The following is a 72,089-nucleotide window of genomic DNA, read 5'->3' on the forward strand; positions in this document are numbered from 1 at the left end:
GTGTGCTGGGTCTGAACAAGTTCAGGTTCACTGTCACAGCTTGCTGCATTGCCTTCCATCCCCAGGCAAACACCAGAAAAAACATGGCTTGAGCTTACATCAAATCACAGCTGAACCTGAGATTCTCTCCAGGTTATTCGCAGATTCATACTACTTAGCCACAGCCTCAAATCAGAATTTCTGACAAAATTCAAAGCTTAAAAAAAAAAGTAAAAATCATATGGTGTCATTTTCTTCTGAAAACATTCATTTTAGCTTTGATAAACATATACTCAGGACTTGGGCAAACTGCACTGAAAACGCTACAGCTGAACAAATAATTCCAACATTAACTTTTAATACAAGTACGTAAACAGAACCGAATGCTCTGGGTCTTGCAAGCTCAACCTTTCCACAGGGATGGTGAAGAATCACAGTTCGTAAAAGTGTCCTGCTGCTGCCATCTGGCCGCCGGCCGCCCACTGAGCTGAACTGGCACTTCCAGAGGCAGCAGCCAGTCAGTCAGGGGAGGATCCCCTTCCACAAGTGCTGCTTTAGTGCCTTGGGAGACAGATTGGCAGTGACATAAGGTAAAAACCTCTGCAAAGTACAAACAAGACAAGAGAAGTGACAAGAGAGGAAAGAAAAGTAGAAGGACAGTAGAGAGACCTGCAGGTGGTACATAGGCCAGAGAAAAAGCAGAAAAGGGTAAGTGGAACGGGCTATATTGAAGAGAGCATTTTGGGAGGACTTTAACAAGGTATCAAAATTATTGTAAGATGAGAAGAGGGGAAAGCAAAATCTAAATTTCAATTTTCTTCAGTGTCTCTGACTATAAAATAGTAACACCTATATGCTTTCATTACTTTTTCCAGGCCATGAAATTTTGTGCCCTATTCAAACAAATGATTTTGCTTTTAAATAAATATGCTGTTTTACATAAATGGTTTTGACATCACTGATTTGCAGTTCTATCATGTGTGCTATTCAGGGATAACAGCAGCACAGAAGTAAGGGTAGACAAAGTCCAACATTTGAAGTGTGGCATCCATATAAATGTCAATTTGGTGAATTAATTCAGTGTTGGCAGTTCTGTGTTCAGATGACTTGAATGGCTTGCCCCAGGTGATGCAGGTGAAGCTGTACATGTACAGAGAGGGCCTCTGACATTGTAGCTATTAGGTTCTCATTGAGTTTAATTCAGGTCACTGGTGAAAGTCATTTAGCATTGTCAACTGTTGAGAGATGTGAAAAAGCCACCCCACAACGTGACACCATTAGTTATTTCTTCTAAGAGGAAAAGTCTTATTAAAACAGCAGGAGTGCTGCAGTGTAATCAGACGTGAAGTGCTCCATGCCTGCATAGTGTCAGCAGACTCACTTTGTGCTGTGCTAGGCATGGCTCTGCCTTCCTTCCCCATCCCAGTGACATTTCTCTGCATGAAGTCGTGTGTCTAGCTGAGAGATTGTTGACGTTAGAACAGTCAGAAAAGTTCAGTTAATACACAGCAGACCACTGTGTGAAGGCTTTCTCTTAAAAGGAAAGATGCTCCAGTTCCCTGCAGTTGAGCTTGAATATGTGATCTTGAAACTGTTGTGCTCCATCCTGAAAGGTCCAAATATGTTACTCCTTGGCTTAATTAGCCTTAACTCTCCGGGCATTGTCATATAATAAGAGTTTAAACAGCAACATTAGTGTGAGGATTTCCTACCTACTATTCCTGCTTGTTTTTGGGTTTGTTTTTTTTTTCTGGCCAAGATCACTGCCCTCATATCTGTGATGTATGAATAGCCAGGACCAGAACTGATATCTCCTTGCCTCAAGCCCCATGTTAGGAATTGCCAGGAACTAAATTTCCCTCGACTGAAGATTTGCTTGTACCAGGGGCAAATCAAACACTAAAGTAAAAGCATTATCAGTGTTTTTGTCAGGCTTTTAGAGAGAAAATCCTTCTTATGAAAAAGAACAATTTCACATTTCAGAAGAATTATTTTCGAGTTGCAAAGGCATGACAACGTAAGAGCTCCGTGCTGCTGTGATCAGACTGATGGTGGTAGGGGAGTCTGTTTGCAGCTAGCTCAGGTCTCTACATAACACTGCAGATTGCAGCATACTTGTATCAACAGCAGCTACTGAAAAGTAGAGTCCTTAAGCACACCTTTAAATAGCTGTTTTGTTGAGTTTGTCCCATTTTATTGTTTGCTATTTTCTAGTTTTCTGGTGTGGAGTAATTATTTTGGTCTTTGAAAAGTTGGTCTAGCGCTTCTCTGGTGAGCACTTCTAGGTGGGGATACAGATGTCACATAAGGTGGGAACTGCACTCAAATTTCCCTGGTCCCTGAAAAAAAAGTGTTTTAACCACTAAACTCCTCTAAATCATGGAAACTCTGGGCACTTCTGTCACAAGCAAACCTGCACATTGATTTGAGGTTTCCTAAAACAGCTGATTACCTTGAAAATTGGTGTCGTTTTAGGTATGTACTCCCTTGGAGCACCTTGAATCATCTGACGTGGAGAAATTCCCTATTCACTTCAAGTCCAGAAGATATTAATGAGTAGGCGCCTGGTTTTCCCTGTGTGCAAGAAGGGACTGGAAAGAACTGGAAGGGCTTTTATTCTGCTCTGAAGTCAAATCACTTTCCTAAATCAATGATTATCTTACCCTAAATGAGGGTAGATTTAGCTTTTTTGTTACTGTTGTTATTTTCAAATTCATACTTACAATTGTGTAACGAGTGATGTAGAGCAATGTCTCAGAATAAAAACAGCAAGCTGGTTATGAAAAACAGTCGAAGTATACCTCTTGTAAGCAATCTGCAGACTAAAGAGAATGTATTAATGGGCAACTGCCTTGAGGAGAAGAAAGTTTAAGACACTTCGTCCTCTGGAAACTGACAAAATATCTAGCAATAGGCAGCTTCCTTTACAATGTCCAGACTGCACAGCTAGGCATGCTAGTGTACCTCACTCAAGAGAACATTGTGCTATATTGTATAAAAAGCCCAGATGAATATTATTTTTAGATAAAATTTGTGAACTATGTTAAAATTCATACAAGCAAATTTCTTATCACTAGAAAATGTTTTCCTAAATTTTGTCTTATATTTACCATTTGTTACTTTCCTCTGCCTCCATATGCCTATGTCTTCACTAACTCATACAATTGCCCCTAACACCAAAGATATTTGTCCTATGTATTTCAGGAGTTATTAACAAAGACTTATTTCAGCAGATATTTTGTCACATGTGAGTTAAAATTGCCACAGACAGACACATTTGGCTGAAAAACACTAATATGAGAGCAGGTTATGAGTTTCACATTTTTAATCCCTTAGCTTGCTGGGTTTAAAGAATTTAATGACTTAGTTTTCACTGTAATGAAAATTGCTGGGTGTTCTTTGTCACAGTGCTGTGCCTTCTAAACAATAATTACTATTCCTGATTGTTATTTCAAACATATGCTCTGGGTGCCCAGCTTATTGGCAAAACCTATTTAAGTGTGGTGGGCTCATCATCATTGTCACGTTGCAGTATCTGAAATAGCTTTCATAAAGAAATATCCATCTGGTCCCTGGCTTTATTTTATTCTTTGCTTATTTAGATCATAATTACAGTTGAGGGGTATCAGGGTAACTACAATTCAATATTGATCCTATGTGTAACATCTGTTGAGAGTGCCTGATCTGAATATAAGTAGGTAGTTTGTTGTATTACATTCTGAGTTAGAGCATATTCTTGTGCAACAATTTCATGTTTCTCAGGTGGCTGGTGTTTTAGCTCTGAAAATGGAACTTTGTCTGGGAAGCAGAAGCTGAAATTACAGTATAATTTTTAGAGCTCCCAGACTTTTACTGACTTTGTGAACTATTATGAAATTACAGTTGATTTTGTTTTCTGTCTTTCTTGACTATTTTAAATCCAGATGTTGAACAGTTTCATTATGTGTGTTTGAATGCTTTAGCTATGTCCTGCCCCCAAGGACCTGGTACTTAACCATCTTGAAATGATACCAAATTGAGGCCCAGGAGGTCTTAGGAGTAACACTGTGATCATCCAGTCTGAATTCTGCTTTGCAGTCTGCCTTTACTTACTGCACTAATTAACTCGGTAAAGGGAATTCTGCTCTTCCACATAAGTGGGTAATGCAGAGTAACTGCACTGTAGCACAGCTGAGTTATCAGCACAGAGAGAGACGAGAGGGAGATTGTTTTACACAGTTAAATGTTGTTTCTCACAAAATGTCCTGTCACACAGCTGGTAGGGACTTAGAGAGCTTAAAACAGCATTTTAATGTCTGCAATCCACAAGCCAGAAAGAGCCTTCATGGAAATCTTTTATTTTAAAGCTTCATTCTTCACAGCATTTTCTTCATTGTTCACAGCAAAATATATTATATTTGGGTATATCTACTTCTGTAGTGGATACTGAGAAATTTAAGAAGACTTACATATGACATTGCAAATTACCCCATTGAGGGTAGAAAAAGTACAGGAATATTTGTCAGAATATTTCTTCTGTTCATCCTTTACTAAGTCCCTACACATTAATTTTTGTCCCTTTTTCTTTCTAAAAAATTAACTCTGGAAAAATTTTAGTTCACAAACAGTATACACATATCACACAGATCTTGCTTATCTGGTATCAGCTCAAGAGATCAGACTAAAATATCTGAAGGTCACATAAATCAGAACAAAAAGGTCAACAACACATATGCACACATCTGGTCAAGAATAAGCACATTTTATTGCAGACTCTTGCTCTTTTCAAACAAGGTCTATTTTCATGATACCCACGCTATTAGTCTAATTAAAAAAACATTCAAACAGACAAACAAAGACAATGTTCGAAAATATCTCTGTGTTCATCTTTGAACTGGGCTTGTTGTGCTGTTTCTTTCGTGTCTAACCATATAATGTGGTCATTGTGGCTGCACCACTCCTCTTGATAGTTCAGAGAACGATGTGTGATAATAAAATGACTGCAGAGCTTACAGCCTCAGCTTCTGCATAATGGACTACCTTTTCATAGTCAAACTTTGCAGAGAAACTTCCCTGATTTATTAGACATATATACAACACATTTGGAATCTCACATGTTTATTTGGATTTTGCAAGACATTTGCCTTGCAACTGAGAAATGTAATTAGCACTCAGGAGAAGTGAATGCAGCTCCCAGCTTTCTTGCAGGGAAGGCATTCCTGTGGATGGCAGGAAGAGATGAAGTGCCACATTCATCTAGCTGTGGCTTAGCTCTTGCTGTTGTTCTATGCACAGATTAATGAGAAATTCAAGACACCTACTCTCCAGGGTTCCCAGACACGCCGTACTGTCAAACAGAGGCAGTTATGACACCTAGGTCAGCTGCTGGCAATAGCTGGAGGCTCACAATAGATTCCCTCTCTTAGGGGACTTTTTTCTCAGGGTGTGCTGTCTCTCTAGTCCTGAGCCAAGAGATAATGTGCATATACATTGCATGACATTTAGGACCTCAACTCTTGGTCATTTTTGTGTAGTAATTGGTAGCAACAGTTTCTACAGACTGAGAATTGTTAAGTATTTATTACATAAATAAGGAATATAAGTTTAATTCATATGAGGAAATATGGAAAACATTTTGGCAACAGCCTTTTGATTGCTGTTTTCCATGTTGCAAAAAACATTTTGGCAACAGCCTTTTGATTGCTGTTTTCCATGTTGCAAAAATGTGTCAGTGTTACTTTTGATGGATGTTGTGTTTTGCAGGAATGTGCCCTTTCTTCAAATGATTTTATATTTTTCTGTTCATGCGTCTTGTTTCTTTCTCTTTTGCTGTCTGTGAGAGTAAATACATTCAGTACAAGAAGATAAATTGAACATTGGGAAATGTTATAAGTTCTGGGCAATATTTTGCCATTTATCAGTGAGACAAGAAATTGTCTTTTTTAAAAATATAAAAGAAAATGATTGATTTGAAAAATGAAATTTCAGTCATCCTTTACTGTTTTAGTTATGCGGTGATCCAAAGTCCTATATTAGATTAATAATGGCTAAAATGTTGTTCTCTCTATTTGTCACATCTTTTGGTATTTATTGGGTTTTATTTATATTTTAAGTGAAATTGAAGCCTGAATGATTGACTGTTCACACTGCTTTTATGCAGTTCAATTTACTCCAAAAGGATTAGAGTGAGGCAGGTGCAGATCAGCAGAGAAACTGGAGAATCAGCCATGCACTTTTGTGCCCTTTGTTTACCATTAACTTGTCTGCACTTCACCAATGAGGGTAAAACTGATACATTATAATGAAAAATGAATTCAGGAGTAACCCAGTATAGCTCCTATCAAATCAAGGAAATAAAGTGGAAGTAAACCATAAAAAAAACCATACATCAGACTGCAGTTGTCAATTCATTTTACTAAATTTTAACACTAATTTCTGAGGAAAGAGATGCACAGCACATGAAGCCAGGTGGTTCTCTCTTTCTGATTCATTTTCTGTATTGACTTTAGTGTTGTGGAGGCAGCATTCATGACTGCTATGGATGGTTTGGACTGACTCACATACCATATGCATCTTATGTTAGATTTTAAATATATTCTGTTTGATCTATTTAGGGAAGGCATTTTGAAGGATGTTTCATGTAGTGAATGGTGCATATATTCTTTTTTGATGTATCTTAACCCATAACTGGTAGCAGGTCAGTTCCCCAAATCATGGAAATTCAGGAATTGTTCCTATGACATCTGTTGTCACTAAGTACCAAAAACTGAAGGAGTGTTTCCTTTGAATTTGCTGAGGAAAAAAAACCCAAAAAAACCAAAAAACAAAACAGAAAGATGAGTAATTTAGTCCTGAACTTCTTGACCCAGATATCTGTAGAAGATGTCAAGGTGACCCACTTTTCAGCTACTCACCCATACTCAGGGGACCAAGTATCTCATGGGAAAGGAGTTACATGGTGATGACTGGAACTGAATGAGTTGTGACAAAGGAATATGGGTTTGAGAGGACAGTAGCTAAGTCTATACCATTCAATATTTAATCTAAAACTAGGCTTCCCCATGAATTTTCCTGAATGGCAAATGGTGTGAAAATGTAGAGTGTTGTAAAGAAGTGCTATAAAAATGTTCTGACATAAGAGATTTTCAATTTTCATGTAAGTAGGGACAAATTTCCCAATGAATAAAATACATGTAAAATACAGCTCGGTTACTGAAACTGAACTAAAGTGTGTGTAGAAGAGAAAATTACATTTTTCCACTCTATCAAATTGTCTAATAATAATAGCCGCCATCTTTTAAATGCTACAAATCAAGCTGTCACTTCATATCATACAATTTGACTGCTACATTTCCTTTTTCTTTAGAAGACCCTCATGGGATTTGGGTGGAAAAAGAACTGTCAATTTATGACAAGAAACATTTCATATTCAAAGTCACAAAACTAGTTGTAGGTGATGAGATCTGGTAGAAAACCCTCCATAGTGTTCCCCGTGAGATTAAGAAACTGTGGAAATTGTTGATATCTCATATATTAAAATTTATATGACAAGGAGAGTCCCCAGTATTAAAGCAAAACTGGAATTTTCCAATAGTTTTATTAAACTGAAACCAAGTTCCCTTTCTTTAGTTATACAGGAGCTAGAGAGATTTGAGTATATATGCTTTTTTTAAAGGTGCAGCTACTGTCTTTTAAAGACTATCTGGAGAAATAAGATTAACTTTTAAACACAGTACTCCTGGTCTCTCTTTAATATGGCCTTTTCTGCAGAGTCCTAAAGACTGCCAGCTGAAGAGCAAAATTCAGAACCTTGAAATAATTTAATCTAGATCGAAGCTTTGGAGATCATCTGGTCCAACTCTGACTTGAAGCAGAGCCAGCTTTGAAGTCATATCGATCTTCAGGGAATCCCTGAAGTATTTTCAACAGTGTATTCAAAAGTTACTCACCTTTCCCATTTAAATTGATCTCTATAAAAAAGCAGCTCTTTTTTGCAGCCTTGGAATAAAAAATCAAAGTAGAAGCTAAAATACACATATTATATCAATTCCTTCAAGTAGACAATAAAATTGTTATATCTATGTGTTATTTTTTACCCAAATAATTTTGAAATTTACTCACTTGATTGAGTATTGAATACATTTTGTTGCTAGGGAAAAAAAAATCACGTAGCTAGACGAAACCAGGAAGGAAAGGATTAGAGTACTTTCAAGCTATTAGCATTAAGAGGCTTTGGCCACTATCCTTTGCTGCTTTTTACTACTGATTATTACTTCTTCCATAAGAAATACATATTATTATTTTAACAGCTCTGTTTGTTAGGGCATTGAGGGAGGAGTGCTTGTTCGCCTGCACCTTTTTTTTTTCCTAAAGTAGTTACCTTTGTATCACAAGAACAATGAATTTGTAGTTGATTTAAACATATTGTTTGCTGTTTTTCAAAAACATTATTGAATGAAAATGTCAATGACCATGGGTTCCACTCTGTATGTATCAAATTTATTTTATTTGTGCATTGCTTTGGAAATATTGATTGCATTCAAAATTAAACACAACTGTGCTGTTCAAGCATTCAGTGAATCACCTGCAATAAATTTGATTGCAGAACTTGTTTAACTACAGTATCTGAAAAAAAGAAATCAATGGCATGTGCCAGTTGGCCTTTAAGTTAGCAAATATAATAAGAAAATATTGTTCAGTAAATGTCAGTCTTTGTACAGTAATTATTCTTGAACAACAAAATGAGAAAAAAAAATTCTACATTTCAGCTGCTGTAAAACCAGAAATTCCTATTCAATTCAGTGACCCAGAGCCCGCAGTGTCTGATTTTTACCCAGACTAAACATTTTTGATTTTTTTTTAGATTTTATGTATATTCTGTTCAAGGAGTAACACCATTCTGTTATATGTATGTACTGTTAAACATTTAAGACTTTATGGACTTTCCAGCTAATTGGAATTTTGTGATTTTTGACTAGACTTCTACATCTGAGTCTTTTCTCAGAGTTGAGATACGAGTAAATACACCTAAGAAATGCATGTGTGAGGGAGCGTTACAAGATGCCTACTTCAGACAGCTGTGTTAAAAATTAAGTGGCAATGCTGACTGAAAAACTCCACTTCTTCTCAGTTGTCTTCTTCAGTGTTGTGTACAAGTAGCCATGAAAACACTTTAAAGCAGTAAAAATTTTGTATTTATTAAATACAACATCTTGGCAAGCTTATTTTCAACCCCTAATTCACTTCACGTTCATCATCAGTTGCACAAGTTTCTTCACATACACAGTGTGCAAGTCTAGATGTTTACAAAAAGGCTCAAAAGAAATAATTTTGAGAGAAAAACATACAGAAGAAACTGCATGAGGGTTCCTAACTGTTCCAAGAAGAGAGCTGATTGATGTGCATGATAAATGAAAGGACTTGTTTGTGAAATGAGCAGGTAAACAGTCAGAATCCTTGTCTGCACCTGCCTGCAAATGTCCCAAGAGTGTGTGGATGCCATAAACAGAGAAGGACAAAATTGGATGAGATTTGGTAACCAAACCACTCTCAGCTAGAAGAACATTTTGTATTGCTAAGTGCAAAAAATGTTACTAACTGTCTAGGTTTTTTAAGATAAGCAAGTTTTTCTTTAAATGAGCAACTTTTCTACAGCAATAAACTTATGTGAGTCTGAAATCCTATGCTGGCTTTCTGTAGCCTATGACTTTCGATTAAATTTTAACACAGAAATTAAGTGTAAAACATTAAATTTCATCCAATGCAGTGCAATGACATCAATGTCATGGTTACCAAATTCAGAAGTGGCAGGCTGCATATTGCTCCTGTAGTCCAGGATCACTCTCTGCTGTGCTGCTCTGATCCTAACTAACTCGAACTGATTCCCCTGAAACCCGTGGATCTGCTGCTGTGACAAAGCTGGGTGATGCATGACCAACCCACATCACTCATTCCTCTGTGCCAAAGCAGAGAAAATCCTAGAGATCTCAGACTCAGTCTGCAAGGGGAGCTCACGTGGTTGATAAAAAGCCTGACAGAAGCTCAGGCAGATATAGCTGGATTGCTGAAGACACCGAATGCTTCTGCTGCCCATTCTGCTCCTCTGCAAGTCTCTGTCTTGTTTATCATAAACCTTTGTGCAACTCTTCCTCCTTTGAGGTCCATGCTAGTGGACTGCACAGCAAATAGGGCAGCTCATTTTGCTACCATGGTCTCGACAGGAGAGGAAGCTGTCAGAGCACCTGTCCTGAGCCATCCACTATTGCTGAACACTGCAAAATGCTTCATCTTCTGGCATATATTTCTTCTAGTGAGGAATAAAATCTGTTTTATTCATGCAACAGAGACCTGTTAACTAAAATGGATTAGCCAGTGCTGTGTTATATTATGTTGTATGTTGTTGAAGCATAGATCTCCATCTGTCCTGGCCAAAGCCAGGACAGAGTTAATTTCTTGCAGTAGCTGTGGGGGGGAATTGCTTGGAGTTGTGTGGGTGTGGTGTGCAGGTTATTCTGTATCACCTTATGTCAGCATTTGGGGAATGTTTTGCCCTAATCGCTGTGTCTAAGACAAAAAATCATGTGACTTGACTAACAGGAAAGAGGATTTAGGCTAAATATTAAGGAGAAAAGTTAATTGTTTGGGTGAAAAAATACCAGGAGACATCAAGAAATCATTAGACCTGGACAGCAGTTGCATAAGACAACGTCTGCACTGCTATTTTTGTCCAGATTTTATGGACTGAGAAATATCAACTCTATCCTGATGAGGATACGTATTAACTCAACTTTACGTATTAACTACTGTAACAGCAGTGGCTGTACAGTCATTTGTCTGAAATCAGTGGGCAAAGCAGGTGACATCATGCATTGCAGTGTTGTCCTCTGTGACTGCTTATTGGAAATTTAAGCTCTGGGCATGAACGCGGTACTTATTTCATCCATTTTAGAGTTTTGGAAAGCATTCATAGACATCCTTTTTATATTTATGTATTGATAAAATATTATTTTGCTTTTTAAATCAGAGTCAACTTTCATAAACCTACTTAGAAACTGGGGAGACAGAGAGTATTGCCTGTATTTTTTTTCAAATGCACTTTAAACTAATCTCAGAAATCCTTAGACTCTCTCTAGTGCCACAAAACAGCTATAAACTAGCTTAACCAGTCTTTTGAGAATGTTCTTACACAAGGGAATTGTCAAATAGGCAGCAGAGAGCTGACATAGCAACTCTTACAAAAAATGCTTTCCTAAGCTTTCAATGCTTGAGATATTCTCAGGTCATCTTCCCAGGAGCAGATTTTCAGCTTCTAGGTGTGCTGACATGTAAAATAAACTTAAGCAACATTTGATTTGCTCCAAATGGCTGGGGATAAAAAACAATCCCTATGAGTAGTGAAGCAAAACTGTAATTTTGAGGCACTCCAAGTCTGTACAGGAATAAACTAACAAATATAAGAAACAAAACAAATAAAGTGTTTTAAAATAATGTTATTTCTGAATTTATTTTTACATATAAAGAGCCAAATCATAGATCATTGGATGGTTTGAGTGGGAAGGGGCATTAAAGATCATCTAGTTACCATTCCCTTGCCATGGACAGGGACACCCTCGAATAGACCAAATTTCTCAGAGTCCCATCCACCCTGGCCTTGAACACTTCCAAGGATGGGGCATCATCCACTTCCCTGGGCAACCTGTGCCAGGGCCTCACCACCCTCACAGTAAAGACTTTCTTCCCAGTATCTAATCTAAACCTACCCTCTTTCATCCTTAAAAAAGTCCCTCTCCAGCCCTCTTTAGGTACTGAAAAGTTGTTCTAAAGCCTTCCCAGAGCCTTCTCTGCTTAAGGCTGAACAACCTCAACTTTCTCAACCTGTCTTCATCAGAGAGGTGTTGCAACCCTCTGATCATCTTTGTAGCCTTCTGTGGACTCATTCCAATATTCCATGTCATTCCTGTGCTGGGGGTCCCAGAGCTGGATAAAGCAGCACTCCAGATGGGGTCTCAGGAGAGCAGAGCAGAGGGGCAGAATCACTTCCCTTGCCCTGATGGCCACAGTGCTTTAGATGCAGCCCAGGATATGTTTGGCTTTCTGGGCTGTGAGTGCACATTGCTAAGCCATATTGACCCTTCTGTCCACAAACACCCTTAAGTTTTTCTCCCCAGGCTGATTTCAATCCATTCTCCAACCAACCTGTATTTGTGCTTGGGATTGTCCTGCCTCAAGTGCAGGACCTCACACTTGGCCTTATTGAACTTCATGAGGTTCACATGGGTCCAACTCTCAAGCCTGTCAAGGTCCCTCTGGATGGCATCCCTACAGTCCAGTGTGTCAATTCCACCACACAGATTGGTGTCATTGGCAAACCTGCTAAGGATGCATTTGATCCCACTGCCCATATTGCTAACAAAGATGATAAAAAGTGCTGGTCTCAATCCTGACCTCTGAGGAATGCCACTCATCCCTGCTCTCCACTTGCACATTGAGCCATTGATCATAACTCTTTGATTGTGTCCATTCAGCCAGTTCCTTATCCACCAAGTGGTCCGTCCATCAAACACGTGTCTCTCCAATATAGAGACAAGGATGTTGTGTGGGACAGTGTCAAATGCTATTTACCAGTCTAGGTTGATGATACCTGTTGATTTTCTCTCATCTGCCACTGCTATTATTTCACCAGAGAAGGCCTCCAAATTTGTCAGGCACAATTTATCTTTAGTGAAGCAAAACCAGTAAAAACTTTGCCTATGCTGGTTGTTGCCAATCACCTCTTTATTTAACATGTGCCTTGCAGAGTTTCCAGGAGAATCTGTTCCATGATGTTGACAGACATTGAGGTGAGACTGACTTGCATGTAGTTTTGTGTGTCTTCCTTATTTCCTTTTTCAAAAACTGGGGTTATTTTTCTCTTTTTCCAGTCAGTGGGGAGTTAAGTGGAATGTCAAATATAATGGATAGTGGCTTAGCCACTTCCATGGCCAGTTCTCTCAGGACCTGTGTATGGGTCTTGTCAGGTCCCATGGACTTGTGTACCTTCAGACTCCTGAAATGGTCTCAGACCTGGTTTTCTCTATGGAGAATAGACAGTAACACATGGCACTTGTAGAGAGCTGGAGTTAGATACTGTGATTTTGAAGGTGTAATTTCAGCAGTGTGATCAAAACACCAGCTATTTGTGTCCACCTTAAAAACTTTTTTTGTTCTTGTCACTGCTACGAGAACGACCCTTGACATGTCCCATGTCTTATTTGTCAGAGAAAGTGGCTCTTTCCTTGTATTGTTCTAAAAGAAAAGCTAATCAACTTACGGGAACGATAACAAATACAAGTACAAAATATAATTATGTATTTTTTTTCTCCTGTGGGCAGTAGTAGAGGAAAATATAACAATCTGTCCAGGAGAGATCTTGTTGATAAATGGAACTACTGCCACTCAGTGATTCCTGTTTTAAGCACATAGTGATTTACGGTGTTTTATTTTTGGAAGCTTCATTTTCTCTTAAATCTGTACAAATCTGCCCAATATCTTGTTTTCTTCAGGCCACATAATATCAACGATTTTGGCACAAGGAAAAAAAAATAGCATATGTGTCATAGGAATTTAACAGTATGTTTGAGCATGTAAAGGTTGGAATGTTCTGAAAAAGCTCCAACTATCACTGCAGAATGCAGTGGAAGTAATTAATGAAAACAATCTCAGCATGAAGAACAAGACTTCACCTCCTTCTTTAAATCTTCTGATTAATTATTCCCTATTCTTTTTCCATTAGTCTACCTTGATTTTCTAGTACTTGGGTGATAAATTCTTACTACTACTGATTGTTGAAACTATTATGATATGCTTACCTCCGAATATTTGGGTGAATGACAAGATTGCTCCTCCTTACTAATGCTTAATCAATTAATGCTTAATTAATGTTTAATTATAATATTTTGCTGGTTGTTCATAAAATTGCTTAATTAGGAGACAGATTGAATAATTTTTAGCACATATTGCTGGTCAAGCAAGTATGTGAGTCAGGCCTTCTAGCTGCTCTCCTCTCATTGCTGGAACTGCCTTTTCATAAGAGACAAGGAAAGCAATGCCTAGAAAGTGATTCTTCACCTCAGTATCGAGGCTTTGAACTTAAGCTTCAAAGTCTGTGCTTCTTCTATGAAGTAATAATAGCCTTCATTTTTTATAGTGCTACTTACCAGCTGCTCTGAAGCATGGTATAACAGAAGACAGTATTATTAAGTCCCAGCAGAAAGAGAAAGCATTTGAAGTATTAAAAAAAAAAAAAAAATAAAAAAAAAGGAAAGAAATGACAAACCAAATAGCACCTACTAAGCCTCCCCAGAAGCTTTTTTATGTTGTGATCCTTAGCTCCTCTGCTCAACCACACTAATTACTTTGTAAGCTCACTGCTCGTTGTTGAGATGCAATCCCTATTCGATTGAAAAACGTGAATGAGAACAAAGTATGTGGGTACATGAAAAGTCAATCTCTGGGTTTGCGTTATTGCTGCCAAAGTGATTGTGCACCAGGGTGGATAACTTGATGTAAAACACTAGTAGAGACAACACAATATTTACATTGTATTTTTTTTTTTTGTAGTGGTTTAAATCCAATTTCTAAAGAACATATTGAGTAGCTGCAGTTTCACAGACTACCTATATACTGCCTCTTACGGACTTTCTTAATTGAGAATTTTTATTTATGGTAACTAGAACTGAATTATTAATTCGTGTATTAATATTTTTGTTTGTTTTCCATTAAATCAAAACTCTAAATCTTAAAAAGAGTCTGGAAACAGCCAGTTGATGAAAATCTAAATCCACTTCTTGGAAATTTCACAAATGGCCAACAATTTCAAAAAGATAAAATGGCTGTTTGTTTTGTTTGTCAGTAACTGTTGGCTCCCATCAATTGTGGCCCAGCTTTCTAGAACTACTGAAAATTTATTTTAAAAGCAGGAATGCAGAGAAGTGATTTTCACCCAACACTTTGAACTTAAGCCCTGTGATGTGTTATCCCACTTCAAATGGTAATTTTACAATCATTCAGGTTTCAGACTCAGAAACTCTGCAGGAAAACATGTGAAAACCTAAAAATAAAGAGAAAAATCAGTTTCAAATGGGAGTGCTAAAGAGTGCAATGTGTTAGGGCACAGGACATGACCTGCAAAAGATGCAGGGATGAAGGAATACAAGATCTGCAGTGATTGCTAAAGTCATTACAAAAAAGGGGGGAACTACAGTCCTCTTTTTTTGGTATTTTTTTCATTCAATTTATTTACTGTTTTCCTGCAATATGTTATGAAAGCAACAAAACTGGAAAAAGGTGTTTGCCACAGGTTATTTACCTTTGATTCCATGCTTTTAACAACTAATAACCATAGTGCTATACTTATGAAATGTGTACCTCCAGTCCTAATCAGATAGTTCTCGACTTAAATTAAATTAGTAATGGAAAACCACAAACTGATATGCATGAGAATAAAAAAATGAAATATCCTTTCATCCTTGCTGAGTTTAAATCAAATGCACTAAACTTAGAAAAGACCACTGGGTCACTGCAGGCAGCAGAGACTTAACAGAGGACAAGGCACTGAAAAAAGGACAGACAGCAGCATTGTGGATTTTTCTTTTTATTAATGGCACAATGCCATGTGTTCTCTAAAGCATTAAATCACCAGTTTTTCTAGTACTTGTATCTCAAATCATTCTCTGACAAAAGTGGAAGCTAAACATCAAAATCCAGGGCACTTGTGGAAAAAAGGGAATTTACTGTCAATATATATTTCTGTATTTGAAAGATCATTTAATACAACACCCTGATTTAATCTGAATAATGACAGCTGAACAACTTCTTTGTTCACAGTTGTATTTTAGACCAGGTCAAATGAATTTCCAAAACAGCTTAAACTAAATAGGAACAAATCATTTCTCTTCCTGCACAAGACTGGTCACACAATGAGGATGGGAATAGCCTATTCAGTAATAACTAATCCCGGAACCACTTGAGATATATATAGAATGAACCTTGATCTGGTAGCTTTTTCTCCTACAATCTGTTCCTGCAAGAGACACTAATCTTGGCAACTTTCAGTCTCTGAGAAGAACTATTGTCATTCCCGTAAATACTTTCAAATTATTCCGAGTTAACCATAAACTAAACTATAAATACACAATTAAGGATTAACAACACCATTTATCAGACATGACATACAAGCCTTCCATGCTGTTGTGAGAAGTACTCAACATTAATGTCTATTTGGAACAAAAAAAACTTCTACATATTTTAGGCAGAAATATTTGTGATACAAAACTAATGATTCTTATTAAAAATCATATTTTCTTAAGCACTGGATGACACCCATGATAGTACTGAAAAGGTTTGAATTGATTTTAGGTAAAATAAGATTAAAAGTGCTAGTATTCTTTCATGGGGCAAAAAAAAATCCTTTCTCTGAAACACAGCCGAAATCCAAGTGAGCAGTGTCTTGTCATCTGAAGATAAATGCTGTCAGAATTTTACTGTTTTGTTACTTGATCCAATTAAAGAAAAAAAATGCAAATTTCTGCTGCTATTGTTTTCATAATGTTAAAAAAAATTAACAGTTTTAATTACATTCTACTGCTTTGGGAAATTACTAGATAAGCAACCAGATCTGGTTAGAGGAAAATTGCTAGGGGGATAAGTTAGGTACTAAATGTATTGCTGTTACATCCTATCTTTAGTAGACCTCTATGACCTTCTGCATACTCTCTCTGGCTGGAATGTACACTAATTTCAGGGAACAGGATGAAGCTTCAAAAATGAGATATCCACATCTAAGCACTTAGAAAATCTGTGTCAGTGACTGCTGATGAACGTAAAATTAGGCTACCATTTGAAGACTTTGACAATCCATGCAGAATTCCTAGGATGCTGAAATAAAATCTATAGATAGATGCTGTCCATGGCCAGTATTCTTCCCTTCCTAATATGCTTCTGGAGTGCCATGCCAGTAGGGCCCTGACTGCAGAAACCATTGTGTTGGAAAAGAAAATTTCAGGACGCTGGTTTTGCAAGGACCGGGGATGATAAAAACACTGCTTCTATTTATTGAAAGAATCCCTTGGTAACAAACAGCTCTGCCTACAGAATAAGGATCTGCAGTTTTGCCTCTGTCTACCTTGAAAATGTGGTCAGATACAAGCATGCATTTTCATATTGCTGCAGTCATGAAAGAAGAGCTTGTTCAGAGGTCATTCTGTGAGATGAATTTGCACAGTGCATTTCCTCAAGGAGAAAATTAAAAGCACTCTTAGCACATTGTCAGTATTGCTTGGAAAACACAGAATGGATTTTAAACAGTAATTACCACTGAGCCAGGGTTTATGTTTGGCTGAGAAAACTTTTAGGAATGACTGCTGTCTGAAACATAATTTTTGCAGAAGTTTTAAAAATTATTTATAGCAATAATAACCATAAATTTAGAAGGAGCAGAGGAGGTTATATTTCATGCTAGTTCTGGTCTTTTCCAGATAGCATAATCAGTAGGAAATAGACATCAGAAGTCCTGTAAAATATGTAATGGAGTCACACACTGGTCTGCTCAGTGTACCTGGTCAAGGATGCTATTATGGCTAAAGAATGTGAAGCAGCTATCCATGAAATTTTCCAAATGCAGGAAGTGCAATACTGGCCACATTAAAGGTAATGGAGTTTTTGTCTCTGCCTTCAGCAGGGCAGAGACAAATTGCCTCTCTTTTTTTTTTTTTTCTCTAGTTTTTAATGAGAACTGCAGTACATGTATCAGAATATTTTTTCTCTCTTCTCACTGTTTCCTATATGGACCTCCTACAATTCAACCTTTCTGTGAGGCATGTACTGTATGATCTACAGGAATTTATTAAGAAAACAAATTCATCATTTAAAAAGTAAAGAAGCATTCTTATTTTTTTTTCCCATGATGAATCACTGAGCTTTCTGGGTTTTCACTAACTACTGTATTTCCAGATAGCATTGTTTCCTCTTAATATTTATGACCAAAATACCTGCATTAGGTTAAACTTTTAATAGGAAATTATATTAAGAAAAAATAATTATAAAAATTCATATTCTAAACATGATAGCAACCTGCCATAATATTACCTGCATCATTCTGCTAGGGGCTTGCTGTTTTTGATCCTTCATAAATCACATTTCTTATCTACTGCTTATTAATAAGGCAGAAAACTAAAGTGAAGAACCAGTGTACGTAAACTGTCCAGTGATGGATTTTCCTCCTACAGAAAATCCTGCTTTGCTATAAACAAAATTAAACAATACCCTGTGGAAGGATTCCCTTCCCATTCACCACTGGGTACTAAACTGAATTTCCTCTCTTAAGAGTACAGTTTCACTGATACAGTCCTAAGAGCTCTTTAAAACTTGGCATTTATATCAAGTTTAGCGTCTTCAAAAATTTTGTTTAAAATACCAATCAGAAATATTTTGCCTTAGAACATCCACATTTCATTTTGCAATATAAGAGCTTTGCTCAAATATTATGTAATGATCTGTCATAGTGGCATTATTTTTACACAAATAAGTTTCAACAGTGAGTAAGCATTGATCTATCCATTTTCTTCTTATGCAAAACAGATACTGGGATATTTCTGATCCTGGATTACATGAATATGTCTGAACACCAGTAAAATTCCATCTTGGCTTCTATCAATATCTGTTTTTTTGACACAGGTAATATAATAAATTTTTGGAAGTGAGTATAAAACAGTAGTACTTATGAGCTTTTTTTAGTTATTTGAACAATAAAATATTTTACTGTGTATGCCACAGTTTAAAGAACACGCTATTATTGAGTATGCAGCATGAAGTTCAGAAGGGAAAAGATTATATGAATGACAAAAATAAAACCTTCCCTAGGATTCCTTTCAAAAACTACATCAGTTCATAGTTTAGATTTCATAGAGTGATTACTCTCCATCTTCTGTATACACAGCTAGAATACCTATAGGTAAAGCAAGACATTGGACTGTTTTACGCAAGGTATTTTTTAACAAATGAATAAATGACGCAATGACAAATGTCTCAGGAATCTCACAATCTTAAGCCTTGGCAGGAGGCAATACAATTTTGGTTTTAGTGGTCAAAAAACTGTACAGGACCAGTAGTCCACCACATTATTTGAAAGCTATCTCCACAACAACTGCAAAAGATGCCAATGCACCATCTTTTAGGCTTCCTCAAGTGCATCTCACAATTGTACGATCTAGAAATCAGTTAGAAGAAATTAAAATTTTGAGAGAGGAAGCTTAATAAAACTAAGCAAAGTTATGTTTTGAGATGTCTAGAGACTTCTAGTAGATTTTCATGCAGGCCACAGCAAGTACTCTGTCATTAGGACCACAACACACATATATGTGCCTAATTCAACACCAAGGAAGAACAAGTCAAAAGGAAAATACCATAAGAAACCAATATCTCCAGAAAGTATGCAACCATCAAGCAGTTTGGACTGTTTTGATCTAGAAGGCTTTCAAATTTTGGCACTTTTGATCTATTGTTTTGTGATCATGTACAGCTCTCAGACATGAACAGACTCGACTGCCAGCTTGAAGACAATCTGTTACCACAGCAGAACCCAATGCAAGATTCCCATGAACCAAATACAACATGTATTTTATGACAAAATTACAACAATTAAAAAGTCCTTTTTACATGATGGTGGCAAATTATAAGGATATTTCTTTATAAAAACTTATTTCTCTTTTTGACAGCTTAGAATAATCATTATAGTGTCAAAGACAGCAGAGAAAATTAAAATTCTGTCTTCACATTCCATTTTTCAGGTATTGAATATTTTAGGAATACCCCAATATTTTAAGTTGTCAACAAATTCCCTTCAGGTGCATATAAATCTTCATTTCTAAGCTAAAGAAAGGAAGCAGAAGGAATTGCTGGCAAATGATCTGAATAAAGTTTTTGTCTTCTAAACAGATGAAGATGATATACTATGAATACTTTGAGAAAGCAAAACAGTGGAAGATTCCCAGGGCTAAAACTGTTCTTTGGAAAAACAAGAAAAATACCGCTTGTCCTTCTAGGATATAACTAATAAGGACAAAGAACAAAAAACAGGCTTAATCATGCCTACTGCATTATAATGCTTTTGGGGAGCTGCTTTGGCTTCACACAATGACAAAAAGTATAATCAATGGGTATTTCTTGAGTGTAAGCATTTAAAGGACCACATAACTCACAGCGCACCGTATCCGAGCTTTTCTTTCCACTCTCCTCTCAGGGGAGTGTTAGTTGAAAGACTCACAACAATATACTGTACTAATTGTACTATTACAAATTGCCATATCTTCAACATTGATACTTCATCAGTTCCCTGCAATGTATAAAAATGAAGCTTAATATCCCAGTACTTAAACCAAGAATCCCCAGCTTTGTTATTATTGTGGGCACAATAGCAAGCCTTCTCAGAATTGGTCATCCAACACATGGGGAGGCTTGGAGTTAATTACATCACCTTGGACAATAATTTGCTCCTTGTGGTGGTAGTTATCTCTTTCCACAGTTGGTTCTCTTTTTTGTTGCTTTGTGATGTCCCATTAATCACAGCTACTTTTAATCTGTGTCATGTGATTCATCATCCTTTATCCCTGCAGCTGTTTCTATCCTGGACTCTGATAAACTGCTAATTTAAGTGGGTGATGTCCAACCTTGAATATCACAATGACTTGTAGCACACCACAGAGAATCAGCTACTACATTCACACAGCCCAAGACTTTTAGTAAGGCTAATTATTCTACAGACCTTGCTCATTTGTTGGGGTGGAGATCATCTGAAATGAGCGGATAGAATTTTTAATGTGGGCTTGACATGACAGAGCATAAAAATATGCAGAGTTTTTCTAATGTGAGAGTATGATGCTTCTTTTCTTCTCTCTTTTCCTTTCCTGTCTTCAAGTCTTTTGAATTTCTTTCTAGCATGACATGAAGCTGACTATATTTAGTGGTCTATGGAGAGGTGAGAGGAAGAGAGGTTTTGCTATTTCAAAACATTTTCCCACTCTCTTCACTCACCTTCTTCTATCATAAGTGTAATACAGCAGAGGAGAGAAACATTTGCATAAAAATAAAATGAGACGTAAAGCAGATATAATATCTAACACCATAACTTGGAGAATAAAAGTATTTCAAATAATAATATCCCTTGATTTCTGTTTTAAATGGGAGGAGTTCTCTGTGATTTTTCAACTTATACTTGTGTTAAAAGACAAGTAACAATAGTTCATTCAGTGGGAACAGATATCTCATTAGTGTGGTGTGTATGAGAGGAGTATATCAAAATGCCCGAAAAAAGTACCTTTAGGTTGTTTTTAACCTCGAGAAAGAGCCTGAGGGCAGGCGTAAGACACTGACTCATTCTTACACATGAAAATTATAGCTCATAATGGTTTTGCAATAGGACTGGTTGCACCAGCCTGAACAATGCAATAGATTTCTACGCAGGAAAAAAATGCTTTTCTTCACAATTACTTCAGTCGTCTGCCAGAAGCAGACAGAGACGGCAGCAGAAAATGTGACACCATTGCTCTGCTGATGATATGGCATTCCTGGTACAAGGAATGTGTATTGCCAAACTTTCTGTGGATACAGTGTTACAAATGGCTCCCAGGTAAATCCTCCTCTGAGTTATACAAAAGAGCATGGCCGAGGGGTGAAGAAGAGATGGCAGAAATGTAGAAATACCTGTTTGTATGAAATACCAGAGCTTGGTGGAGCACATGGCACATCTCATGGTGGCAACCCTGTCTGGCTACACCCAATTTCAGACTGGAAGAGATTCAGCTAGGAGTAAGCTGCCTCACTGGTAGCCTCATAATCTGTGAAGCTCAAATAAATGACACTGCAGAACACATTTACACTCTCCAAGTCTAGAACAGTTCATGCCACTGTCACCAGCTTTTGCTCTACTGCTTCCACCCTACCTTACTGTTTTTGCTTCTGCTAGAAAAACGTCTCAGTTTTCACCAAAGATGGGCATTTAAGAATTGGAAACTTGTTTGCTGGTGGAAACACTAATAACGTTTGAAGAGCAAACAGATGAAGGATACATAATCTGTACAGAAATCTTAATAAAACTTTGGTCTTATCTAAATGAAGTTTGAAGTGTGAGGACAGTATGTGTTAATTAGGTTTTGATGAGTCTGATTGATGAGAGATTTCTGGTCCAACTTGGACATCTTAATAGATGCATAAGGCAGAATATCTCTTCTTTAGATTTCTAAGGAATATAAATATAAATATATAAATATATAAATATATACAAATTTATAAATATAAATATAAATATAAATCAGCTATCAGCATGATGGCTGATAGAAGTTAAGTCCAGCTATTTAAAGTTAAGTCAAGGTAAGACTTAGAACCAGATCTTAATGCTACTTAAAACAAAATTTAGAAAATATTTGAATTGTTTGATTTTTACTGGTTCTCAGATGACACCTTAAATCTCAGCTAAACCAGCACGTTTCTAATGATCATCAGAAGATATACACTCTTGCAGAGGGCAAAACTTCCCCCATTTGATGATTTACGCAGGGAACAAGTTAGCAAACCTGTTAGAGTACTTTCTTTTCCCTGTTTGGTGACTGCACCACTCATAAAACTTTCATGTTGAAACAGCCATACTTTGCAATGAAGTCTCTTGTTAAGGGCTTCATCACTCATGCTTCAAGGGGCTTTCACAGGATTAGCCAGCTATAACTTTTGGAGGAAAAATTAAATTAAAGAATGGGATATCACTTAAAATGAAAACCAGTTCCTTGCCATTTTTTTGCCTGTAGTGAAAAATACTGATTCAAAAATAAGATATTTGTACAGAAACCACAGTCTCTGCACATAATCTGCTATGGTTTTGTCAAAAGCTGTGTCATAACTTCATGAAAGTTTTTTTTTAGTCTAGATCTCTGTGAAGAAGGCGTGTTGTTCCACCTACATGATCAAACCCTGAGGTCAGAGGAGCAACACACTTTTCTGGGCTTGAAATTTCCCCTTTCAGTTCTCCAATCCAACCTCAGACTGACAGATCCACAAGAGCTGCGAGTGAGGCAGTTTCTGTTCCCTGCTGAACTCTTGGCTGAATCACTTCTCCTCGTAAGATATTTTCTTAGAGCAAGGACATTTTCTCTGCTATCTCACCATATGAACATATAACAAAGAATATTTTATATGTGATGTTTTGCAGAACTGATCTCATGCAATGGCACTTCAGAGCACCATCATCCACATCAACATTTTCCTCTGAGACTTGAGAGCTTCTCCAGAGACACCTGGGAGATGCAGGGAAGACTGTGACAAAGGCACTCCAGCCTTCAACAGAATCTCTTCCAGATGGAACAACCACACCATCTTTGCTCTACTACTCCACTTACTTTCAGAGGCTGTAGTCTCTCTTTATTTTTTTTAAGGTCCTGTATCTTCCTGCTTTTGTTGGAAATGCTTACTGGAAAAAAAAATTCAAGCTCCTTGTTATTTGCATGAGCACTTTGACATTGTGTGCAAATGCATCCTGCATTTAAGATGCTTGTCCTGGGGTGGCCTCAAATCCTGATTGAACTCTTATGGGAACAATTTGGAAAGGCTCCTTCATTTTATGATAGTGTGCCACAGTTGACAGTATCATTAAACAGATCTCTGAGACAGATATTATCAAATGTTCTTCCTGTAATCAAGTCATTCATTTACATTCACTTTTAAAGGGCTTGTGCTGGCTCAGAAATTTTTATTCTAATTTCTCTTGTTCTCAGCCTCCCTGTATTTAAAGAGGATATATTCAGAAGCAAATATTAGGTAAAGACTGGTTCTTACCTTTTTTTTTCACTAGAGCTAATTAAAAAGTACCACCATTGTATGAGAACTTTTTCAGTTTAGTACTTGTTTGCACAAAAGGCTGAGACCATATGTAGGATACAAACATTACATCAATTATTTATCTGACAATTCCATTATACTATTCTCTTATTCTGGTTGGACCTATGAAGCAATGAATCAAAACATATACAAGGAAGAATTTTGGTTGATATGATCTAGTAGGAAAGGTCTTATTTTATGTCATATCTTCCACTAGTTAAATAAGATGCCTGACACTAATTTCAAGGGTAGAGGACTAACCACAGATGCTGAGGATCCTCCTAGGACAGACAGCCCCTCCTGCACCTGAAAGTCCTTGTACACTTGATCAAAAGAAACAGGTACATTTCAAGGCACCCTCCTGCACTGTGGAAACCTGGCAATGCTCCACTTTTAACATGAAATTTTTAAATGACTTCTCACTTTTAAAAGCTGTATCATAGGCACATTATGAAATGCATGTTGAACGTCAAGGACAAATGTAATATAAATTTACAACATTCTTCACTGTGATTGATGCTTGTTATTTAGCATAATTTGTTTATTGTTTGGTGTGTGTTTATTTTTTGACTGTCTATTCAAGCCAAACCCTTGAGACATCAACAGTAGCAGTCTAATCTCTCCAAGGATATATTTTATGCTATTAAAATCTCACAGAGAATAGCACTATGGAACCAACTAAATTAGATGAGCACTGGAGTTCCCAGGAGTGATGAAGGCTATACACAAACCTAGGTAATCGGGAACTACCCAATTAACATACATTTCCTTTAAAAATAGTACATATATTAAAAAAATATCTACTGACAACAAAATCACACTGAAATTTTAGTTAATATTTTAATATTTTTGAAAAGACATCAAAGGAAAATGCCAGATTGTAAAACAAATCAATTTATGCATTTAGGTTTGGATTCCTAGCGCTGTTATCCATAATCCAGACTAACAGGAGAGCACATTTTTAATTGAAAGGAATGTCACAGTCCTGCTCTGTTACCATTAAAGTGAGAAGGACAACCCAGTATGTTCAATCACAAGCCTTCAGTGTTCTGCATAGTCAGACCCAGGGTGCTTAGCACTTTGCAGGAGTGAGTCCTTCATTATTGTTTGTCTTTTCAAATACTGACACAAAGGAAAGCCAATACATGATAAGGTCAACATAAATTTTTTTAAAAGCCTACAGTTTAGATTACTACGCATAGCAGTCATACTATTTCAAAGCAGCAACAATTTGGTTACCTAAGATCCACTTTTAGTATTGGCCACTTCATTTTGTCATAGGCTAACATATTTTCTGCTTCACAGCTGTCTTTTAATCAATCAGACAGCAGTTTGTATCTCCATCCTCTGAAATCTTAATTTTTAATATTAACAGACACATCAATATATATTTCATCAATTTCATATGTTGTTGATCTATTAATCCCAAGATGCAGACATGTGGAGGTAGTTGGATACTGACTTTAGAATAAAATTATTGCCAATTTTGTTTCATTTTCCACTTAGAGCAGAGAAAATATACTCTGCCAAATTAGCTGAAAATAGGCTGTATCACAAGAACTCCCTATGTACAGCTACTGTAAATATGGAATATATGAACTTAGATGCAAATTACATTATACTGTGGTTCCTTTGTCTTGAGATAATCGTATGCACAACCCAGCTTGTTACTTACTTTTCTTTACATCCAATGATAATAGATATGGCTGAATTATGCATATTTTACATACTGACTGCATTATTTCTTACAATACAAAAAACGATGAATTCACTTAATATTCCAGGTAATGTCTAATTGCTATTATTTTATAAATTCCATCAATCAAAGAGGAGCCTTGTGACATTGGCAGATTTTTTTTTTTTAAGGAATGATAGGGAGTGATGAAAAAGAAATTGACAAATTGAGCTGCTTCTGCTGCTCTCCTTCTTTTGGACCTAAATATTTATTAGCTGGCTCCACAATGGATGCACATGTTGTTATGCAAATATAGAAACTGATCCTCAAAGGTGGTGGATACCTTAAGAGTTAGGACATGGGAAATTAATTATTCACATCTTGAAAGGAACAAAAGATGTTTTCTCAAGTACAGTAAAAAGTGTTAAGCAATGAAGATGTCTGCAAAATTCTAAACAGAGGCAGAACTAATGATGGGTACTGTAAGCCTCAAGTCCTGCCCAAAATGTTTGCAGGACTGAGTTAAATCCAAGTGCCTTCACTTCACACCAATGCTCTTGATTTTTGTCAGTAACTAGTGTGAAGTGTGAGGTGTGCCTTGGAACTACGCATAGAGCCCTTAGGGAAAACAGTGCTGTGGATATTTGTTATTTCAGGATGACAAATGTTGTACACTGGTGTTTAAACTAAAGGGCAGCTGAGGTCCATGAAGTCTGCTTGTGGTCTGATCCTGTAAGAGTCCAGATAAGAAACACAGATGGAATATTCCATGTCTCATTTCTGGCCTGCATAAATTTCTTCTCAGGCAGCTAAGAAGAATATTTACATGTATCCAGGTTTATCATGCAGATAGGCTGGGATTCCACTATTAGGGGCTAGTGACACAAAGCTATTAATAATGCTGCAGGTGCTGAGCTAATTTTAAGCATGCTTCAGAAATGTCAGCATAAGAGAAAAAATATAGTTCAGGTTGCTCTTTTTGCCCTACGTGGGATGGAGAGGGGAGAAAAAAAGGAAGAGGAAAAATGTGTCTGATGGCTCTCCTGCAATGAACAGAATGAAAGTTTGGATCAAAGACTCTTAGTCCTTTCCTGACAACAGTTGAAAAACCATTGTTTTATAAAAGGTGCCTGTGCAGGTGCTGTTCCCCCTTGCAGCAAATTCCCTCAAGATGTGCATCCCAGTGTGCCAGGCACTGAGAGAGCTATTTTTGGATCCATACCTCAAAGTTCTCCTCTAAAAGCTAAAGTCCTATCTGGTCACTCTGTGTTTAGAGAACACCTATTTTTCACTGCTGTTTTCTCATCCCGGCATGGTTGGACTTTTGTGAAAAGAAATAGATTCTGTAGGCAAGGCTATATTAGAAAGAAGAAAGAAGCCCTTTCTATTGCCCAGGCAACTGTCATCTGTGTTGCAAGGGTTTTTAATTTCAGGCTTTTACACTCACATTTACAGTACAATCTTCAAAGGTGTTTCATAACAATTATTTTCAGCCATTATATCCAGTGGAAGTTACAGAGAGCATAATTACTCATAAGTCTGTCCTTTTGTTTTCAGAGGTGCCTTACATACTTCAGTGCTCAAGAAATAATAATATAGGAGTACTACAGTATGAAAGTCAAACCCTACACCTGGTGATCCATTACTGATTTTTACATACTTATGCTCATAACAGTATCTGGTTTAAGACATTTTTTAGCACTGGAATATTTTTATATCTTTTATTCAATTTGAGAAGAAAAAACCCACCCCCACAAAATTTCTTCTAGCAGTAAATTGCTTACCTTCTCCTGCACAATCACAGAATGACATGGTGATGTTCAAATAGAGACCCACGTTACATATTATTACTACAGCTGTATTATAAAATAATAATAATTTTCACATACAAATCCAGAGATGACTATCTCAGCAGTTGAAGCAAGATATTGAAGGGTGATTCAGGACTGCATGAAGCAGCCTATGGTCTCAGCCCAAGCATATTGGTGCTCAGTAGGACGTGTCACTAGACTAGAAAACACTTATGAGGACCATCCTGGAACTACCCCTGCAGCAGGCTGTGCCAACTGCAATAGCCTTTCTCAAGTATTTAATTTCTATCTGGCCAAATTATACTGTTACCCTTTAAGTCCCTGCACTCAGCCCTTCTGTAGGGCCAGAAATACCCAAAACATCCAAAAGGTCTTTCTTAGGGTAACTATGTCTAAATACATATTCTGAAAAGTCCTAATAATATCTTTGAAAGAGCATTACAATACAGCCTGTTGTGTTGATAGTCCATGTACTAACCAGTCCCTAAGTAATTGTTGACACCACAGAGTTCCAGAAGCTGTGAAGGGAAATTACCAGAACATAGTTGCTTCTGCTGGAATCAGACTTAGCATTTAGAATATTTTCATTGTCACTTTCCAGCTCATTAGTCTTTCTGCATTAGAAAAAATACTGATATCCAGCCAGGATGAACTCATGAATCATTTAATTTGTTTCAAGTCTGTTCAAATAAAATCAGGAGAAAAACTGGATGGAGACTCTCAAATATTTATTTTTAAATTACTATCTTGGACATAAACATAATGATGATTTTTCTTTAATTTAGTGCTAATTATAGTCTACATTAATAAAATGGCCTTTAAAATTGAGGTAGAAACTAAGAAACAATACTTCCAATTTGTTGATAAATTTCTCCAAAAATGTAGCAAAGAGGGAAAAGTGGCAAACATCATACCTGAATGAAAGCAAAGGCATTTTACACTAGCAGGCAATAATTACTCACACTGGAATTTAGGAATACCATCACCCTCTACTATGGGTGAAGCATATTCCTTCAGACATTTGGGCTCCCATGCATGACTAGTGGTGTCTGTTTAACAACACAGAAAACCCCAATAGTACAGTGAGAGCACTGTCAGTGTTGGGCTTTTGACAGAGGAAGCAGTGATGCCGATGGAATTGTTGACACTACTTTTTGTACTGCAAATTTCTTGCTCTGAAACATCATCAGCTAATTTTACACAGCCCCTGTGTAATTTATCTCACTATAATGCTCCAAGGATTTGTCCTGGGCAATAGGAGGGAAAACTCAACTAAGCAATTCTCTCTGTTCAGGTGATTACAGCCAGGAACAGGTGTGTAATCTTCAAAGACATGCTCCTGGCTATGACAAAGATTATTCACTCTGACTTGTGGCTGAAAAACTCTCGATAAAGAACCAAACTGGCAAGTAAAGATGATGTAAAAGTCAGAGGCTGAAAAACCTGTTCAGTCTTTAACTGGGGAGTCACTGTTAAAATCTGGAGTGAAATGGTGAGGAAACTTGCTTTTACAGGTGATGAGACACAATTCAAGAAACTTTAGGATTTGAGGCATCTAAGTCATATCACTTCTACTAAATACAGAAATAAAATAGCTGTGGAAATGAAAGTGTTGCCTCCTGGGCAGTACGCGCACGTTCAGCCGCTGAGTTTTTAAGGAAGAAAATATTGTCCAAAACTTGCAGCGATAAGTGGTTAAACCCTTGTGGTGGGTGCTAAGCCAGATTGCTTGCAGCAGATGATTCAGTAAATTAAGGCTCAGCAGTAGTGTCCTGCCTCAACTTTGCTGACCAGTTTTCACAGCAAAGCACTTCTAACTGACGTTCTTTAAAAAGTTAGTAAGTTCCTCTACTGCCTTTTGATTTGGTTTGGTTTTTGGGTTTTGTTTGTTTTATTTTCTGCACAGCCTAGTCCCATTAATGTGCTCTGAGGAAATCTGCAGCAAAGGTGTCAAGGTCTGGAAGTAGGACAGACAGATAAGGATGGACCTAAATGAATGGATTGTGACAATGCTTTTAGGGAAGCTAAACACTGACCAATGTGTTCCCATGCAGGGGCCAAGGTGAGTCTTTTAGCACCTGAGAGGTTGAGAGCCAAATGTTTTCAGGAGTAGGTATTAATGTAAAAGAGAATTTCAGAACTGTGACTATTGGCCAAAAGCCTAGAATATAACTTTTTTTTTGATCAGAGCATGTAAACTGTTTTCCAAAGAATCTCTGGTAACTCTAACCTCACACTTGTTTCCTTTAAATGATACAGAGTGGTGTCTGGAATGGACAAAGGTGACATCCAGGTGACACCAGTCATGCCAGGTGAGATGGAAAAATCTCTCCCTTTCTTCGTATACATTGCTGCAGAAACATTTTCTGTCTGCAGAGAACTGTCTGAAATCCAACAAAGGCAAATGCAGGGTCCTGCACCAAGGGAAGAATAACTCCAGGCACCAGCCCAGGCTGGGGGCTGACCTGCTGGGCAGCAGCTCTGCAGAGAAGGACCTGGGGGTCCTGCTGGACAGCGAGCTGTCCCTGAGCCAGGAGTGTGCCCTGGGGGCCAAGAGGGCCAATGGTACCCTGGGGTGCATTATGGAGAACATTGCCAGCAGGATGAGGGATGGGATCCTGCCCCTCTACTCAGCCCTATTGAGGCCACATCTGCAGTGCTGTGTCCAGTTCTGGGCTCCTCAGTACAGGAGAGACATGGAGCCCGTGGAGCAGGTCCAGAGGAAGGAAGCAAAGATGATTAAGGGACTGGAGCACCTCTCTTATGATAAAACGCTGAGGGAGCTGAGCCTGTTCAGCCTTGAGAAGAGAAAACTGGGAGAGGACCTCATCAGCTTCTATCAGTATCTGAAGGGAGGGCGCCAGGAGGATGGAGCCAGGCTCTGCTCAGTGCTGCCAAGCTATAGGATGAGAGGCAATGGGCAGAAACTGATGCTTGGGTAGTTACAGCTGAACACGAGGAAAAACTTTACTGTGCAGGTGACTGCATGGAACAGGTGGCTCAGAGAGACTGTGGAGTGTCCCTCACTGCAGTTACACAAGAAGTGTCTGAATGCAATCCTGTGCCCTGTGCTCTGGGATGGCCCTGCTTGAGCAGGGAGATTGGACCAGGTGACCCACTGTGACCTCTCCTAACCAACCCATTCTGTGATTCTGTAGTTCTTTGATTCTGTGATAGTGTGTGCTTATTTGCAGGTTTCCATTCTGCAGCATTACCACCAATCTGTCAAGTCTCAAGGAAAAAAAAAGGAAAAGAAAAATAAGAATCAGTAATCCCCTTTTCTGTAAATAGTGCCAGGATTAGATTAGTTTGAAAGCTGAAGAAAACACTCCAATATTTACAAACCAAATATGTTTACATCGCATGTTAGGAAACATGACCAGATTCCACTTTGCAGATCCTGTATTAAAAAAAGATTTTGTTTGGAGTCCGTAAAGAAATTCACTTAGTTTCAGAAAGTGTAAAATAGTCAGAATGTTATTCTGTTTTTTTCTCAGGAGACTTTATTCCACTTTTATAGCAAGAAGAGGCAGAGAAGTTAGACAGAAGTGACTGAAAAATGCAAGAAATGAGATTTAATTTTATGGGGATTTAGGTGTCTAATTCCCATAGGTTTCTTTGAAAACTATCTATTTAATAAATGCATTCAATAAGTTAAGACCTTTGCATTAATGTATTTTCAGACTATGGATCATTAGATCATCTAGTCTGCCTACTTGTATTTTACCAGCTATAAAACTTCATCTAGTAACTCTTCCAGTAAGCCAAATAGTTTGTGCTTTGTGAATAAATCTTGCAGGAGGGAGAGGTGGAAAGAAATCCTTCCTGGAGCTGAAGACATCCACAGACAAAAGACCTACAACTTCACTTGATAGGTATTTCTACTTATTACTCATTTCCATGGCTTGATTTCTCAACTGATTTCTGCATAATCTCTTTTTAGGCCTTTTATTATATTTTTTTAAACAACTTTGGAAGTATTATGTGCTACCTAGTCTTAAATATATACATTGTTGGGTGATTTCTTGAATGAAACTGTTGATATGCTAAAAAAACATATTTATTCAAGGAGATGTCAGCCTACAGTTATTTTTACAATATTCAGAAAATCTAATACTCCTTCTTTACATGTTTTGCACAAATGTGCTTATCCTCTCTGAATAAGCAGCTTCTGAGCATTCAAGAGACAGTGATGATGCCTGTGCAAACATTTCTGGGATGGCTCTTGCTATTCACAGATGTAGCCAAAGCACTTTATGAGCATTCTTGCCAATAAAATTTTCTCAGATGACTTTTAAAAAATTATGAAAAAAGAACAGACAAGCACTGTGGACACTCTCTAAGAGGTATGTGGTATTTGTGTGCATATTTTTCACAGACTGTTTAACCAGTCTACTCTTTGCTTAGTTTTTCCTGACATTGGCCCAGTTGTAAATTTGCCATGACCATGACAAAGTGTGCAGACACACTGGCCAAAGAGCAAATTTGGACTTGAAATACTACCACCACTAACATGCTCTGAAATCAGATGTAAATGGGACAGTTCTGTCACTTGCTACCAGGATCATCCCCTTCTACATCAATAAAAAAGTAACTCTGCCAAGCAGAGACTGCAGGGTATTCCCCATGTCTGCCTACTCAGGGGTAAAATGATTTTGTTGACTCTTTCTCCCTTGTAGCAGTATCTTGATACCATGTGTTTTTTTCTTGTACAGGACATGTTACTAGAGCTATCATGCTGAAAACAAGAAGCAGGCTAAGAAAATTGCAAAAACACATTGTGAGTATCTCAGAATTTCAAAATAGTATGATTCCCAGTTCCATGAGTAAAAAGATTTTTAGAAACAAAATTTAATCATGTGAAAGTATGTACTTCTGCAGAAATTCCATGCCAAACTGCAAAGTAAGTGCAAGTTAAAGGATGTGCTATGTGTATATTTTCCTCTATTAAGTTACATTTTTTACATCCTTTCTTACATCCACTAAAAAACTATCCAGTTTTGAAGTGCTATGGAAAATATTATGAACTATGAAACAATTTCAGCCACTTGGCTTCTCTAATTACTTTCTCCAGTGGTATTTTTAAGTTTCTTCTTGCACTTTCCCATCCATATCTGCCACCTGGCACTATTCTGTTAGCACTGGAAAATCAGGCCAAGCTTGCCAATCGCATTGTTTGAGTGACAGGCTGTGAAAATGGAAATACTCTACAAACATATCATTTTCCTCTGGAAAAGCTAAACTCAACATGTCTGTATTTCTTGGGGTTATTATGTAAACTCTTCTCCATGGAGCATAAGGCCATGGGCAATAATTTAGTCCAGCAGATCTAAAAGGGTTTTATTCAGAAAAAAAAAAACAACAAAAAACAAACCAAAAACAAAACAAAAAAACCAACCAAACAAACAAAAAAAACAGAAGCAAAAGCTCCTTCCTTCCTTCCTTCCTTCCTTCCTTCCTTCCTTCCTTCCTTCCTTCCTTCCTTCCTTCCTTCCTTCCTTCCTTCCTTCCTTCCTTCCTTCCTTCCTTCCTTCCTTCCTTCCTTCTTTCCTTTCTTTCCTCTCTCCCTCTACCACTTTCCAAAGGCAATTTTAGATTTCTAACTTTTATGTGTTGCAGTAGTTGCATGCATGGTTTTCTATTCACATGTGATTTATGTACAGAACTCCTGAGAATAAAAAAGATTCACTATTTTATAACCTAAAGATTTGCCTTAAACTACTAGACACATGCATTTGTTGATTATAGCTTGTTAATTCTGGTAACACATTTGTTGAACTATTCTAAAAACAAATTTTTGTAGGAAAAAAATCAAAAAATTGTTATTTCTTAAAATAACCTTTTTACTTTGACCCAAATATATCAAGTACAGTAAAACTTTTGCAGATGTGATATTGATAAGATCCAGAATGAAGATTCTTACAAAAAAAATCAGTGTCTGTTACCACATTTTTGCATCACACAGAAATAGATTGAAAACTGTATCCAAAAGCCTTGCTTTGTTTGGTTCAGAGTGAGTTTGAGGCCAAATTTCTCACCTCAGCATTTTATGCTTAAAACAAGAAAGTACCCACAGACTTTTCTCAATTTTTTCCCCAAATTAGCCTAACATAATTTATGTACAAAATTAAAACATGTTTTTAAATCTGTGCTTTTTCTTATAAAGAATAAATTTTCTCTGTGCAGTTCCAGTTAAAGAGAAAGTCATTATAGCAGCCAATTAGATGGCCTTGTAAAGGTTAGCCCTATACTCCAACAAGAATTGACCACACCTCCTGTACATTGCAGTAAACAAAAAGCCTGTTGCTTTGCCCGTGTTTTTCAATGGAATTGCTCTTTCACCTCAATTACTAAATGCTTTGATGCCAGATAGTCACACCCCTCACTGAAAGACAAGAACTCCTATCTCTCACAAGTGATGTTTTGGAGAATATGTTGGGATTTATACAATATCTGTGCCTCAGAAGTCATTCTCACTATGAAAAAAAAAACCTGTAATTCACTGTACAGTTTTAAATTAAGAAATGAAAAGAAAAAAAACCAGACTTTCTAATCTCAGCAATTCTTTAGTATCTTTGGTTTTTTTTAAACCAAAGGTACTCTTAAATCATGTGTTACAGACATCTCTCTTGACATCTCCCTCAGAAATTGACTGCACCACCACTGAATTCTAGAATTCAGTATAATCTGCCTGGATTCAATGGGACCTTATAGCCATAATGGAAAAATATAACCACATGTTTCCTTAACAGTGATTTAAGTCTACAGTGATTGCAGTGGCTACATTGAGCAGATTGATTCTCCCTTTTCCATTGACTTCGATCCCTTTGACAGATGTGTGCATCTGTGCATCTGCTGGTAGCTTTCATGGATCTAGTTTAACTGAACTGTCCATGTTAATATGAGGGGGGAAATTAGGTATAAAAAAAAAAAAAAGAAGACACTGAGGTCAGGAACACAAATACAAGTTAGTCCAGAATAACTCAGAGCAGAGACCAACCTTCTGCATTCCCTAAGTCCTAAGTGCTATTTCCATGAAACACTTAACTTCCAAACAGCTCAGGATTAGGTGCTACTTTAGAGACTTTATCCAAAGTAATAACAGTGTTATGGGAAGTCCAATTTTTTCATTAAAGAACTGTTGAGAAGATAGGAGAGTCACTCCAAAACCACTAAAACCAAGAGCAGCTTTTCTCCTGCACACAAGACAGCCCAGCCCAGCTCCCTTCAGGTATGCACACCTTAAACACTAAGTACAAAATTACTTCTTCTGTGTGAAGTGCATCTATTCTTCCTTTTTTTTTTTTTTTTTCAATATGTGGAAAGTTTGAGGCAGTTGCCCTGGTGCTGGCTGGACTAGTTTAATAAGATCCTGCAGTGTTTATTAGCTGAGAGAAACAGTTATGTCTCCAGCATTCCTGGGAGTTTATTTTGCCAGGAATTCCTGCTCACACAACAGATTTCAACATTCCTCTTTTAAGACGGGAACAAACAACTGAACCTACTGAGAGTACCCTTTGTCAGGACTTGGTAGTATTTTTGTAATAAAACACAGATGATTTATATGTTCACATGGGAGACATATTTGGTATTTAAAGTAGTTTCAGCAAAAGATTCTTGGGTGCCAGAAAGAAGTTTCTTGTGATTTCACAACAAAGATCTTCTGTTACCTCTCTGAATAGTCAGGGAACTTAAAACAGTAAGATATTCTCACTGGTTAATAGCCATAACCTATTTTTCTGGGTGTACAGCAAACCCACAGTAAGTAGAATTGTTCTACCATGAGACAAATCCCTGAGAATTGTCAGTGAGCCAAAGAACAACCAAGAGCTACATCCATGTTATGGCTGTAATAATTCATTTGTGTATCACTAGTTCTATACACTAGGCTCCAGCACAGATTTAAGGAGCCAAACATTCCACTTCCCCAGTGGAGACACTGCCAGGACAGGGGGGTCTGCACAGAACTGCCATTCTCACAGGAGAGCGCAGCTATCAAGATCAGGGAATTTTCCTGGACAAAGATTGCCTAGGCAAGGCATTGGGCACCCTTGGTCTGTCACAGTCTTACTGTTAGTTCTCCACCACCTGACTCAGCAGTCATGGGTATTTTTGAGCCTCCTTACCCTCACACAATGCAGTTGGGAGAGCCAACAGCCTATGTCCAGTCAGGGATTCAGGTAAGGTGGAGGATTAACTATCACAAAAAGTGGGCAGGAGGAGGCAATCCTCAAACAAACATGCAGTAAGAAGAACTTTGAAGAAGCCTCACTTTTTAGTTCTTTTCCTTTTTGACAGACTTTCAATGGTAAAGCAATAATTTCCCTCACATATTTTGTGTGTATGTGTATGTGTGTGAGTATGTGTGTATTTAATTCTTTCAGTACACTGATAGAACTGCATAAAGAAGGCAAATTTACTGATGTAAATGGCTCAAATGTCAAGCTAAGCATCCAGGTGAATGGCTGATTTTTACCCCACTCCCCTAGTAAATTCTAGTAGAATGAAAAATGAAAAAAAAACCCCACTGTGTCTGAACTCACTGAGGTCTTGATCATTTTTACTTTATGGCTTCCCTTTTCTTTCCTCACATCAGCTTCATAACACACATCGCCAATGAGAGCAGACCTGTGAAAATGAAAGAACCATGCATCAGCCATCCCTGGTACCAAAACCTGTTTGAAAAGAGCTTGAAGGAAAACACTTGTAATGCAGGCCACAATCACTTTTCTTAAGTAAAGCACAGAATAACAGAATAACTGACTTTATAACAAGTAAGAATTCATGCTGGCAAAATTACTTTTTCAATGCTCACCAAGAAGAATGGGGAAAAAAACATTCCTGTGGGATAAAACACATTGATCATTTTAGCAAGTTTCATAAGCTGTGTGTTTTGTATGCTTTTTGTGTTACTTCCTCCTCTACATTTATATATAAAATATGCACAGAAAAAAACAAAGCTTTCTCCAGATTTCTGAGGAACAATAATCAGGCCATACATTTTAAATATGAATTTTTAAAATTAAATTCACTTCTGTTGTCTACAGTGCTGAATATACTTTGCAAGCACTTCAAAACATGGCAAGAAACCATTTAAAGCAAGCCACTTACTAAAAGATGTAATATAGATTGAATCAGACTAACATTAATTTATTGCAGTACCGTTAAGCTCTAATAACATCAAAACTTTGTTACTTATGAGTACCCAAATGGGAATCAGTTACTTTTGCTGCACACATCAAGGCTGCTGTGAAAGAAAACAACAGTCTATGTGATCTACAAAAGTCTGTCACCTACAAAAGAAGCATTTAAACATGGCAGAATGACAGTTGCTAGGTTCAAATGAGCTCACACCGTTCATTTATTTCTCTGAGATAAATCAGTCATTCTTCAGCAAGTCAGGTTTTAATAAGATTCCCACATTCATCAAATTGAAGCATGCAGAATACATGGGCTGCTATTTAGAAAACAGACAGCAACTAAAAAGTGTTTCTATGCCAGCAATAAAAAAAACAAAACAATCACTGCTCTGTACCACTCTGTGTCAGGCATTACCAGTTTATCACCTGTCGTAGACACTCCTAACGTCTTAGCCAAACAACATCTAAATGTCAGACACCCAAATATTTTAGCTAAGGTTTGAATTCCAAGGTTTTCCATTAAGAGAAGCCAAAAAAAGACTGACCAGAGAATAATGGCTTTACACAACTGAACTTCGGAATGAGCACTTTGCAAAAAAGAATTTCCTGTGAGATTTCCTCCCTATTGTACATCATCTCTCAAGGGGAAAGGTGGAAATAATAGCTACATGTTGTGCCCAGAGTAGAGCACAGCTCTAAGCTGTTGAGTCTGTTCCCAAATGCCTTAAATTCTGGGGTATAGGAAAAGCAGAGGAATCATTTAATGAGAAATTTAGAAGTTGCTGCTTCATGGATCAGTTTATTGTTTTGCAATACTTTAAACAGAATTTTTTCCATGCACCTTTTATAAACCTAAGAAACCTTCTCAAGAAGGTCTGTCATTGCATTTATCTGCAAACCAGAGCTTTAAGACATTAATGGGAAAACAGAAAGGGTAATAAAGTTTAAATGTACCTATAGTGATAAATATTGAGGTAGGAATTGTTTATGAGAAAACTATGCAATTCATTCCTTATTTTTAATGAACCCCAGAGTTAAAGTAGCTTTCTCCCTCACCATTCCAGCATCAAGTACTGCTAGCTGATGCAAGCACCTCTCACTGTCTGTTTGATTTAATAATTATCACAGGAACTAACCACCTTTGAATCTAAATGGGGGGGTTTGCATAGTATGAATAGGAATGCTCTTCTCTAAGTTATTTCAAACATTAACTTGACTGCGGAAGGTTTAACATGTCTGTCATGTGCTAGCAAAATTCTAGGACATTTCTGTATCTGTCATGCTGCAACTTACTAAATTTCATCTCAGTTTTCTGTGGAACTTCTCCAACTTTGGCTGAAAGTTATTCTGAAGAACACTCATTTGGCATTAAAAATGTACTCAGTGGCACTTACATTTGCATCTGTTAACATTCTCAGTGTGCTGAGTGCCATTCCTAAAATACCACAAATGAATAAATTCATGGGAGAATCTTGGGGATTTTAGAGACCTAAATTTTAGATCATCTTTTACACTGTGAAATGCAGACTTTTCAAATTAGCCATTCTAGCATGGGGAGTGTTAAAAACTCAACAACTAGGTGCTGAAATTTCCTTGAAGGGGGATTTTGATGGTCAATGTGGTAGATTACTCTGAAAGAGAGGGTAATTTAAGCTGCATTTCTTGTTAGTGTCCAAATGTTCTTGAAGATTCTCAACACCAAACTTCTTCTAAATGCCTGGACACCATTATTTTTTTTCAAACAAAAGAAGAAATGATAGGCAATAGTTTAGTACTGGGATTACCCTTCCACTAGTGTGGGAGCTGAATGCTGCAAGGTCAGCTAAGCACCAACCTGGCTTGGGAAATTTCTTACCCACTCCTTTCAGAGGTATTCCACTTCAACCAGAACACAGACCCAGGAGTCACCAGAAGGGGAGACACGGAGCAATGGCTTCTGTGGAGTATTTTCCTCCTTTAAAACACTGACACCTCACAGGTGTACACCACACCTCACAGGTCTACACCTTCATCTTCTACACTCTTCCATCATCAGCTGATCAGCTCTCTTTTATTTTTGTAAATGTAGAAATCCAACTAGCCCCCCTTTACCATCACAAATGGAAATAATATATTTTATTCATCTGTCCCTTTTCCCTTTCTGCTTCTACCGTCCAGATATCCCCCACCAGTCTGGAAAGTGATTCAGTGATTGGAAAATTTATTGGCACAGAGGTGGGAAGCCAGGCCTTGCACCTCTCAGTGATTTTCCTGAACTGAAAGCAACAGTCTCGTGTGAATTTTCATTTCTTGTTCTAGGCCAAGGCACTGTTAATTATTTCATGCCTGAGCACATCTGTTTGTTGGAGACTTCCAGGTAAAGTAGGTGAAAATTTTTTGAACCTTGGCAGGCCTAAGGCCTTAATCACCTGCCAAGTATCTCATTGCTGTGAAGACTTAGCTGGCTATAGCAGTGCATCAACATCTTTCCCAGGGAAATGCAGAATCAGAAGTTTTAGACACCTGCAGAGTTAGGAACAGATTTTGCTCATGACAGTGGGTGTCTGCAAAATTAACTAGCTCCACTGTCAATCTGGCTCCCAACATCTCAATCAAGTACTTACAAATGAGACAGTAGGACACTGCTATTGCAATTTGTGCATATGAAGGGTTCAGCTTCATTTAAATACAGTAGCATAACTGAGGAATGTTATTCTACTTTTTCCCTGAAAATCCACATAATCGCATTCTTCATCTGCATAATCTGCCTGCCTTTCCCCAGGGACTGATGCAGGAGCTCTCCTGAGAGCTGAGTAGTGCTGTTTGGCAGTGATTGAGACATCTGGAATAAGAAAACAGACTGTCAGCAATACAATACTCATGATGTGCTCTGTCTTCAGAACTTTTCCCCCCAAAGTCTTGCAGTGAATGATGCAATTAAAATTTTGGAATCACAGGCATGGTGATTGAGTGCTCAGCTTCTCATTTTCTCTGGCAGCTACTCAACTCCTTTGTCCAATTATGGTAGGAACCAAATGAATTGCAAGTGAAATAATTTCCCTCAGAGCATTTACATATTGTCAGTATATGCTTCATGTTCTGAGGATACATTAACACCATTGTGTCTTTCACAGACAGTATTTCAAATTTTTATTTTCCTCTGAAAACCAAGGACTATGTAATTACACCCAAAGAAACGCAAAAGAAAGTGGCCTTGAACAGTGTTCCTATCCCGAGTATAAAAATTCAGAAAGATTGACTGAATTGTGTTTACATCACTGCAAAAAAAATTGGATAGTAAATTTGCACTTCCAATTAATATTTTTGTCCACTCCTCTTTGTAACTAGGATATGTTTCTGAACACCCTAAATTTAACTTAAATTACTTATTGTATGAATTCCACTTTTGAAAATATTGAATCAGATTGACAGCAAAAATGAACTTCATAGAACTCTGGGAGCCTAATTGTTCTTCAGTGTCGCAATTAGTTATCCTTGTTTTTCAGCTAATTTTTTTTTTTCTGTGCTGTCCTTAATATTTTTTTCCTATTACTGCATGAAGTTCAGGCTTCAGGATTTCTGTAAAGGAGAAATTGTTTTTAGTAAGGATAGTCAATCAGTTTAAACTAGTAAATCCATAATGCACTTTTCTTCTATTTTTTTTAATGTATATCCATATCCTAAAGATTCTTCAATGCAAATTTTAGCCTGGATTTACTGATTTTAAACTAATGGGTCTGTACTGTCTTGATGGCCTCCTTACCTTGCTTTTAAAACAAAGGCTCTATTTGCTACACTTCAGTCATCTGGTGTCAATTTAAATAAATTACTAGAGTTATTTAAAACATTTGCAGCCTAATCTGTAGTTTCATATGCTAAAGCTTTAAGTCTTCTCAGATGGAGATATCTGATCATCACTTCCCTGTTTAAGCTCTGCACCTTAGATCCTCTTCAAAGTTATTTCCACCTCTTGTTTCCACCACGCTGCCCATGAGCCAGTAGTGCCCTGTGGCCAGGAGGGCCAATGGTACCCTGGGGTGCATTATGGAGAACATTGCCAGCAGGACGAGGGATGGGATTCTGCTCCTCTACTCAGCCCTGTTGAGGCCACATCTGCAGTGCTGTGTCCAGTTCTGGGCTCCTCAGTACAGGAGAGACATGGAGCCCATGGAGCAGGTCCAGGGGAAGGCTACAAAGATTAGAGTATCTCACTTACGATGAAAGGCTGAGGAATTTGAGCCTGTTAGCTTCAGGAAAAGATGACTGAGAAGGGACTCTTCAGTGTCTATCAGCGTCTGAAGGGAGAGTGTCAGGAGCATGGACCTGGACTTTTCTCAGCAGTGCCAAGCAATAGGGCAAAAAGAAAAAAGTATAAGGTAATGCACAGGAAGAAATATGATACTAAACAGGCTTAAAATTGGATTAATAGCAGAAATCAGTGTGCCAGTGATGTCAATTACAGTGCTGTAATGCTTCACAACTGTGAAAGGTTAGTAGCTATTTATTGCATAGAGTGTAAAAAGGCCATGTCTTAGCGCTTAGACAAACGCTTAGTCTTGCATAAACAAGCTAACTTCAGTATAACTGCTTTAAATATCTAAATTCTACTTTCCAGACTGTCTAATACATAAACCATACTGCTTTTTCTCAACTAATGAATACAGATATAGAAACGGAAGATATATGAAGATATAATCTAAATTTTTTAAAGGAAACATTTGTAGCAACATTTCCTATTTTTAGAGTCATGCTGCCAGCACAAGGCTTGAACTTTACAACATACTTATTCTCTTATTCTAGATCATTTCACTTATTTTCAAAAGGTCGAATCTTTATATATATGAAAGACATTCAAAACATATTTTACAAATCCACAGCTGACATTCTGAATCTCTTTTCCATTGCAAGCATTATAATCTTAAAAAAAAAAAAAAAAAAGGTTTTTTAATGCTTTTAAAGTAAATTACAAGCTGGTAATTTTGTGTTCTTACTGCTGGATTATGGCACACAAAGTGCCAAGAAATGTTTTGCATATGTCAAGAAGCTCTTTCCTAGATTCTCTGAAATAGCAAGAAGTTAGTGCCATCTATAGACAGAATTTAATATTGAAAAATAATAGGAAAAAAAGCAAACCAATCATATCAAACAAAGTAAAGGTCGTTCAATAGTATAAAAATTAACAGGAAAAAATGCCTCACATCTGCTCTCTTTTTTTCAGTTTTCCTAAGAAACATTTTAGCACAAGCAATGACATGAATCTGTTACAAAGGAATTTAATATTCCTTTAAGTAATCCTGTGAACTCACTTCACAGGATTACTTAGTACACCCCTGTTTAAAGTAACCCAGCAGTGGTTGCACCATTCCTGAGTCAGTTTGCTTTTTATTGTTTCACTTCTCAGTTGAGCTGCCTTCCATTGTTATTATAACAACTCTTACCACTTGCAAGTCTAACCTTGCAAACCTTAAGCTCCTAAGTCACTTTAATTGTACGCATAAGCCAATTACTTTCTAAAGATATTCACATGCTTTGTTTCACAGGAACATTCTCATAGATCATACAATTATCTGTTGTATACATCTTGCTTCCGTTAACTGCAAAGCTTCTCTCCTGGTTTTCCACCAGAAGTAAAATTAAATGTATTAAGTGTAAAAATAGCATTGTAAAATAAATAAAAAGGTATCCTGGTAACCAACATCCACTTAAATACCTGATGAGCATTAGAATATTGCCAGCAGAGTGTTACTTTGTAAACTGTATTAAATAACCTAGTCTGTAATTTAGGTGGCAAAAATGTATGTGTAAATCTGTTTTTTCTGATTTCCCATCTCCATAAAAAAAAGTTTGCAAGTCAAATCCATTTTTCTAAGAAACACCTTTTTAATGAAATTATGTTTCAATCCAAAGCAATATCAGATTGCCAGAAATAAAATTGTGATATAAATTGTTGAAGTTACACAGAGGAAAAACATTCCTATTATTGACCACAACGGACCTGCATTTTCACTACTGTGAAAGGACCAGCCCTCCTCCAAGCCCTTTTGGGCAACCTCCTTTCATTAAATCTCTATTTCTGTCCTGTCAGTGAAGAGGAGGGTAGGGCTGGCAACACCTGGCAGAGGATTCTGCAGTCATGTCACAGATGTGCAGAGCAGCAGCAGGGCAAACAGGAACACAGGGTGCAAAATGTTCTGTGGTGTTTGCAAAGCAGGAACTCCCCAGCTGCATAAAATACATCAGGTGAAAAGAGCACACCACATGGAATATCTAAATGGCTTTTTTGGGCTGAAAAGTGAACATATTTGGTCAGGAAACTGCATGTTTTTAGGTGGGAAGTTCAAATATTTCAAAGTAGTTAAAAAATAGATACTTTATTTTAAATAAATTTTCATATAATTGACATTACTATTTCAGAATTGTATGGTACATCTAAATTAACTTTGGCTCCTTCAAAGGTCATGCCTGTATACTGCTCATTTACTTCCATAGCTGGTATCTTAGCACCATTTCAACTGCATTGAATACACTCATCCATACATATGTAAAATATAAAAATATATGCAAAATGTCAGGAATACAATTGCTTTAAAATGTCTACATTTTTGCTGCTATGACAAAAATTAGTATGATAGTAAAATATGAGGCATTACAGCAGACATTTAAATTCTTCAGTAGGAAAACAATTTGACAAAGAGTTTTCTTTCTGTCCAGTTCAGCACAATTGCTACCTGTGTTAAAGGCTTTCTAAAAGGAACTAAGTTGCTTAAATTTGCTTGAATGTCAAGCTTATATATTATCTCTCTGCTTCCATTTCTTCCAACTGCATAGACAAATTTCCTTCTTTACTCATCTATTCAAAAGGCAGATTTGTCTATAAAAGTGCCAAGCTTTGAATTTTCTTCATCTCATGCTAGTCAAAGAAAATGTCATAGTCTGCCCTCAGATGTTAGCACAGACCCGTGTGGCAGAGCCATACATTTATTGTGACTCAGCTCAGCAAGCTGGAGATTAGCAAAGAGGGATGAGTGAATAAGTGACTGAAGCCAAAGCTAAAGGCAGTCCCAGAAAGAAACACAGTCTCCTGAGAATCTGATTATTTTATTTGTTATTGTGTCTAAAGCTTTTATGATGTTCACTTGCATCTGCAGCTTCTTTTTGGTAAAATCATGAGGAATCTTTATTTTCCATCTGCTTCAGAAAACAAATCCGGTGCATTTGAAATGCAGAGGCCTAGGTGGAATTTGGGGCAGCCTGAAGAGAAAGTTAAAACAATAGACTTGATACATTTATTGATTGCAGACAAAGAAATGTCTGTTTAATCCCTAACTTAACAGCACTGTTTTAAGAAAAATTTAGTAAAAATGGATGAAGTCCTGGGCCTCTTACAAATGTTCTGTTACCTGGGTAGGGTAGGTAGGCAGTGGCATACATTTCATTTGCCTCACCTTCATTCAAGCCTGGGAGATTCACAGGCAAATATTTGTCAAAGAATTTTAATATATTTTCAACAGATCTGGAAATCTGAAAGTGAAGTAACTTCCACCCTTTTTTTTTCACATACGTCATTGGTTCCCAGTAAGAGTACTGCTCACAAATGTGTACTTTAATTTCCTTTCAGATGAGAAATGACAAATAGATAACTTTTCAATATGCTTTTGTTAAAAAAAAATATTCATACTTTAAGTATTTATTTAGAAAGAAACAAATTATTGAATTAAACACACAGGATCTGGAAGAAAAGAAAGAATCTGGGGCTTATGCATTTTTAAATGTCTCTATCAAGTAAAATTACAGTTTGACTTCAGGCTGCTTTATGAAGTATAAAACCAAGGAACTGAAGATCATGATCTAACACTTGTTGAAGCTAATGGGACTCTGGGCATGGGATCAGGCCACAAAATGTCATATCTTTCTATGTGCGGTTCTGAAGTGAGACAGTAAGATAAAAAATCTCGTATTTAGGAGGCCTCTACTAAGATCACAGTCACTTGGAACACTGTGAATAGCAGAAGAGCCAAGATGAACACAAAAAGAGGTTACATCTCAAGGGAACCAGCTTTTTGATGAGAGTTGTGAAAAAATATTCAGAAAATAGAAAGCAGTAAAATATTTTAAATTTTTATATTTTTTAGACAGAGTTTATAACAAAGAGACCAAAACACAACTTATTGGCAATTGGGCCATCAAAGATAAACATCAAGCTAATCCAGAAATAATTCAGAAATATATACCTATAATAAATATGATCATGGGACAAATATTTCCTCTCAGTACCACTTGAATTACATTAATTAGGTTTGAATATTTACCCATAAATTTCTCACATACCAGTAGAGCAAAAAGCTTATATCTCCTCCTAAATTATATGTTTTCTACCATATTTACTGCCCTATAAAAGCAATTTCAGATCTATGTGGATAGATGTATGATATAAGTAATAGTGCTAAATGTGGGGATAAAATAATTTGATGAAGATATTAAAAAATAAAAACTTGGAAAAACATTCAGTGAATAAATTGAATATAACAAAATTTTGGGGTTTTCAGGCTTTTTTTTTTTTAGGAAAAATGAACTAATTTTGAAAGGCTCAGATATTTCTGTGATGTGGTCTGGAGCTCTTGCAATGTAAGTTTATTGACTCTTGTGCTGTTTTGAATTTGTATGAGGCCATTTATACCATTTATGAAATCTCATATATTACTGTGAAGCTCATAATGTGGTTATGTAAAATGTGTTTTAGTTTCTAAGGAAAATAGAGAAGAAAAAAAAACAGAAAACTTTGGTGTCTTTGAGAGATTTTAGTATGCACTGAGCTTTAGAGGATGAATACAAAGCCAAATCCAACCTGAATGTTTTGGGTTTGCCCTGAGGCCTTTAAATAGCTTTTTTCTTTATGTACTCTTCCTCAACTAGGAGCCAGATGCTTATAGAATATTGAGAAGCTAAATAAAAAATAAAAATCATCAATGACAGCCATGTCCAATTTCAAAACCACAGATTTTTACTGTCTTTTTATAAAGCTTTGGTTTCTTCTTACTTGAAATTAAAGGAACTGATAGAAAGAACAGTACAATGTGGAATAATGGGCTGCTGGATCATCCTTTCCAATGAAAATGGATTCAGTCAGTCTTCTACAGCAAAAGCTGTAAACTTCTACTCAATATGAAATTATTCCACCTGCAAGGTCTGCAAATTCATGAGAAGGAAAGTTTCAGAGAATTTAGAAAGGTAAAATTGTGGAAGGAGAATAAGGGTTATTCTGTGTCCCTTGCATGAAAAATCTGTGTTGGAGTTGCAGGAAGGAAAGCAAATCTGCCTGGAAATATAGTAATATCTAGAAGTAAATTGGATGTTAACTGGGTCAAGCTCCACACAGCTGTAATTCCGCTGTAGGAACATCCAGGACACAGTGTCAGCACAGCAGTGACTCTATAACAATGACTCTCTCACCCATTCCAGAGAGCAGCAGCTTCCTGTGGGATGTAAGAAATGCAATCCTGCAAGAAACTGCCTGATCAGCTCATTTTAGAATACAGACAATGGAATAACTAATCCATTTCTAGTCCAAATAATAAAATACTGTTCAGTGCTGTAGAACTCTGTGAAGGAAATCACCTACAGGAATGCCAGTATTTACTGACGTTGCTCATATAAATACACTTAGAGTAGCAACTCTTTCCTCTCTTTAAATATGACGAAAACAGTCCATGTGATGGCTAATAGTAGGAGAGGACATTTTTTCTTCTTATATCAAGACGTAAGATAAAGCATAAATACTTACTGGGCAAAATGTTAGGCTCAGAGGCTTATTGGAGTGAGTGGAAATAACTATTTTTCTGCTTTTGTTATATAGGAATATTGCATAATTTATAATAGAATTGTTTTGATGTGCCATTGCCTGCATTAAGCCTCACAAAGATTGCCTCCAGTTTTCTCTTAGAATCATGGAACATAACAGAATATTTCATGTTGGAAGAGACCCACAAAGATCATCAGGTCCATCTACTTGCTCCTCAGAGGGCAACTTAGAAGTAAACCATATGACCAAGTGCATTCTTCAGATGCTCCCTCAACTCTGAAAAGTTTGGTTTTCCATAATGCACCACAAGATGGTTTATATTTTAAAGATCAGAAATGTACTGGACAATGTATATCACTACTCTTCAGCAGGGCACAGTCTGCAGAACTGGCAGGGCCAACCCAGGGCCAGTGGAAAATCCTTGTCCAATTTTATTAGTGATAAATACTCCATTGGGTTTGGCTGCTGAATTCAGTTCTGCTGCTGGAAATTGAGAGTGATCCTACCACAAAAAATCTCTTGTAAAGCAATGCTATCAAACCAAAGAGGGATCATAAGTACTTTGGAGAATTCACTTCATGAGGAAAAAAGTTCATGGGGCACTCAAGTAGCTGTAATGGCTTTTGTTATCAAAAGACACTTATTTTTTTCTGCAAGAGAGAATAGTGCTTAAGAAAATATAGAACTCAACAAACAATTTAGGGCCAACTCAAGAGATGAACAATCCATTTGCAACACATGCAGTTACAGTTTTGAAGTTATCATCAAGTTCAAGGTTGTGAATTAAACAGAAAAAGAGGGTGTTCTTTGAATGATTAAACCTAGTTTAGATGACCCAATTTCTATACCCAATGACTTAACAATTTAGAACGTAGTGAAGATTGGCTGAAAACAAAACCTTCAGCCTTATACACAAACACTGAAGTGTAACATTAGAGAAGAGATGGGCCAATCTGATAAATGTCAGTTAACAAAATACAAATCACACCATACATAAAAAGTTACAACTTTCTATACACTACTTTGCAGGAGTAACCTTACTGTACTCTGAATAAGTTTGATTCTATGTTAAGAATAAAAATAAACATGTCAAAACTTTCTCAGGATTGATAACCAAACCCATAATTTTTATTCATATGCTAGCAATGTTGATTATTAAAAACACTGAGCTCTGTGGGTCATTTCAAAAATCAACTAAAGTGCTGCTTTCTATTTCTGAAAGTAATTTTATTTATGGTATCTATGTAATCATTTAAGGATCTGCATTGACACTGAAATACAGACACTTAGACTGCATTCACTACTTAGTGCATCCTTCTCATATAAAATGGAATTTTCCATGTACTCCAAGGGACCTAACCTAACCTCTACCTGTGTGAAGGCAGGGACACACCCTTTTGCATTTCAGATACAGGAGAAATTCTTGAAGAAGCAGCACTAATGCAATTTCCTGTCCTCCCCCTCCCCCTCAGTAGACTCTTAGTAGTTTTGTCCTTCCCTGTTCTGGTCCAGGCATTCAGCTATTTTGTTTATGGCTGCAACAATCCCTGGCTGTCTTGCTTTGCCCTAGTAAAAGCTCCTTGTTTGGTTTATATATATTTTCAGTGCTCCCAAGAAACTTGATGAAGGACAGATAGCAAAAGAGGCCAGACCACCAGTCAGTGTAAACTGGATAGCTCTGTGGATTCGAGTGAATTAAGACCAAACTATACTGATTCACAAAATATGTTTTTCATGCTTTGAAATTCTGTTGTGGCTGCACAGACTCTCCATTTTTTGGCTACATATTTAAGAAGCAGTGATTTCTGTTTGCTGTGCATATTCATTTCGATATGAGTTTGAAGCCAAGGAGATCATCTGGATCCACAAATAAAATGCCTGGAGTCATTCATGTCCTCTCAAAAATACTATTGGTGTGACCAAAGGTGGAACCTATAATTTAGTTGTCAGGTTTTGTTAATGGGTCTATAAAATAAAAATTATATGCTGACAGCATCTTCTGTTGGGAAACTTGCCCCTGAGATATTCTGAGGTCTCTTAAATAAAAACTGAGAAAAGTCCTGTTAACATGGTGGTGCTTTGGGGCAGATAGCTTTCTTCCCAAATACTGCTCTTGAAGGGCAAATGGATATGTTAATACCCTGTCTCCAGAGGAGATGTGTAAATTTTGGGGGAAGAAAAATGGTAGTTAAACATAGATACCACTTACACAGAGATCTTATTTATTCTCAATCACAAAGTCTGACATGAAACTTGAAGTCTTCCTAGAATATGTGCTACACTCTGGCTCTGGTTTGGGAAGGAAGTGCTTGGCAAATCACAGAGGCAGTGCTATGGAAAAGTCACCAAATTCCTTCCTCTCCTCTCCTTAAAAATCTACCAAAATGTGCTTTACACCAAAAAAAGTACTTACTAAGAAATACTGTCAGGTTGCAGCAGCATGGTCCAAAGCTGTGTCCCTGACAGCCCAGAACCAGAACCTGCTCCCCTGCTGCACACATCATTCCTTGGAAGGACCAAAAAAGGATGCTTTCTGTAGTGCAGGAGTTCACGGGCTTCTTTCTATTCTGATAAAAGAGCAGAGGGAAAAGGCTGCTCTTATAAAAATATTAGGTGTATTTACACAAACCTTTAAATTACAGCTATCTGTAACTCCTCTAAAAATTCTCTTCAGTGTGTCACTAGGAATATATTTTATTGTGTCTGAATGTGTAAAATTATCAAAAATGGTTTTTTTTCCCCAAAATTAAATGGAAAGGAGAAGGAAATTAACTGTGTGAGATTCAGTGCTGTGAAGTGTTAAAGACTTGCAGCTAATTATTGAAACTCAAGTCTTTGGTGGTAGACCCTTCTGTGTGACCTCACAGGTAAGACACAGGGCCTGGAGGGAATGGCAGAGTTCTGAACATGGAAAGAACAAATGATGGAGTAAATTCCTGTTGTCTTTAAAGCCTGTAGTAGCAACATCATCTTTTTTTAAACTGAAGTTGAGGGTAATTCTTCAATCCATTTTTATCTCTACTACTTCTTTTTTCAATAACCTTGGGCTTCTTCTAAGTTTCAAAATCAAATAAAAGATTCCATATAGGATAAGTGGTACTATGACCTCTCTGCAAATGCAAATAAATCCCTCAAAGCTACAGCAGTGAGAGGGACAGGACAGTAGCAAATACCTTGTATTATTATACCATTTTCTCACCCATCTTTACATTTTCTGCTTTTTCATTTTCCTCCTTTTCCTTTCATTCTTCATTTCCCAGTTCTTTTTTTCTCCAGCCAACTAATTCTCTGTGGTTCTTATGTACATGAAAAACTGCAGCACTGTTCTCAGTAAAACAGGATAAGCAAAGTTACAAGCACAGGACACTGCAGAAGCATCCTCACCTGGGGCCATTGAGGGACAGAGAAGCTTCATTTATTACTTAGTGGTATTTAAGTACCTAAATACTTACCACAACAGACATCTACATGGTTTATTCATACACAGATTTTTCTAGGCAGTTCACTATAACTAGTATCCAAACCACCCACAACTATGCAGCAAAACTCCACATCATTGTATAAACAAGTGCCCCATGAAATGCAATTTCTCTCTGAATCCTCAGGGCTTTGTGGGCTTTTTGTTATTTATTTATTTAAATGGCTTAACAAATGTACTCAGATGCCACAGTGCAAGGCAAGATATATGAAGCAAAGCAGAATGTACACTGGAGAAAATAGAACAGTTTAAGATCAGATGCAAATAATTAGCTACAGGTCAGCCTCTTCTTCCCATTTTATCTAGACTGGAATTGATGTGATCAAACAGTAGCAGTTACATGGAAGAAATTTTTTTCTGGACTACAGGCAGAAGGACAGAAAAATGCTTTTTCCTATTTACTTTTTGAAACCTCTTAAGATGTACTTCTTTAAACTTTCACCCGGAGCATCTCTGAGTTGGTCTATTTTTCCTGATGTCTGGAAGGAGCTTTCAAGAGCAAAACAGGAGAGAAAACAGGTTTAATAGGATCTCACAAGCTTAGCAAAAGGTAAGAATGCTATACTCTACTACTTTTTAAATGTTCAGTTTTAAAATTTGCAAGAATTCAGTTTGATAGTGTCTGTCTTTAAGGCAAGAAGGGAAATTTCCCCCTTAATTTTCTTAAATTTTTCTTAAGACACATTCTTAGAAAATTGGTGTTATTTTTTTCCAAATTGCAAAGTGAAACTGAACACAACCACAGAAAAATAAAGACTACACATATTCTCATAGTGATTAAAAAAAAAAGAAAGGAAAATGGACACAAATAAGCAATTTATATAGAATTTGAGATCAGCCTTTAAGAAAAATAATGATCACCACTTATTGATTCTTAATATCTTACCTCATTTTGTGTGTCCTAAATGACAACTTTGCAGTGCATAGGAGGATTTCACAGCACTTTTGCTTCTGTGTAGGACTGTTGTGGTTTTTTTGCAGCTGGATTGCCTGCAGCCCATGTACCCAAAGCCCTGCAGTTTAAAGCCCTCAAATGCTCTCTGGGCACCAGCCCCAATCTCTGCACCACACGTGGTCTTGGAACTCATCAACTGTAACACAGAGCACTGCATTAGTTCCAACATGCCCATGAAAACATAGAAGGGAAATATTATGAGGGGAGCTTTATCAAGCTGAGCCTTGCACTGTTCTGCTTCCTTGACACTATCTAAATGCACCAGTCCATATCTAGAGATACATATAAAACGTATAAATGTGACCATATTCTGCCCAAAATTCATCCCACTATCAACACAGGTGCCTATGTCTTCGTTCCAGAGTTACCAAGTTCACTCATTTCTTGTTGTCTGTGGGAGCTCAGCACAGGCAAGGAGAACATTATCTGTGGTTACAGCTAAGACCAAGCCTTGCATGGTCAAGTGTGTATACGCCAAAAAGTTTTCGTATGAGCATCAAGGGTCTTTCACAAAAAAGGAAGCACCAAGATGTATCACATCTATCCTGGCCTGGAGGTTGGGGAAATATCTTAGCAAAGAGGCAAGGGAGATTTTCTTTTTTTTTTTTTTTTTCTGCCTGGGGCCATTTTGACTAGGAAAGAGAAAGCACCAGGAGGAAACAGACAGAAAAGGGATGGAAGAGGATGTCAGTTGAAGTCCTGAAGCAAATGGGGACTAGGCATGCAAATTCAGACTGGTAAGGAGTGCATTGATGGATAAACAAGCAGGCAGCATGTGAATGAAAATGATGGAGCAGAAATTAGTTGGGTTTTATAGCAAGCCATCATGTGCACTATCTAGGAGCTGACTTCTAGAGCATCTGTAGCCCCAAGGACATAGGGAAAGCAACAGTTCCTTTCTTAGAGTACTTAAAGCAACCTGTATGGTACAACTCAGCCTTCAGGCTCAAAAGGATTCTTTTTCAATTGGGTGCTAGAGGCAACAGATGCTGTAGGAGAATAGAAAGATGTCCCCTTCCATCTGCAGTGACTCCTTTGGCTTCACCAGCAGGTGCATCTATGGAATAGGGGTGACCCCAGTGGTGACTGACACCTGTAAGTCCTTTCTCACTGAGAGGCTGCCATTCACGTCCAGAGGAGGCAGGGGAAGGTCACCATGCTAAGGAGGAATTTGAGAGCTGGGGTGGAGGAAGGAGAATGGTTTTAACAGAAAGCCTACAATAATCCCATCACCCAGGGGTTTAGGATAATCTTAGCATCCTAAATCCACCAACACGGGCTGTGAACACCATTCCCCAAAGACAGGGTTTGTAAATCTGAAAGAAATCTCCATAGGAACCTGTGGCAATTCCTATTCCTGGTGCTTGAGCCTAAAGCTTTGCCTCCCCATCTTCCTGTTTCCTTCAATAGACAGTCAGCTTGGAAGAATTATTTACTGAGCAGAGACTAAAAATTTACGTCAAGAATTACACTTCTGTTCCTAATCCCACCATCTCACTTAATCTGTGGCTTTTGCTAAAATACCAGGTCCCTCAGCTTTATTCATGTATGAAATGGGGATAATACTAGTTTAATGACTGTAACCCACTTTGAAAAACACTGAACAAAATATGCAAAATAAACCTAATTTTTTTATTTCTCAGCCTTTATAGTCAAAAGAATAATTCACAATGAATAATTTATGCAGAGATATGAACTCCTTTACCTTGAATGTTATTCACCCACAATGTATAATTTTTTTTCTGAGTTATTTGTTATTCTACACTGGTTAAATAATTCTCATAAATATTTAATGGTTTATGGGCTGTTCATGAAAAGTTTATTCAGAATATGTATTACATGAAATGAAATGAATTGGATATTTTTGGTATATCCAGTCTCTGCTTCCTGACTAGAGTAATGTAATTTGTTGAATCAGGAATTTTATGTAAATTATTTTTGCTTGTACATCAATTATATTATCTGTGCATGTTCCTGCTTATAATGTAAGTTTGAGAACATCCCTGGCCATCTACTCATTCACCCAAAAACAAATGTAGTTCTAAATCACAAATGTAGATAAAGAAACTTCCATTTGCATCTGATCTTACACTGTCTTATTCTTCATGTACAGACGTTGAATACAAAGCTAAAATATATCCTAGTCCTTTTTTTTAAATTTAAATTAAATTACCATTAACTTCTTTCACGTAAAAGTAATTTAACGTGATTAAAGAGAATACTCTGTGGATTTACATTTTCCAAATGGATTAGCAATAGATCTCTTGGAATTCATCAGGTATAAGAACGAAGCTGTAAAATAGTGATTTAATTAAATGCAGGGAATACCAAGAGGATTAAAATGAGATCTCTAAGGTCAATAACATTGCAGTGTAGATTTTATTGTAACATTAAATCTTTTGAAATATTTACTGAGAAGAAATATACTTTAGCTCTGAGACAAATTATAGAACACAGAAGTTTGAGTAAGCTATGATTTACATTTTCACTTACTTGAGGGAATCACTAATTGCTAGAAACTGTTCATTATTTAGGAGGTCTTCAAGTAAAATGAGAAAGAGGGAAAAATTCTGGGTGACAAGCAAGGCCAGTTTTAAATATAGCTCTGTACTTCTGTTTTTGTTTTCTTAAAAAAAACTCCAGTAATCATATTTCAGTGATAAAATAAATGCATTAAAATATTTTATGTTGCAGTTTCATTTTAGTGTAAAAACTATAGAATAGGCAGCAAAGTAATTAAATGTAAGGACATTTATATTTTTAATGCTCACAATGTTTTATAAGATTTTTTTATTTTCTTTAACAAGACTTTAAAGCACATCAAGGAATAGCAATATCTCATGGGTCATAATCTCCAGAGTATCATTTTTCTGCGTTGCTGTTTTTCTCACATCAGCACAGTTCTTTGACAAATTTTATTTTTAGTCTGGTGAAAATCTCAGTTAGCATCTTTCAGGGTAATGGTCAAATGGATAAGCTCTTTGGAGTCTTACTCTGAAGTTTTTGTGAAGCATTCACACATTTGTATACCTGTCAACCTAAGTGGCTTTCTGCCCTCTCCCTCCAAACAGGCCTTCACCCCTGAAATTGCTGTATCTGTGTAGACACAGAAATTCACATCCTAACACAGAATTTCAGGTATGGGAAACTACCAAGTACCAGGGGTGAAAGTCTGAGAGTTGCTAAAGATTTAGCTTAAAAATATTTGTCTCAATATACAAATTACTGCAAAAAATTAGTTTTCCCTGATAAATCTTAGGCTCAGCTAAATTTGGATTAGACCTTACAGTAATTGTAGTGTCAAATATAGTGTATGCTAATTTAATTTAGTACAAAGAAAGCTCCAAACATAACTTCCCATTTCAAGTGTTCATAACTTTTATCGAATATATTATCTCAGAGCAAAATTAGTTTTCTCATCTCTCCAATTAAATCTTAAAAAAATCTGCATTCTTAGTCATATTTTTAAAATGACAAAGAAAGATAAAAGACTGTTGACAGAAAGTATGGCTATGGATAAAGATCCAAATCTAACCTGTCCCTTTAATTCTAAAATATAACAGACTTGAAAGGCATATTCTCTTGAATAGTATCCGCTGCATTACATTCACTGACACAAGGCTACTCTATAGCAAGATGATGTTTCCTGAGGCATAATAAGTGCTGGCAAGCTCAAAAGAAACAGTGACTACAGAAAACACATGTATTGATTGTTTCAGACAATAACACGAACATGCATTGTCTAATCTTTCTGCACTCTGATCCTTCCACACAAAGAAACATGGGCTAAAAAAATCACTAGAAAATAGAGGAACAAAACCTGCCACAGACATTTTAATAGTTATGCTTTTACTGACCATTTCGCCCATAGGAAAACAAAGATCAGGAATTGCAGAAAGTTCCTAAATATAGCATTGACTTAACTATGAGACTACTGAAATAGTGTGTAAAGGCCACTGATTTGAAAATTACTGGTGTCCTGTCTGTAGTAACTATGCCTATGGGACATCCCTAGATAGAGATAAATCATAAAATCACATTCTAGCACTATGCAGTGCTTGGTTTCTATTTGAGGTACCAGATACCATTGGTACCAGATAGAAGACACTACATCATGAAAGTATATCCTGGCACTGTGATTAGCTTCTGAAAGGATTTCATCACGAAAAGCAAAAGGCATTTTCCCTGGGTTCAGTCTCCTGCATTTAAAAACAAAGCTGATAAATCCAACTGTATCTGGCAGTTCCCAGAGCAGTTGCTACATGCTAGTCGTAACTAGAGCATGAGACAATGATGGATAAATAGCCTGCTGTGGATGATTTTGGAAAAAAAAAAATAAAATTGAACAGTTAAAAGGGTTTACATGGCTCAGAAGGTTTGGGATTTTAGAAGCATAAAATCTTCCCAGCTGCACTCAGTGGAATTCCACAGCTCCTCCTGCAGCTCACAGCAATACATTATTTAACACATGCAGGGGGAGAAGCTTTTTGAGAAAAAACAGGTTTTACATACCAGATGCACAGTTTCCTCACATGTATTTTTCCTCAGATTGTCACGGACAGTTTCTCACTAGCAAGGAATGACAGCACTGTCAAATTCAAAAGACTTTGTAGAGAGCCTCTTTGGCTGATCTCAGAATTCTCCACTGCTTTCTGGTCTTCAGTACATTCAAGTTGTTTATTTGTGTCTTCAGGTTGCCTATACATGGATACTCATTCTATTCTGAATTACTATGTTACTATGTATGCTCTCATGTATTTTCTGTGGTCCCTTTGTCTCCTCTTTTTTAGGGCTCCCATTTTAACCTACAGGCCCTTTGGGACTTAATGTGGGTTGAGTGGAGCTTCTGACTCACAGTTCTGGTTTTATTTTGCCTTTAAAAACCCTCCCAAAGTTGCTTTTCTTACTAGTCAGCTGCTTTTCTCTGTCATCTCATTTAATGGGCTCTTCTTTTTTTTTTTTTTTTTTAATTGAGTCAGTTCTCAACTGCATATTTGCTGGTTATGACAGAGAATTTAAACATTCAAAAATCAAAGCTGTTGATAGCAAAAGTCACAAGTGTGGCTGTGTGCACTTAAAACTCTAGTAAGTGGACTTTTGCAGATGGCTCCTTTAAAGAGCAACAAGAGACTGGCAAGCAGCATTTACCCTGCCAAGCTCTGCAGGGCACTGCCTTGCAGCAGGAGACATCAGAAACAGTGATCCACAGCTTGAATAATGCACCCTAGGCTGCTGGAGATTAGGCTGTGGACTGTTCAGTCCATGGAGCTTGTTGGTAGAAGTTTTTTTTTAAAGTACTGGACACAAATGAAGTCACTGTATTAACAAGCAACCATGAAGAAACAGAAAGATTACATTCTTGGACATGTGGGAGATTAATGGACATATCTGATTTGCTACTCAAAAGGGAAAAATAAAAATAAAACCATTTATTAACAATGTATATATCATTACTTAAAAATAAAACCAAAACAATATTTTAAAGCAAGGGACTGAATCAGCATCTCTCCATCTATCTATCTATCTATCTATCTATCTATCTATCTATCTATCTATCTATCTATCTATCTTCTACTGCAGTGCATTACTGTAGTATTTTTGCCAATAGCAACTAGGCAAATATGAAATTAAGCCTGACTTGCATTTCAGTGCAGCCACGGTTGTGCCATTTCTGTAAGATCAGTTCTGTGCAATGGCAGAACAGTTTAAGTCCTGGGATTTACTTTCTGGCTGGACCTGCCACTGAGAATCTCTGCCACCACTGAGATTTGTGAGTTAAATAGGGAGAGAACAAAGGAACAAAGAAAAAAAGGTGTAGACCTCATCCACAGCCACTGGCTCAAAGGAGGCTGCGTGAAGAGGATGGTGAGAAAAGCAGTGGCACGAGGCCCAGAGCTGGAGAAACAGACTGGCACCTTGCTAGGCAGCAGATGTACATCAGCACCCTCTTTTCCTATGGTGACAAGGTGAAGAGATGGTTGGACTCACTGCTGAGCAAGAAGGTAAAAAAGGGAATGAATCCAGCAAAAGTTACAATCCGCCACTTTCAAAAGCCCAGGGCCCTCCTCCAATTTCACCTCTGCTAATTTTCCCCAAATCAGGTTCCTGTCAACCTTTCCCATCCCCCTATACCATCTTTTGCTGCAATCTCACTCTCCTGCAGCACTGAGCTTTCCTTTCATGGGACTTTTTACTCATCTTGGCCATAACCAAAAATGAATTTGGATTCATGTTTGCTTACAACACAGAAAAGGCTTGATCCAGTTTTTATATAGCCACAGAAATGAACCACCAACCTCTGTTGGTTCCCAAGTATTACTACAGTGTGTACTGTAAGAAATCCTAGGAAAATCAGGCTTAGATGGCTCATGCAGTACAAACCACCAAATTGCTGAGCAACCCAAGGAGCTGGGTAAGCAATATCCCTGGTCAGCACCTCCTCATTGCTAAGCTGAAAAACTACTTGTGGTAAGGAGCCATTCCTTTTGTTTAATTTTTGGCTTTTATCTTAAGCCCAAGCTTTCATCACCCTTTTTTCAGTCACAGTCTCTGGATTTCCAAGTCTGTGGCTGTAAAACTATATGAAACAGAATATTGGAGACAGGCTACAAAAAAAAAATAATTGAGAATCCTTGATAACCAGCATTCTCTAGAGTTATTAAAGAAGCTATATGCACTGCTTGCTTTTTAGTAAGAATATGTATTTTTTAACATATAGGAAAACTCTAGAGAGAAAGATACAGGGAGAGGCCAGACAGACTAGCCAAACTTGCAGTTTTGTGTTGCTGGTAAACTAGGCATATCTGAAATCCAACAGGCTAAATCAGAGCAAGAGGGGTCATTAAGGATCAGTGTTGGATCTTTTATCTAAAAAAATGGCTGCAAATTATTAATGGACTCAGAGGTAGCTCTTTGGATATAGCCTTCATGACCATCACTGTTAAAGTCATACTGAGCATTACTACATGCTCAGATTATTTTAAAGGGACAAAAGCACAGAAAACTATAAGCAAGCAGATTTTCCCTCAAGCTCTATAACTTTTAATTTTTCTGTCAGGATCAAAGTGGTTGGCATCTTTTTGCAAGGGGTGACAAAAAGGCTATTCCTGACAACAACTTGCATGCACACATGGGCTCCTAGAGAGAGGAACCCATGCTGCTAATCATCTCTTATGTCAAACCAAGCATGTAAGGCCTGGTTGGGGAGCAAGCAGGAATAAAGACTGAAACTCAGAAACTGGCAATAGATGTTTCATCAAGTGTAATATGCCACAGTGGCTTCAGTGGAAGTTGCACTGCTGTTAATGATAGCAAAGTTATGTTGCAGGTAGGTATTTTTGGCCTACACACGTCATATGGAATTGAAGCAATCCCTGCAAAAACACTGAGTATGTCAGTGCTTAGTGGGTAGAGTCTGTGGAAACTTCTTCAATGTCACTTTTTAGGAAGAAAACAGACACTCTAACACATTCATTCAAACAGGTCTTCTCAGCTAATTTAAACTACATTTTTTTAACTTCCACAAGTCAAAATATATTTCTTTGCAAGCAATTTGTGCTACTTCACATGCTTTACAACACGGTGCAACCTGGGAGATGTCACAATACACTGTTGTACCATATTCCAGGGCTGAGCTTTTTTCTTCTTCCATGAAAATGAGACAGGCAGCTTATTCCAGCATGAAATCAGTTGACTCAGACCACAGCTGAGAGCTGGACCACACAGACACAGAAGCTCTGCTTAATTTTTTTGTTCTATACATCACCCTGTAAAATAATAAGGCCAAAGCCACACCGCATTCCCTAACTTCCCATCATTTTATTATTTCCCTCATTTTCATTTACAGGCCGAGATCAATGGCTTTCTAGACATTCTTCAATGACAATGATCTCCATACACTGTAGTCTTGCAATCCACAGCATGGTGAAAAAATACTGGGGATCCATTTGCCAGCTTTTAAGAGTATTTTGAGTACTTTAAAGAGTACTCAAAATAAATTTTTAAGGCTCTTTAAACCAAAAAAGAAATAATCACTTTAAGAATATTCATCATTTTCAAGGTGTTTTGCCATCTTAAATTGCATTTAGTTTTATAATAAGTCTCATTATTCAGATTTATATTTACTAGTCTACTGGACATTTTTGTCTGGAATGTGCTTAGTTCATCCTTTAATAGATGATCTGTCACATAATTTACTTTATTCTTTATACACATAAAGAAAATATTTGAAGGATGTTATTTCTCTAAAAAGTACATGGAAGTTCTTTTAATTCACCCTTGAACACAATAACTAAATGAGTTACAGACATGTATCTATTGGAATGTGTTAATTTTTTGTGTTGTGCCTAAAGGATATTTGTATCAAGAATGTTCCTATGTACTTATAAAATGGAGCACCAAGTTTATAATGTATAGCTTAATATTCTTTGATTTCATTATTTTAATCTAAACTGTTAATTATTAACCTAATATAATTAATAATCTAAAGTTCAAAATGCCACAAGAGAAAAGCAACAGTGTCTAGATAATTGCAAGTGCTAATCCAAATACAAGATGAAACAGAAATGTTTACTAAATATTTTCATCAAATGTCTTTTTAGAAAGGAGAATGATCATCTGATATTATCCTCACCTATTTTGACACATTTAATTTTTCAGTTCTTTTGATTATTGTAGTCTTTCCTCAACTGCAGATAGCCTGTTTGATGTGGATAATTACTCTGAGTGTTAACAAGCTTTTCCTTATACAAAAATCTATAATGTCAAAGAAAATAATTCCAAGGTATCCTGATCTAATGGATTTAGAATGACAATAAAATAATTTATTAACTGATATTATGATGAAGTTATGGGGTCAATTTGGCAGGAGTTTGTTTGGAAAAAGAGAGAAGGAAGAAAATACATTGTTAATTTGCCCCTTCTCAAAATACTATCCAGGGATTCACTTGTTAAAACTGAACTATCCATTTTAACAGTCATGGCAACACTACCAGGCAAACTAAAACCTGTCTTTCAGTTACCAGAAGAGTAAAAATTTTAAGCAGAACCAAAAAACTGCAGGAGAACTGAAAAAAAAAAGTGGAGAGGCCACCAGGAGTCATGAGTGGCCTGGGAGAAGTGAGCTGAGGTGTGCCAAGCTGCTGGCTAGATGAAACAGAGCAAGCCCACCCTCAACACAGGCAACACTTCCTTCATTGCTTTCTTTAAGCAAACAAGATGGGGAAAATATGCTTTTCCATATCCCTGGAGCAGTTTTTGTAAGGGACCAGAAAATGAGGAAGATGAGGAGCAGTAACTTTAGAAGAGCTGCTTTCCAATGTTGGACAGAAACCAGAAATGACAAGATTAAACTCAATTGTTCCACCTATCTCTACTGCAGCAAGATTTCATTAGAGATCTCTAGATTCCTCTGCAGATACTAGCTCTGAGAAATTCTGATAATTTTAGCAGATCTGCTTCCTAGAACACCAGTTACATCTTGCCAGGTGTACCAGATCAATATATGCATTTCACTGTCATTCACAGAAAATCAATACATCCCAGTGTGGGAAGTTGGGAGTCAACAGAAGCAGAGTCAAAATGTGTATTTTATTTGTTGAGCATCAAGGTCAGAATTCAGTCTGAAGAAAGAAAAAATGTTTCTCTCTTTCATAAGTGAAAGACTTCAAAAATGAGAGTGGGGCACCTTGCATGGAATATAGAAAGATTTCACACACACCCGCAGGACTTTTCTTTTGCTTCTGTGAATGACAAAATAAAAATGAAGACTTACCTTGCATCAGTAGGCTTTTTGGTAGCATTTTTTAAAATGGTATGTGAAAAGTATCAAAACAAGAGCAAAAGTGGTTTATATTTTTTTAAATGAGCTACTCATTTTGTAGGCAAAACTGCATTTATAAAATTTTGAGGGGAGAGAGTGAAATATTTCCTTATCATAAATGGCATATTGTAACAACATAATAATAAAAAAAAGGTCTCTGGAGCAGTAAAGTGAAATGGGTAACAGAAACTTGTAAGAGACAATTAAGTACAACTGGAACCACCTAAAAAGCAAGTACCCAAAAGGCGCCTGAAGGGGAACAGAACAGCTCCTCCAGCTTCCTTCTCTGAAAAATCCAACTTGGTGTTATATCATCCATGCTGACCTTACTGCCAATTGCCATTAAACACTAAAGCTGAAAGTGTTCCTTCTGATCTTTTCCCACACTTTCCAACTATTGTTTTCCTGTCCTCATTTCCAACACACCACAGAGAAGCATTTTTGTAGGCCAATCCTTAGTGCCAGTTCAAATTAAGGATTTTCATTCTTTAAGAATTAACCCAGAAATCTATGCTGCCAGTCTTGCTCTGACTGGATGTGGAACATGAGTTAAGACAAAATATCGTGATGGAGCTATACAAGATTTAATGTACAATGTTCATTTGAGTGTTTTCTTTAATTTGTTTTGGATCAGGACAGGGTATTTTGATTGGCAGTGTGCATTTTGATTGTCTTGTTTCCCTTGAAAGGATCTTATTTTCACAAGCTTTTCTCATCTGTTCCAAACCCCCTGCATTTAGATCAGCTTGGCTTGCACTTTTAAGGGTAGTTCAGTTGGGTTGGGTTACTCTGAACACACATTTGGTTATAGTCTACCGAGAAATAGTGTGAGTAATTTACTCTGAGTTATCATTTGTTAAAAAGAATCCAAGCCTGGAAATGTTTTAACTCAAAAACATTGTAGATATCTGTGGAATGGACAGCATTGTCTTTTCAAATGGTTGTTGGCTGTGGGTGCTGTTGTGTGCCAGACACCCATGTTAGTAGCCTTTCCATCTAGGAAAGGTCATTCCTGCCTGTGCGTATTTTACGGTAATGGAGCAATATGAGTCACGAGAGAGTTTTTGCAGTGTATGTCAGCAAGTAAGAGTGGGAATATTTTTATGGAAGTAGAACCCAATATTGTTCTCGCATGATGTGAAAAATGTAAAAGCTTTCAAGGCAGGATTTGTCTTGGCATGACCTTGATCTTAAAATATCTATATACTACACACACATCAGTAAGACATTCAGTCTGTTCTTTCCAAAATTCCCCTTAGCATTATTTTATATTTACTCAACTTTTTATCTTTCTAGACTACCAAAAAACTTTCTACTTTCAATTATTTATTGCAAGTTCTCACCATTACTTCTTTTCCTTGGCACTACATTTCATCTAAAATCCTCAAATGAGAGTTTCTGGTTCCTGGTGATTTATGTAATTTGACTTTCTCAAATTATTCTGTGTATTGCTCACCCTTAAAAAAAAAAAAAAAAGAAGAAAAAAAGAAAAAAATTTAAAAAAAGAAAATGGAAAAAAGAGAAAAGAATCTGTCAATATGATATTCTAATTACCTGCATGAGTTACCTTGAAACACCATGTCACATGCAGCTGTGCTATTGCTGCAAAGGTGACAGTATCCTGATCTTTATCCCCTGAAATGCACAGTGTTTAATTGTGTAAATGCAGGAGAGGAGAAAAAATAAGAAAAAAAAAAAAAAGGCTTTAATGTTTATTAGTACCTTTTGCTACCTCCATACCTGGCAACACAAATATTTCTCACTTTTTCAACAATAACAACTATGGTAAAACTCTCATTGACTTCTCCATTACCCTGAACTTTTTACTTTAATTTTTTTGTGAAGGCTACAAAAACAAATAAACAAACAAACAAATAGACACTCACCTTGTCTTCAATATTTTGTAGCAATTTCTTATTCTTTTGTATTTTGGGACTGTGGTCTTTCACTTAGATCTATCAAACATAGCCCTTTCCCTAAGCCTTTAGTTTAATAAATTATACTTGGTGTAATGGATTGTAGACAGCAGTTTTTGGCCCTAAATGATTGTTTTCAATAGCAATCATCTCACACCATGAAAAGATAGAGGCACTGATTTATTTAGTGTAAATATGGGTGAAGACTTCTCTATCCTTTGAATGGCCACCTGGAGTTAGGTGTTCCTTTGAATTGCATGGGCAGCACTGGAGAAGCAGACACTTCAGCTAAGGGGCTGAACTTGGAGAGGGTGAACACAAGCTGTGGGTGAACATTAAGGACATGAGTCCAGAATTCCTGATTTCCCTTTATTATTTAATAGTAACCCATAAGGTTTTCCTGGCATGCTCATGTGATGCAACAGGAGTGACTGATGGATCAGGACAGGCCCCTCAGTGAGCAGTCTTTCCTTTCCCCAGCACTTCTGTGAGAATTAAAAATCTTCCCCTACAAGTATCTTCATCTGTAGAGCTCCCACACAGATCCTCATTGAACACTTTGGTCTTTAATACCTAAGGAGACTAATGGGAAAGAGTATAAGAGAAAATGGATTAAAGTGCCAAACCTGCCTTCTGCGCTCTACTTATTCTCAGTTTATGTAGTTGTTAACTCTTCAAATGTCAGCATAGACATACACCTCTGGGTGACAAACCCATAGTAGCTGGAAATGTGTGCTTATCAGGATGAAAAAGCATTTCACATTTAACTTGCTAAAGAATGTTCATTTCCAAGCGAGGACTAGTCATTGTAAGTCATATTTGTCATTGCCAGGCTTGATTGCAGTTATTCACACTAGCTGATGTGGAACATAAAGAGAAGCTGCAGGTTCTAGCTAATATGCAATATATCTGCTTCCCTTTGCCGTGGCTTAAATGGAACCATGAGCATGTTTTTTAGGCTTTTGTCCTAAATTTCAAGTGCATTAATGGACTAAGCCCCAGTGACACTAGAAACTGAACTCCAAGTTATGAACCAACCCAATTAGTTTCATCTAGAATAATGCAGAAAATAAAATTCATTCTTCTAATCAGTCTGCAGAAGGAAATGAAATTAGCTGAAAATGTAGATGCATTTGGAAAATGTTTCAAAGCATTCTTTGTTTGGAAAACCTTTTCATTATAACTGCTGTGAATAGACATGATACATATTTGACAAACATCTTTCAGACCTTTATCCCCCACTCCCAAACATGATCTTAGTTCCACTTCCCTGTTAAGGAAACATTCTCCCATTGATTTTTACCTAGAAATTCATTGGATAAAGTGGGAATAAACAGCATAATAAAAATGCAAGCTATGTAGTTTTTGATCTCTACAACATTAAATTTGCAACCACCATCACAGCAAAAGGTCAAATTACTGAAGGCACTAACTGGTATTCTTCATATGTGGTTTCAGGATAAGCTGCAGTATGGAATATTTTCCTATTAAGATGTTAGCTAATCAGTACACATGACCACTATTCTTTCTTAACAATAATTTTGAGGTTTTATCTGTATAGCTTTTTGTTCAACAACATGAAAATACATTCAAGACCTGTTAACATTTTCGGCCAGCAAATTAAGGTGGTCAGCAGGGAAAAATATACTTGTATCAAGAGCTAATTACTTTCTAGTCTTTGTTTAATGCCATGAAAGGTCCTTATACCTATAAGTTTTCGATCTATTATGAATTTTGATGTTAATAAAAGGCTATGGTAAATATGGCATCAACATCTTTTAATGCAAGTATATCATTGGTACTTTGTCACCAACATTATTTTAGATTTATAATATGGAACAGGTGAAAGAAAAAAAATATTTTTTTTTAAAGCCTGGAAAAACAGTGGTAATGTCAAATGCTAAAATATTAATCATTTGGGAATCCTAGCTAAATATTAAATCTCTATTGGTACATCAGTGGAAGCCCCAATACTTTCAACAAAACCAACCAAACTTCATGACAAACAAAAGCATATACTGCTGTTTTCTAAATTTTACTGCTCAAATGCACAGCTTAGAGCTCATGCTTCACAGGCACAGATAAAGAGAAACAAATAACAGGTTCATTTGACTTTCCTCCTCAGGGACACCATTCAGAACATAAAAGTGGCAAAATATACTGTGGAAAAAATGTCTTTTTTTGCAACAATGGCTTAATGAAGATGTGAGGAAGAAATGAGCAGGATATATTTCCCTGCTTGATATCTCCAAGTCAATACATTTTGAGGTCACACCATTCCTTGTGGTACCACTCCAGCACTCTCCATCTGTATTACACTGTCCTTCAGAGTCTGTGTGGCAGATGGTGCACTCCCACCTTGGGACTCTGCAGCTCAAAGCAGAGGCATAACAAGATCAAAAGTTTGCATGCAACTCACTGTAACATGGCTATGAGCAGCACTGAGAGAAAATGCTGTGAAAACAGCCATCCCTCAAGTATTTATAGTAATTAAAACCCCACAGCAGTACTTAGTTATGTTATATGAAGGGACCAATCTTCATGGTCTATTCACTTTGGAGTGTTAATTAGAAATATGGTAAATTTTAAAAAACAACTTTTTTTTTTTCTGTCCAGCCTTACTTCTAATAAAAGTCATCATGTAAATTATTGGTTCACAGTTAAAATTTTCTCATCATTAAGAAATTTCATACACTTTGTAAAGCGCAGAAATATTTTTATAAGCCCTATTTATTGAATTTCTATAAACGCTCTTAACCAAAAGAAGCAAGCTTCAGATGTGTCTCACATCATAAAAAAACACTTGCTAGATCTTTGTCAAAAGCCCACTAATTTTAATTTGACAATTTTATTGATTAGTTGACATAGCCAAAGAGAGACTATTTTTTCAGTTTGGCTCTAACAGTGTGGTAGTTCTCAATATCTGTTCCCCACCACACCAGTTAATCAGTAAAGACTTTGATGCCATCGAAATGAAGAGTAAGTTTTCCACTACTTAGTCCAGAGATACACATTACATACATTTTCTGAAGAAAGAAATAGAATCTGCATCTAATCTACAGTTTCTTAAACAAGAACTGGAAACACAACCTAAAGCATGGATTTAATCTCTTGAGCACCATCTAATGACCAAATTGTAAAATGACCAAGAAGTGCATTGGCAGCTGTGCTAAAAAAGGATGAACTTTTTGACTCAAGCAGGTCAAGAATTTCCACTGGAGGTTTTAATGGAAAGGTGCTTTTTGCTGAAGTGTAAAACTCCATGAATGGCATCCATTTTGACTAAATCACTGAGGTAGTTCTTTATGAAAACAGCACCTATAAAAGTTATTTTCTTTTCAGGAGTTTTTTTTCCAACATAACCAAAGAAGTACTTAGATTATTAAAAAGCCTTATTGTTTTTAACTCTCCCCTGAAAGAGGAAAAAAAGACTATTTCCTGACCAATTGCAAGTGTCTTCATTCAATATTTCCAAACTTTCTCTTGAACTACACTTGCAAAGTCAGTTTCATGTCAGTTTTCCCACTGCCAGCATAGTATTTTGCATTTATAAACAGTCCAAGTACATAAATAAATAAACAAGTGAAATTAAAAGTCTGTCCAAAAATCAAATTATTTAAGCATAAGGTAAAAAATTCAGCGTGTCGAAAAAGCAGCTATGGTGAATAGTAGGAAGTTAGTATTAAGACTACTTATATTGAGCATGTATAAATCCTTTATATGCTTAGAAAGATCAATCCTAAACAAAAGATTAGACTGAAGATCAGGAAGGAAAAGGAAAAAAAGTGATATTAAGGGGAAAGTAAGGAAAATAAGAAAGGGTAGAAAAGGATGTACATCAAAAAAAAAAAAAAAAGATGGATAGACCAACAAAGTCATTCCACTGAAGAAGGACAGCAAAGGATGCTCTGCCACTGAAGGCTGAATAAAGGACACATCATATAGATATTTTTAATTTTTTTAGGCTACAATAGAAAGCCTAAGATGTTCAAAGCATAAAAAGGCGAAACTGAGGCACAGATGGGGTGCTCAACAGGGGCTAAATAAAGAAAGATAATCTTCTTAATAGCCTTAGAGATATTCCAAACGGTGGTTTATTTCAGGTCAGGAATGAACATTTCTCAAGGTGATCTTTTGGTGGTGCCCTCTTAACTGTACTTCGATTCATGTTGTGGAGCATTGCATAGCACACAAACTGCATTTCTTTTGGATGAGCTAACTGAACAGATGCTGCAGTGCTTTGAAGTTAAAGGCATAGAAGCTTATGGGTCTGATTCTGCAGGAGCTGTAGCAGCTTGGGCTCCACCTCAGCAAACGGGTGCCAGGAAATTCAGGCTTTTCAGTAGACTATCACAGCCTCCAAAAACCCTGCAGAAGCAGCCTTTCACACCAGGAATCAGTGCTCCAGGCACAGCTGCACCTGGGGACTTGCTGTTGCAAAAAAAGATGAGAGCTAACTCCTGAAAACATCTGGATGCTTTCCAATCAGTATTGGTGGCAGCTCTCTAAAAAAAAAAAAAAAAAAAAAAAACAAACAAACATAAACAAAAAGAAAACAAAAAACCCCAGCACTCCAAAAGCAAATAGTTGCCGAGCAGCTCTGGATTTTGGCTCTCGTCTGAGCCCAGAGCATCCTGGCAGGAGGCAGCATTCCCCTGCAGCAGCCGGCTGAGGTGCTGAGCTGCCTTTCCCAGCCAGGAGCTTTATGAATGCCACTTTCACTCCCAGTATTGGTGGCCATCAGCCCAGTTCTCGTGCCAATGCAAAAGCTGTTTTTCAGTGAGCGGGATGAGCCTAGGTGAAATAAGGGCTTGATTTACAATCAGCTTTCGACCCAGCTTCACCCACTGCCACTGCCGGTGTGTGGCACGCAGGGCTGGCCTCAGCAGGTGCGAGCGGCCAGGAGCACTTGCGTGGGCAGGGAGAGGCCGCCCTGAGAAGCAGGTGCTAATTGATGGGTGTTAGTGCAGACACTCGGGGCAGAAAGGCTCAGTGTTCTGCTCTCCTGGCATACAGCAAGTGGGAATGGGCAACAGCCACCATCAAGCACTTCATAAAAACACCACTCCGTCCATCACGAGGGCCCTGCGACCACAAGCAGCCTGGACTGAGGGGCTCTGGCTGAGCTGCGGTGGGAAGTTTGCACAGCACCTGCCTGTGTTGTATCTGGCAGGCATCACCATGGGCCGGCCCCGTCCTTCATAAACAAACAACAAAGAAATTTCATGTAGACTTTTATATTTTTTATGTATATGGGTTGTGTCCTAGGAGAAGCAAGTATTTGGGCTAACTCTGGTTTCCCACTGCTGGCTGTCTCTACGTGCCCCTGTCTCCTGCAAGCACACAGGGCTCTGCCACTTGTCCAGCAAACCTGTCCCGGTGGGAGCAGTGGTGGGTGCTGCTGATGCTGGTTCAGAGCCCTCCAGCAGGGGCACACAGGGAGCCAGGCTGCCCCTGCAGCTGAGTCAGGAGTGCTGGGAGGGCTGCACTGCCAGGCATGCTTAGCCAGGACTTCAGGGTGCCAGAAAGGAACAATAAAAGAGGAGACACACACGTGAAGATGATCTCTTTCACCCCAAGGTTTTGAATGAGATCTGTTTCTTTTCCTTTCTCTTCTTTCAAATGTTTTCCAAATATCTGTAAAAAGGTATTGGGGGGGGGGGGGGGGGGGGTTGGGGGAGGTGGTTTTAAGATGAACTGCACAGAGGAGAGGGTTTGCATTCAGTTCTGAAAGTGTTGACATGCTGCAGTTCAGAAGGGAGGTGTCCCACTGAGAAAACTTTTCCTCCTTAACTTCAAAGCTTTCCTGGCAGTGGGAGCCCTGATCCCAAATATGACCATTTTGCTACTGTCCAGGATAAGGGAGGTTTGGGACCACACAGAGACAAATCTCCAATGATTTTACTGCCGCAGATCTTGGCTGACTCCTAATGCTCCTGGACAGGCTTTGCAGCTCCACTGCACAAGAGTCAGAGCGCCACAGCAGCTCCCGTTGCTCAAGCAGATGAGTCCCCTGGGCTTACGCTGGCTGGTACAAAGAAAGCTCCAATGTCTCAGCACTGAGCTAACCTAGTTATTCACCATGGAGAATTATTATTCACCTGAGAGGCTCTCAGACTTCACTATAGTTAATACTCTAAAAGGTTTTTGAGCAGCTCAGAAGACTAAGTTTCTCAGAAAATCTGTCCCTGACAGTTGGGTTCCATTTGCATTATATTTAGGTCAGATTAGCCCCAAAAGCATTCTCCTAAGGCATGAAAATAGATGGAGACTAAGTGAACAAAAAAAAATTTATCTATCAGAGGTTGGGCTTTAGGAATAGGGATTTTGGTATCTCAGTCAAATCTATGGCTTAACTTAGTATTTCTAACACTACTAGAGAAAGTACATTACTAAACATACCATCTCTGCCATCCTTTCAGCATCTAATCATAAGAAAAATCAAGTCTGGTTTTTTCCCTCAGGCAACTCCTTCAAGAAGAAAACAAATTCCAAGGAAAAAAAAAATCTATCTTTTAGCTGTGCTATTAGTTTTATTAAGTCATTGTGTGAAGCAGATAACAGAGTAAAGCATCACACAGGTATTTTTTGGTGTAACTCTCAAAGATTTACAGAGCCATTACTTCAACAATTACCAAAAAGCTGTGACAGAATAGAAATAAATCTTGCACCATGATGCATATTTTCCATGTTGGGTGGCAGTCATGTTCCTGTACATCCAGGGGTTATGCCAGGGCTTTTTTCTCCAGATTTACATTATGTTGCCTACAATGTCAGGGGAGCAATTTGAGAATGTCTTAGCAAGATAATCACAGGACCCATGAAGTTCAGCAGCTTGTGTCATTAAAATTACAGTGATATCTTGAAATGCTTCTAAAAATTTGATACTATTTGGCATGACTTTTTTCTCCCTGTATTGGAACATAAACTACACAGCAAGTAAATGAGATGATCTCTGATGACTGCAGTTAAAAGTTTCATGTCAAAACCTGACCTGTATTTTTTGAATGTGGCACAAAAAAGAAAAAAAACTTTAAAAGTACTCATACAACAAGAAAGGGACAAAGGCAGTGTTCATCTGTTAAACAGCCAGCTTGCACAAAAGACCAGTGTGAAAACCAAGACTAATCACCCCATGCAACATACACTGTATTTTCAAAAGTCAAGTGCTCAGGTCTCTGCACTGCCATGTGCATTAGAAGGAGTATTTGTAATGTGTTGTAAAGCTAACAAACTTAGTTAAGCAGAGGTGTGTGGTCTTTCAAAGTGTATTCCCAGGGTATAACCGCCCTCCTCAAGAAGCTCATTTATCATTGTGATGGTTTCACCTCATTTGAAACCAAGTTATTGTCACCCTTAAAATAATGTACCTTGACAGGAAAAAATGAAATTCATGTGAAAATTTATACAGTCAAAATATAGACAATCATATCAAAACTTATAGCAGATGAAAACATTTTATCTGGATATATTTAGATGATATTTGCTTGTGCCACAGACCTTTCCTTTCCTTTCCCTTTCCTTGTGGAATCACACTTGTCCTGTGGTTCACTGTCATTAAAGGGAGGTGTGCATGCTCCATAGCTGTCTCAGGATGGCAGCCCAGGCTCTTAAAATTTTAAGGAAGGCTGAGGAAAGTGCAGATGGATTTAATAGGGAACAACCATTTAAATGATTGGTCACTCCCTAGTGCACCGTTATATTTCAGGTGTTGTGAGTGTGCTTAATCTTGTCCTGTCCTATTTCACAACTGACGTTTGCACTCTGGAGTCTCTTAAATCTTTCTCTTCAACCCCCCATCCTCAAAAGTCATGAAGGAACCAGGGTGAAGTAGACTAATGAAGCTCCAAGTGGAGATATTTCCAAGCTAAACCACAGCCTGCCTTAAGAAGCACATGTTTCAGATATTTTCTAAACAGTCCAACATACATGGTGTAGTCTGAAGGAGCTGTGTAGGAACTTCTTTTTTGCTTTTGCATTTTTCCTGTCATCCTTTCACCCCAGGATCTGCGGATGTTATCTTGAAGGTTTTGGATTGCTGTAATTTTCCTAGCTGGTTTGAATTCTTGAATTTATTATTTACTAAACAACTAAAATCAGTTCCAGGAAAAAAATGTTATGTCTTTATACAACTGTTTTCACCGTTTACTATTTTTCAAAGCATTCTTGAAGTTCATCTGACTTCACTGGGAACATGCCATAAGGCATAAGCCCTCTGTACGGCTGTACCTGTCAGAGTCAGTAAGTATTTCCTAAAATCTATATGACTTCTGTTTCCCCTCAGTGCAGTCTGTGTAGCTTAAAGGAAAATCTTCATATCTGTATTTAGCCTTACATTTAAGCAGCCTGAATATTACAACCTTGTAGATCATAGTTAATTCAGAAGAAAAATGTGGCCATGTTTAGGGGACTGGAAATGAGCTTGGATAGGGTATGAAAGTGGCAGGTGACATTGATAATGAGAGGTGAGATACACATAAAAAAAGAGGAAAAGGCTCAGGTGGATATTTAAAAGCACAAAGGAACTTTTGCATAATAATATTTCTCCTGCCTTCCTTACCAAATTATTTCTCTTTTGTATGTCTTTACTTACCCAGTCTGTTTCACTGAATTGTCAAGCACACAGTAAAACTAGGCCATTTTATAAGATTTGAATACTAACACAATCAGAAGAAATAATGATACAAGGCATGCAATGGAGGATGTTGTGTTTAGGGTCTGTCTCAACAACCAGATCATTCTTCTTTGCCTAAGGTTCAGTATAAAATAAGGTTATTTAAAAATTGTGGTTTATTAGCAAAAACTCTGCTGCAAATCCTGTATGCTGCAAATCCTGTATACATAATATGCAATTTTGACAGAAACAGTTTGTTTTGCTGGAATTTAGTTCCGAGAAAGAGCACTTTTGACAATTTCAAAACATGCCTTGAGGTTATATTCGCAATTTATTATTTCAAATTGTATTCTGACTTAACTTTTCATTTATTTTTTCTTAGTTTACCTCATACTTATATAATATATGATCAAAATCCTGCCCACACAAACCATAAGAAAATTAAATGTTTCCATTCTGTCAAATGAAGAACCATCAATCCAAAACATGAAAACATTTGGGAAGCCTGGTTCCTATAAAATGTTAAATGTTTCAGGTTTTTTGCCAGTTTAATACACAGCTAAATGTCAAACCCCTTCACAAAACAAAATTCTGTTTCTATGCAACAAAATCTTGTAACTGAAGATAACAAAAACATAAGGCTGGTTGATAGAGTAACTATGGTTTTCTAAATATTGAGTTTAATGCTGATAAAGGAGTCTGTTTTCAAAACTGTACCCTATTAATATTTAAAAGCTGAATATGTATATTTTTCTTCTTCCTTTAGTCCAATTGCTCCTCCAACATCTAAAACATGCACTAAATTTCTGATGTAATTAAGGGAAAAGTCCAACAGACAAATTTTAAGATAGCTCATTTACCATGTGTTCAATTCTAATTTATTACTTTCCATGCAACTAGCAAAATGATCAAGACATATACATGCTAGATAAATGTCTGTTACACTTTTCCATCTTCCTCTAACAAACAATTTTCTCTCGCAGAGAAAATATTGATGTCCCCTTGTGAACAGTTCGGATATTTACTGAAGCAGATTCAAATTGGTC

Source organism: Motacilla alba, chromosome 4 (genome assembly GCF_015832195.1).
Source record: "Motacilla alba alba isolate MOTALB_02 chromosome 4, Motacilla_alba_V1.0_pri, whole genome shotgun sequence".
Lineage (NCBI taxonomy): Eukaryota > Metazoa > Chordata > Aves > Passeriformes > Motacillidae > Motacilla > Motacilla alba.